The following is a 64,639-nucleotide window of genomic DNA, read 5'->3' as shown; positions in this document are numbered from 1 at the left end:
TTCTAACATGGACAGCAGGTGAACCTCCCCGCTTTGGGGAGGCTAGGTCCTGGCCCCGCCCTTCCCCCTTCTCCTTACCTGCCGGAGCCTAAGCCCGCCGCCACCATGGCCAGAGGAGTCCTGGCTGAAACATCCTGAACCCTGAATACCAGCCTGATTTGTCCTGGGCCACCGACTGTCCCGGGCCACTGACTGGCCCAAGCACCAACCCGACCCCCGGGCCGACTCAGGCACTGGCCAGCCAAGCCTCAAGCTCCAGGCCGCAGGCCCGAGCTGAGCCCCCACTGGCTTAGGGGGAGAGGGGGAGTAAGGGCAGAGCTTTGAGGTGGAGGGTGGGTAGGGCTATGGCCTAGGATGGGGAGGCTTAACCTCCTCTGGCCTATTATACCCACCGCCCATGTTTTCTAATGTTTCTGAGGATTCACAGGCTGCTGTCAAGCCTGTCCTTCATTTATAGATCAATCACAGACCTGCTTAACTCTTCTCCTCTCTCTGAGGCAGAACAGCAGTCTCCCACCAGTCATTCCAAGGAGGCAAAAGGGAAGCTCCCAGCCTTCATGTAACCATCAGAACTAGGGTACATCTGTCTCTCTCTCTCTAGTCAACAACCCCCTCAGCTCTGTTCTTCTGTGGATTCTGTACCAAAGTATGTATTTAATTCCCTTTCCCCATGGTTCCCTACCATTCCTCCAAGGCTTCTTCCCTTGTATTTTCCCCAAGCTTCTCCCAGGCTCTTCCAAGGACTTTTGTCTAGAAAGCTCCTGTTCCCCATACCCTACCACTTCCCAGACTTCCATCTTGGCTCTCTGACCCAGCATGCTGCTTCTTAATGAACACCCTACAAGTAATTCCTGAGCCCTCCAAGTCTTCCCACACACTGAGAGGGAAGTGGCTTATAGACAGCCTCTTTCCCCAGCATTCTTTACTGAGAAGCTTGCAATTCCCAGGCAACCTGAGAACTAAAAACCCCCAAGATGTCTTTTTTTGCTCTGGAAATCAGATCAAGAGCCGTGCTGGACCCACAGCCTGTCGTAAAGGGACAGCACAACCTGTTGTTACACATAATCTCCCAAATAGATCAAAAAAATTCTCATAACATTTTCAAAATGAGACCACATTTTATATAGTACACAGCTAAATCCCAGCAGCCTTTCCCCAGAGTTAGATTTGCATACTGGCAGGGGCTAAAGTAGGGTTGTCAAACTTATTTCAGAAATACAGGATAGACCTCAGATGTCCTCAGTCTTGATCTGAGCCTTTGGGGGCGAGTCTGTTCTCCTTCCATGTCCTTTCTAGGGGTTTGCTCTTTCTCCAGCTCTGGGTGCTGCAGAGGCCTCTGGGCCTCAGGCATTGGGCTGGGCAGCCACTGCATATGGTTCAGGTTCCACATGCATCCTGGGAGCTGAGCTGAAGTCTGCAGCTGCCAGTCTCTGCCTACTGCAGCACTGCGTTTGCCACCAGGGGTGAGAGCTGAAAGAAGAGATATGGATTGGAGGAAGGCAGCAGCTGGAGGAGGCTTCACTGTAACCAGTAGGGACACCATATCAGATGTCAGTGGCGGGGCAACTTATGGTGGGGTTCCAGGGACAAAGAGGCAGCCAGGCCAAATTTGAGTAGTGTGGCAACTCCGTGTGCCAGATTGCAATGCCATTCAACTTTGGCCTTGCCATGCCAGACCAGCAATGTCACTCAGATTTGGTTTGGCTGCCCCTCCATCAGCCATCCCTCTCAAATTTGGCCCAGCTGCCCCTCTCGCTAAGTGGCCTTGTGACCCCATGCATCAGGTCAAGTGGGCAGTCAGTGGAACTTTGCAAAGTGAAATCCAGAATGCTTCTCCATCCTGGATTTCAGGTGCTAGAGCGATGCTCTGGACCACTCCGGCAGTTCTATGCCCCTGGTTGAAATACGGGATAAACGGTCTCCCCACATTGATTTAGCATGGAACAGGCAATTTTTTATTTAAATAAGAGACATCCCTTATAATATGAGACTGTTGGCAACTTTAGGTGAAGGTGTGGGGGAGGAACACAGATCCCCTTCCTCTCCTTGGTTTGAGTAAGCAGTTCTCTCCAACAGCTCCCCCTACCTCCTTGGCTAATGCCATGAGAGCGCCCCATACTGTTTCAATCTACTGTAGCCACTGCACATTGGTTGATGAATATCATTTTCATCCAAGCAGAGCCACCTGCTGGGAATTTTACAACAGGATACAGAAAGAATTGGGGATCCTTTTGTTGCACTACCAGAGACACTTAAGAGGTTGAATTTAAAATGAAAACATATTTTAAAAAGTGTTTGCTACCCTAGTCAATGCACAGGTTCTTTCACCACTCTGCCTATATTAGTTTTCCATCGCATACCACCTTGTGGTGTGGTCTTGTCACGTTTCACTAAACAAATAGAGCAGGGTCATGTCAATATTTGGATTCTAGACATGCAAGAACAGCCCAGGCATTCAGACAATGGTGTTGCTGAGTCAAGTTGGTAACAGTCTTCTCCTCTGAACCACCTCTGGGAAGTGTGGCAAGGACAAGGGGATAAGCATCCTCAGTCCTCCCCCTCCTCCCCCATGGTATACACAGACAACAGCATTCACATGTAGATGGCTCTGTTTCGTTATGGGTTTGAGTCACATCATTATGAATACAGCGTAAGAGCAGAATCAAACCTTTAGAGTTGCTTTTGGAGGACAAAAGCATAACATAGTAATGTGACAAAGCAAAAAGGGAGGATCAGAAGCAATAACCAGCTGGCCTCACAGTGTTCTTATCAATTTTACCTTGATCAGCTTTATCAGTCCCCTTCATAATCTTGAAGACCTTTGTTCTGTTAGGTCATCTCAACCGTGCCCGTCTTGCAAGGAAAAATTCAACTTCATTAGACTTTCCTTATCAGAACTCTTAGTGTGGACATCTTAGGCCAGGATCTGCTTTCAAGTAAACTGGTGTAAATCTGGAGTAAATCTACTGAAGTCAATGGATTTACTCCAGATTTACTCTGGTGTAATTGAACAGAACATAGTCCTGGCACTAATTTGGTTGTCCCATGCAACAGCCTTTCAAAGACAATATGATCCCTTTTGTACAGTGACCTGAACTGAACACAATAAACCAGATTAGGTTCAATTAGTGCCCTATGTAGTAATGATAGATCTTTAGATTTCTATTTTAGCCCTTTTCTTCTGCAGTGTGTAGTAGTACAGTACAGTAGCCCATTTGTCATTGTAACTGCAGCCATGAACAGGACAGAAGATTTAAAGGGTATTTCCACAGTAATTCCCAAATGTTCTTTCTGATCAATGTGCCTCATAACCACTCTCCTTAATTTATTAATACAAAGATTTACATTCATGCAATGTTTAAGCTGCATAGTTGAAATCTATGTATTAGCATGTTCACAAGATTAGAAGCCAATGTCACACCTTGTCAGGATCACACCCATGACCTGCACAGTCAGGCCTAATGGCTAGAAGTGGGGGGTGATGAGGCCTGGAGATAGAGAGGAGCAGATCCGAGCCGAAGTCAAGAATCAGGGCCAGAGTTCAGAAGCCAAATGCCAGAGCCAGTGGGTGAGCTGGAGACATGGTCCGGTAGCAGAGCCGGGGGTTAGAGCCAGGCATCAGAAGCTGAATGCCAGAGCCAATGGGCAGACCATCATGCAAATGGAAACATGAAGCTGAACAGTGCATTCGAGGTATCAAGAATCTGACAGATTTGGGCTGCCTGTGGGTAGCAGAATATTTCAGGGAGCCATGTCCAGCATAGCGTATTCGTCCTCGCGGGAAAGGGCATCTGCATTCCTGTTTCATGTCCCAAGTGTAGGTAACAATGAAATCAAATCTGGCAAAGAAAAGAGACCAGTGGAGATGATGTTGATAATGATTATGGGCCATTCAAAGACATTCTAAGTTCTTGTGATCAGTGAGGATCTGGACTGTGAGGTGTCTCCATTCTTTGAATGTTGTTTTAATTGTGAGTAGCTCCTTGTTCCAGATATTATAATTCTTCTCAGTGGGGTTTAGTTTCTATGAACAATCTGTTCACGGATGGAGTTGGTTACAGGATTTTGAAAAAATATGACCCCAATTGCAAACTCCTAGGCATCTGCTTCCACAGTAAAAGTTTTGGCAGTGTCTGGATGCACCAGAACAGGAGCTGACGTGAAGGCTCTCTTTAGCTGATCGAAGGCAGACTGTACCTCCACTGACCACACAAAGCAAACCAGTGTTCAGAGGAGTGTGGTTATTGGTGCTACCAGCTAGAAGAATCCTTTAATGAAGCATAAAATTTGACACTCCATTTAATCCTTTCGGGCTCTCCATCCAGTGATGGAAGATATTTTCTGTGGATTTATTGTTAGGCCCTCGGACATAAATGAGGAACTCAATAATGTTCTTGTCTATTTTGCATTTCTCTGGTTTGGCTTAAAGGTGATTCTGGAGGAGTCTGTCAAAGACAAGGCCAAAGTGTAGCTCATGTAGCTTCTGATTTCAAAGACGACAAGACTATGATCTAAATAAATAAAAACAGCCCAGAAAATATTATTCATTAAATGTTAAAATGTAGCTAGACCATTACATAGTCCAAATGGCATAACTAAATATTCAAAATGCCCATATTGAGTGTGGACCACCATCTTCCACTTTTTGCCTTCCCTGATATGAGCCAGATTGTAGGTACTTCAAAACTCCAGTTTAGAAAAAAATGCTAGCCAAGTGCAGTCTTTTAAAAAATTCACCAATAAGTGGCAACGGGTAGCAATTTCAAACTGTCACTGTATATAGAGCTTGGTAATCAACACAGGGGCATAAGGAGCTATTTTGCTACAAAAAAGGCCAGCGCCCCCGCTGGGAAGGTAGAAGGATGAATAAACTCTTTCTCTAAATTCTCACTGAGGTATTCCTAGAGTGTCTGGAGTTCTGGTTTTGAGAGGGAATAGGTAGGGCCAAAGGGAATGTCAGCCCTGGGCTGCAGGTTCATATGGCAATCATAACTGCAATGTGGCAGCAAGACATGTGTCCTCTTTTTAATCAAAGACATCAGCATAGTCCCAATATTTCTTCAGAATACTTGAAACAGATTCTGGGGTGTTGGAAAGGGTGCCAGCTACCTTCAAAATCCCTCCTTCAGCTACTGCATCATGAGGAGGTTCAGGTCTGACACTCAACCTTGGAAGATGTGACTGGTGGCAGAATCTTGTCATAAAGTATATTTTGCCCGGAAGAATGAGTTGTGGGCAACCAGCCAAGGAATGCTGCGAATAATGGGGGAGTGAGCAGCACAGATCAATCCAAACTGTAGAGCCCCCTGGTAGTCCTGAAGTGTGATCACAGTCAGCAGTGCCATTTGGTGAATAACTAGACCAGAGTAGTTAAAGGACCCATCAATGGATTTCACCAAATCAGGGATGCTATTACACTGAATGGGAATGTTGTATGTCTGAATAAAATCTAGGGCTATGTACACACTACAGCTCAAGTCAGTATAAGTTATGTCGCTATGGGGTGTGAATAAGTCACTCTCCGAACCACATAAATTACACAGAACTAAGATCCAGTGTGGACAGTGCTGTCGGAAGGAGAGCATCTCCCCCTGACATAGCTTCCACTGCTTGTGGGGGCTGGAGTAATTAAATCGATGGGAGAGCTCTCTCCTGTAGGCTTAGAGCATCTGCCCTAGCAGCACGACAGCGGTGCAGCTGTGCCACAGTAAGCTGTGTAGTGTAACCATAGCCTAGGTCCATGAGTCCACCAGTGCCCTCAACTTGCACCAGAATTTATGTCACTACTGAATTTGACCCCAAATGTACCTAGACTAAACCCCAGGGTAACTCTTCTCATAACTTCTCTTCATCTAGAAAAGCTGCCACTTCTAGTACAGCCAGATGGCTAACATTTCCTCCTCCTTTATCCTTTATCAAGCTGGCTTCCGACAAGCTATTAAGGGTTCTAGCATTGCCAGCTGGAAAAGCACTGGTGTAACTTCTTGGAACCATTTCTTTAAAGAAACATTTACAACCATTCCTATGATTAAAATAACAGATCATAATTTCAATCCTCTCCTACATCACCATAGGGTGACCAGACAGCAAATGTGAAAATTGGGATAGGGAGTGGGGGGTAATAAGAGCCTATATAAGAAAAAGACCCAAAAATCGGGACTGTCCCTATAAAATCAGGACATCTGGTCACCCTACTTCAGCATAATCAGTTGACACAATTTGTCACATAAAAAGAAAACAGAAAACCAGTGGGTAAGCCCATTTTAATTTGAAACACAAAAGGTAACACTTCAGAGACAAATATTGAATTCATGGGAAAACAGAGGTGTAGCATATAGAGAAATATATGCAATCCTGGAATAAAGTATTAGACACACCATTTTCATTTCAGTGGTAGAATTCAATTTGTTGCAGAGCAGTTCCCTCATCCAAATGTACAAAGATATGGAAAAACACTCAAAGATATTCTCTGGACCAGAACCTCATCTGGTGTAAACTGGAATAGCTGCATTGACTTTTATGAAGCTACACCAATTTATACCAGCTGCAAATTTGGTTCTTTGTTACCTGTTCCTTGGAGTTTCATATAATATATGGGATCACCTTTAATAACTAGTGGCAGAATTGTGGGTATGGGGGAATCATTCTTTCACTTTTGTTGGGGCTTTTGGATTTTTTCTCTTTTGCTGTTTTCTCAGCAATAATTTGAGTTGATCTTCTGTAGATCCCAGAAGTCTTTCTTCTTGGTTTGACTAAGAATCTCTTTAATATACAAGGAGGAAGCTGATCTACCAGCTCTTGTTAGCTGCACATTGTACGATGTCAACAGAGTGGGAAAAGACTGAAGAATTGGACACTGAAATCTGGGACATTGCAATTATAGAAAAATGGATATATAATAAATGACAATGGGAAGACTTTCTGTACAGTACATAAGAATGTCACTACCCTTCATAGACTATGTGAGCAAGGGAAATTGAAGTATCATTAAACCATGAAGACTTGGTTCATTTTTCTTGTATTCACTCTTTTATTCTGATGTCTCTGTTGCATGCATGGACATCACCAGCTGAGACTATAAATTTAGAAAATTAATATATTTTGATCTAATTCCATTTTTAGTAACAGTACAGAGGTAGGATTCACATTAACCTCAGCATGAGTCATACAGTGCTCAGTACAAGTTCACTATTATGTACTATATCTGAGGGCATAATTGGGCCCTCTTTTTTAAGCCTTAGGGCTGTCCTCTAAACTTTCATCTTTAATATTTTGATTTGTTGATGTTAGTTGTGTAAATTACTGTAGCTCCTTAATATAAATATATCTGTATGCGTTATGAGTCCATGGACAGTTGCACTGTTGGGCTTTGAGAAGTTGTATATACTTAGAAAGAATCACTAATCAATCTGGCTTTAAAAACCTACTACCGCTTACTTTTTTGACCCAGTTTTCTTTCCGATAAGCTAGTTTGAAAACCCTTAGTTAATAATCTCTGAGAATCAACTTTACCCACTTTTATCAACTTTCAAAAATTCAAGTGTGCAACATCTGTGCCTTTCCATAGTTACCAGGACAACTATGTCTTAAAAAGTAATTAGTCACTTAATTAAATATGACTTACCCCTTATTAAACCATATTGGATATCACTAATAAAGTTAGTTTTCATTTTGTTCCCTTACTAAATCCTTTAAAATCGTTTAAAGTAATATCCTTAATACTGATGTGAAATTAACTGGCCTGTTGCTACCTGTTCTGAATTATGTGTATTATGTCTACATGTTCTAATTTTTCTGGACCTTAATACCTATATTTATCAGTAAAGACCTCATTATAATTTTTATTCTTGCTTCCTTTAAAACTCAAGGATTCAAGTTGTCCAATGCTCACAACTCAAACTCTACCTAATTTAAAGAGCTTCTAATCTTTTTACAACCCTTGAAATTGCTATTTGCTCAGGATGGAATTCCTCTTCTATTGCACTTGAGAATCTGTTGTGTAACTTTCTACTCTATGGCACTGTAAAATCTACAGCTAGGGAAATAATGCATAGTGAATAATTTATTAGATGAACTTTGCCTCTTTTGCTGTTTGCAAAATGTCTGTGAACTGTTTAGAGTTTTCTCAAACCTATTATTTATTTGAAATTACTTGTTGAATATTTCTGTGAATAATTCTTGGCATATTGACTGCTCATGAGCAGTTTTGTTGGGAATAGTTGATATTCAAAATCTGAGTTGTATTTGTTAGTTCTGAGTGGATGTATAGATCACATGGTTGATTGTAACTCTCAGAATAAGATTCCTAATGCTAGGAAATCTGTTCCCTACAATGTCCACAAACAGCAAACGCATGAGGTATGTGAATACAATTAAAGGAAACTATTTAAAAAATGTGGATGAATCATAGAAAATGTTTTGCAGTATTTGCCCAGGTCTAGTAAATGCTGATTTAAAATATCAGTTTAACAAAACTGCCTTTTCTTATGAGGTCTACATTTTCTCTTCCATTTGAAAGAGAGGTAATTTTCTTACTTCCACTAATAGCTCCCATTGCTGTAGTATCTGTGGGCCTCCCTACTCTAGACCAGGGGTCAGCAATCTTTCAGAAGTAGTGCGCCGAGTCTTCATTTATTCACTCTAATTTAAGGTTTTGCATGCCGGTAATACATTTTAACGTTTTTAGAAGGTCTCTTTCTATAAGTCTATAATATATAACTAAACTATTGTTGTATGTAAAGTAAATAAGGTTTTTAAAATGTTTAAGAAGCTTCATTTAAAATTAAATTAAAATGCAGAGCCCCCCGGTCTGGTGGCCAGGACCTGGGCAGTGTGAGTGCCACTGAAAATCAGCTCGCGTGCCACCTTCGGCGCGTGTGCCATAGGTTGTCTACACCTGCTCTAGACAATACCTAAAACTATTTTTACATGGACTTCACCCTTCTCCCAGCCTCCAAATATTTCTATATTTTATTTCTTATACCTTGAATTTGAATTGGGACCCAAACTGGCTTCCACTGAAGTAAGTGGATGAGATATCAGCTTGTGTAAATCAGTGAAGTTCCATTAAAAGAAACACTAAAGTTGCTAACATAGCTGTTTAATGGAGCAAATTCCACCTTGACTTTTACCCCACTGAAGGCTGTTTCACCCACTGTGTGATGGGTAATAACAGAAGAGGACTTCATGTTTTTAAAACCAAACTGGCTCTTTATTAAGATGAACATTTACAGAAATGCTGCAAGTGCAGCTAGCATTTCAGCCATGTGAACAGAGACTTGACTCCTGGTGTTTCCTCCAAACTCTTCCCTCCTGCAACCTGTGCTCCTCCCTCCAAGTTCCATTTAGCTGTTACAAAGTCAATATGGAGGCTCCATAGGGCGAAACTCAGGGCAGAATTTGCCCCATAATGTTAATTTGGTTGTTGAAGTGCCCATGACACTGAAGTCAATAGAGCTATGTTGATTTACAGCTGGTGATGATCTGGCCCAGTGTTCCTGATTTCTCATCTCTATGGGTCTTTATCAGGAGTAATTCCATTAAAATCAATCAAATTAATCCAATATAAATGAGGCATGACTTGAGATCAGAATCAGAACCAGTAGGAATTTTGTTATTTACAGAAGCAATAAGTGTGCAAATATGCAGGAGCTTAAATGCTAGCACATTTAAAGAAATCACTATAATTTCATTAATTCCCATACCTCTCTTCAGTTGTTTCCAGTTAAGGAAGTTGAGTTCAAGATTCTTTTTCTAATGTTGAAAGCTTTTCAGTGTTACTTCTTCTCACTCAGCCAAATACTTAACTCCCCATACACTGAAACATCAAATCCTGGTTTTCATTCTCCAATAGTAAATCTCATCTATTTTAAAATCCCTATTGAAATATTATAGTTGTTGTGCATGTTCTATCATAGGTATTGCTTTGTGAAATTGGTTGCCAAAATACATTTGTGAGATATCTGTGCTTAACTGTTTGAACTCCACCCATTAATATACATCTGCTTACAGCTGAACAGAACTCTTCATTGCAACTCTGTAAGTTAAACTTAATAACCAGTTATTGTGACATGTATTTGATATCTGTGTTTGTTTTATATTTTTTTGACCCTAGGCCAGAGTCATCCTTTGGGCTCGAGGGGCAGGGAAGTTGCAATTGGCTTTCCCATGCACTTGCTGAGACAGCTGTGCTGGGAGAGATTTTTTACCCCAGGGTGGCAGCTTTAAAATCTGTCAGGAGTTTCATAGGAATCCCACCAGATAAGGACTGATTCAGTGCTTCTCCCAGTTTGCTGGCTCTGCCCCCTTCCAGCTGACCTTCTCCACTTTGGGGCCTGCAACTGCAGGTTCCAGGATTCCCAATGGAGGCGCAGGCTTATACCAACACTCCTCCTCTCCAAGCCAATTTACCCAGACTGGGTTCTGCAACTTATTTAAAAGGAACCCTGGGGGTGAACTGAATCCATTTTTCATAAGTGTACTAGGGCTTTCAATCATTTGTATTTTAGGGGCATGTCTGCACTGCGTCTGGGAACGAACCTCCCAGCCTGGGTACACAGACTTGTGCTAAAACAAGGAGTCCTTGTGGCACCTTAGAGACTAACAAATTTGTTTGGACATAACCTTTCATTTTAGCCCATGAAAGCTTATGTCCAAATAAATGTGTTAGTCTCTAAGGTGCCACGAGGACTCCCCATTGTTTTTGCTGATACAGACTAACACAGCTACCACTCTGAGACTTGTGCTAGCGGCACTCATGCTAGTGCTCTAAAGATAGCTGTGTAGACACCAGAGTTCCAGTTGGAGCCACAAGGTCAAAGCCTTACCAGCACAGTTAGTTTTAGAGGGCTAGTGCAAGCCTCACTAAAATGAGTCTATGGATCTGGGCTGGGAGGCTCACCCCTAGGTGCAATGTAGATTCATAGAGTTTAAGACCAGAAGGGATCATCTAGTCTGACTTTCTGTATATCACAGGTCATTAATTTATTCTCAGTTCTCCCTGTATTGGGGTGGGCAAACCTTTTGGCCTAAGGGCCACATCTATGTATGGAAACTGTATGGTAGGCCATCAATGCTCATGAAATTGGAGTTGGGGTGCAGGAGGAGGTGAGGGCTCTGGCTGGGGGTGTGGGCTCTAGAATGGGGCCAGAAATTAGGCGTTATGAGTGTGGGAGGGGGCTCCGGGCTAGCACAGGGGGTCAGGTTCTGGGAGAGGGATCAGGGATGGGGCAGGGGCTTGGGGCCTGGGATGGGGTCAGGGGTGCAGGCTCCAGGCGGTGCTTACCTCAAGCAGCTCCTGGAAGCAGCAGCATGTCCCCACTCCAGCCCCTAAGCGGAGGTGCAGCCAGGGGGCACTGCGTGATGCCCTGTCCTCAGGTGCCGCCCCTGCAGCTCCCATTCACTGGAGTTACTAGCAGTGCATGGAGCCCCCTGACTGCCCCTAAACATAGGAGCCGGAGGGGGGACATGATGCTGCTTCCAGGAGCCTCAGCACATGTGCAGGGAATGGCCTCCGACCCCACTCCTCGCCTGGAGCATGGGAACAGGGCCAGCCCCAGATCCCGCTCCCCAGTAGGAGCTCGAGGGCCAATTTAAACCGGCTGGAAGACCGGATGTGGCCTATGGGCTGTAGTTTGCCCACCCTGTCCTATATTAACCCCAATAACTTGTGTTTGGCTAAAACATAACTTCCAGAAAAGCAGACAGTCTTGATCTGAAGACATCAATCAGATGGAGAATCTGTGACTTACCTTGGTATTTTGTTCCAGTGGTTGTTAAATGTTAAATCGCTATTAAATGTCTGTGCCTAATTTCTAATTTCAGTTTGTCTGGCTTCAGCTTCCATCCTTTGGTTCCTGTTCTGCCTTTCTCTGCTAGACTAAAGAGCCCTTTAATACCTGGTATTTTCTCCCCGTGAAGATATTTATACCACTATAATCAAAGTCACCTCTCAATCTTGTTTTTGATAAACTAAGCAGATTGAGCTCTTCAAGTCTCTCACTTTAAAGCATTTTTTCCAGTTCTCGAATAATTCTTGTGTCTCTTCTCTGCACCTTCTCTAATTGTCAAGATCCTTTTAAAAATGTGGACAGCAGATCTGTATTCAGTATTCCAGTATCATTCTCACCAATGTGCTTAATTCTCTGCTGTGTTGGAGCTATGTTCTGGAGCGAGGTAGTTTAGGGTTAGGGTTCAGGGACCTGTGTCTGAACTGCCGCTACTGGACAGCATTAATTTGTGCCAGTGATGAAGCGTATTTAATGAATCCTCTTGTAGGGCAAGATTGGCTGCTATGCATCATTCTGTTTCCTCCCTCCCCAATGTGCCCCCTATGCCAAGGGAGGGGGACAGGGCAGAGGTATAGAGCCCAGGTCCAACACAGATGTATCATCAAGGAGCTCTGTTGGGTATTGGTGCTGGATTATAGCCATTTGGTGCAATTTCAAATCATTAGTATCAGGCCCGCCGACAGGGAGGGGTACGGGGCAATTGCCCAGGGGTCCAGTCGATTTAAAAGGGTCCAGAGGCTCCTGGCAGCATAGCAGGGCTAAGGCAGGCTTCCTGCCCACCCTCGCTCCGCGCCACTCTGAGAAACAGCTGGCACCTCCCTGCAGACCCTGGGGAGGGGGTCTCCACATGCTGCCCCTGCCCCAAGCGCTGACTCCACAGCGCCCATTGGCTGTTAACTGTGGCCAATGGGAGCTGCGGGAGCTGTGCCTGTGGGCAGCAGTGCATGGAGACCTCCTGGGCCCCCTGCCTAGGAGCCTCTGCCAGAGGGGTGTGCCAGTTGCTTTCCGGAGCCGTCCGAGGTAAGCACCGACCCCTTGGTCCCCTCCTGCACTCCAACCGCCTACCCCAGCCTAGACCCCGCACCCCATACCCAAACTACCTCCCAGATCCCACACCCTGCACCTCCTCCCACACCCAAACTCCCTCTCAGAGCCCAACCCCTCACCCCCTCCTGCACCCAAACTCCCTCCCAGAACCCGATCCCTCACCCCTCCCACATCCAAACTCCCGCCCAGAGCCTGCACCCCGCATCCCCTCCCACATCCCAACCCCCTACCCTGATGAAAGTGAGTGTGGGAGAGTGAGTGACGGAGGGAGGGGGGATGGAGTGAGCAGTGGGTGGGGCCTCAGAGAAGGGGTGGGGCAGGGGCATGGCATCAGGGAAAGGGCAGGGCAAGGGTCTTTGGGTTTGCATGATTAGACAGTTGGCAACCCTATCGGATGGGCATGTGAAAGCCCTGGCCGTGCTGGAAGAGCGTGCCCAGTAACGCAGCCGGCAGCTCACTGGGCACCAGCCAGGGCAGGCGCAGCACCGCTCAAATGTCAGGCGGACCGTGTCTGCATGGGCGCGGCTTGTGTGTGCTTGGGGGCCCATTGACTGTTCTGCCCTGGGGCCCAGAAGTGCTGTGAGTGGGCCTGATTATTATTTAGAAAACCCTACAAATATTAGTGTAACCCTTCTGCCTGGTGGAGTTGGCAGCAGCAAGGGCCAGGTTCAATACCTAGGGGTTCCACTTAACAATACAAAACAGAACTGGCTCAAGCCCCCACCCAGTGAGCTCAACCCCACTGCTGGGCACCTCTAAGAAGGAATGAGGTTTTTTACCCATGAAAGCTTATGCCCAAATAAATCTGTTAGTCTTTAAGGTGCCACCGGACTCTTCGTTGTTTTTGTGGATACAGACTAACACGGCTACCCCCTGAAATTGGTCAGAAGATCTCTGACGTGTTCTTTACTTATTCCAATATGCATCCTTTCCCCTTTATTGTCTATGGTAACTTCGCTAGTCATCTGGTCACATGTTATTTTTTGTGAGAAGATTGAAGCATAGTAGGCACTGAGCAGCTGTGCCTTCCTATCATCTTCCATCACCAGCTCACCTTCTTTATTGAGCAGTGGACCCACACTATCCTTGATCTTTCATTTTCATCTGACATATTTGAAGAACCCCTTCCTGGTATTTCTAACATTTCTTGCCAGCTGTAACTCATGCTTTGCCTTGGCTTTTCTGATTTTCTGCCTACACGCTTGTGCTATTCCCATGTATGCTTCCTTGGTGACATGCCCCTCCTTCCATTTCCTGTATGTATCCCTTTTGGTTTTTCAAGATTCATTTTCAGATTCAGATGAACATTCATGGAAAGTTTTTAAGCCATTATTCTTCTAACACTTGGAGATTGCTTATAAGGGTACCAACCAGTTGTAAAGGTGACTTTCGGGGTGTAGACTTCTGCCCACTAGAAACTAGACCAGTGGTCAAACTTTTTGTATTGGTGACCCTTCCACACAGCAAGCCTCTGACTGTGACCCCCCTTATACATTAAAAATGGGCAGGGGGTTAATTTAATTTAATGGCGGGCTTGGAGCTGTCAGCCCCATGGAGCTGACAGCTCATGACCCCCAGTAACCACCTTGCGACTCCCTGAGGGGTCATGATCCCGTTTGAGAACGTCTGAACTACACTGATGCCATCAGATATTAAAAACATCATGCCCCAGCAAACTTAAAGCCTCAGTCCTGCCATCAGGTCCTCTCAGCAGACCCTTGCACTTGTGCAGGAGTACACCCAGGCAAGTCCAATTGCTGGAGATTCAGGGCCTTAGACGGTCTTCAAGATATGATCAAGCTTCCAAATCCCTCAAATATTATAATAGTAGCCCAAGTCAAAAAGTACAACCAGGCGCAAGGTGCTCAGAATTCTAAAGTACAACACCGGTAAAAACATTATAACCTAGGTATGATATAAACTGGATAAAATATATTAAACAAAAAAACTCACTAATGGACATTTCACAACCATGTCTCATTTGGCTCTGCCATGAGGGGTGTCTTATCACTTACAGACAAAAGGAACAAATTCAAACACAGACAGATGTACACCAAAACATATATAACTCTTTAAAATGTTGGCTAGTGGACAAGCATTTCTAATAGTGCTCCCTTTAATGTAGTCTAAAAGAAAAGTAACACTTCATTTTGCCTTCTCTATTAAAACAAACAGCTCACCAATATCAGTTCAGTGCAGGTGCTATTCACAGTGGGAAACATCCCAAAAGAGCATGTGTGCTTTGAAAGTTGGAGTGGGGAGGGGGAGGGGAATATGTTATAAATGTTCTCAGCTTTTGGAGAATTTGATTTAAAATAACAACTAGGTAAAATAATGATACTGCATTGAGAGTGGGAGGATTAATGCCGTACTCTTTCATGGTTTCATATGAATATTTCACTATCATACAGTGTTCTATATGCTCAAAAGACTAGAAAAACATTATTTCATTAACCAGCACATTTTCCCCACCCCACCTAACGTAGTAGGTAGGTAGGTATCATTATCACCAGTTTACAGATAGGGTAACTAAAGTGTCACTTGTCCGAAGCCCACCCAGAAAGTATATGGCAGAGCTGGGAGTGAACTGGGGTGGAACATGATTTCTAAAACTTTGTTCATGTCTCAGCACTCTGCCTTTAGTACTAGGATTCAAAGTAATTTAGGATTTCATCCCAATCCCACCTGAAAAAACTACTAAACTATTTCACACCACTGACTGCTTTCTGCCCAGAAGTTCAAAAGGCAATTCACAGGAGTGCTGCAAATCTGCCTGAGGCAGAGGGGCAGAAATTTGTGTGAAACCTTGTGTAGCACTTGCCTATGTTCTTGGTGCCTGTGGGAGGGTGCTGCCAGAGAAGCCCTTAATCAGCTCCTGCCTCTCCAGCCCCAATCAGGGCAAACAGATTGAGGCTGGGTAAACCACCCTACGTTTGCCTGGTAGCTGATCACACCTGCCAGCCTCACTAGCAGGTGCTATAAGGCTGGAAGGAAGTGAAAGAAAGGGGAGATGGAGACTAAGAGTGGGAGGTCAGGCTGAGAGGGAGTAGGAACTGCCTCGTCTGTTGTTGGCCAGGCCTGTGGTAGGCCAAGCAGTAGCAAAGCCTGTATATAGTTGGAAACTGATGGTGGGGAACTGATCACGAATAAGGAACATGGGTGTTACACCAGACTGAAGTGTCCCTGATTCATGTAGGAGAAGGGCCAAGGGGCCAAATCCAGAGGGGTGCAGCGTGTATCCTGTCACAGTGCCCTTTGCCAGTGCCTTTAGTGGCTCATCTTCTTGAGGGCTAACGTTCACCACCCCAAATCTCAAATAATAAAGGGATAATGCAGCATACAAACCAATCACATACTTTGGAATATATTATATATGACCAGGAGTATTGACATTTATATTATGGGTAATATTGTGCATCTCCCATACACACAGTTTATATGTCAATGTTTTGCTTGTATATATATAACCATACAACTGAATTTGAATATATATATAAAACAGAATAAAAATGTACCATCCACATTTGCTGCAGTAATTTGGCTGCTGTTGCACATATGAGACAAGTTCATGAACTTTCTTATGATAGGGCAGTTGTGTCATAGGGCTGACATTTTCCCTCAATTTCACTTGACAAACAGGCTAATAGTAAGATCCTGTGGGGAAATAGTAAGTTGAATAGGAGAAACCTGTTCCCAGCAAAAAAAAATATGAATTTAAGAATTAACTTCTCGTATTTCACACTTTATGTATTTTATTGTAAATTTAGTGTGACGGGGAAGACAAGGTCTGGACTATTTTAATTATTTCCACTATAGCAAACAGTATAAAATGAAGGCAGTATGTACTGTAGTAATTAATCAAATCATGTTAAAATGGAAACCTGCCTTCAAAATTGCATTTTTTGCTCAAGGATATCAGTGAACTTGTGAATGCACTAGGAAGCACTGTCTCCTCAGACCACAGATTGTTCTCACTAAGGAATTAGTAAATGGAACTTCAGGGTCAGTTAATCAAAACAGAGGCTTAGGGAAAGCAGCAACGTTTATCTGGCATAATATTCAAAAAGTTTTGGTTCAGATGTTTAACAAGAGGCTGTTAGATTCTCCATTGTGTTGCATGGAAACTGTACATGTCTGGTGTTTTTCACAAAGTCCCTTGTATAAGAGTCAGCCACTTGCACTGCATCAACATTGCTACCAGTTCCAAAGCACCTAGTATAATGCAGTTCTTACTATCTGAGTTAATATCTATTACAAAAAACAAGCTGCATGTTTTTCCAGGTGCTACCATCTTGGAGACAAGGCAACCAAAAATGCATTTCAGGACTTAGCATGAAGGCATCTAATTCGAGTTGGTTGTTTTTTTGTTTTTTTTTTGTTTTTTTTAAAAAAAGATTCTAGGTATTGCAAGCTCTTTTCAGCTGAGGTCTCTGTTTAAATGTCTTCAAACTCATATTTTCTGCCACTGTAAAAGTAATGTATGTTCACGATTTCAGAATGGGAAAATATCAAACATAACTCTTTCCTGTTTGATAGTGTTATCTTATGTATCTTGTGTCCAAGGCTACTGCTGGGATTAAATCCAGCCCAAATATTCATGTGGGAAGTATTCATGGATGTAAAAAGAGAAAGCCTCCTTTCCCACTGTATCAAGACAGTGCCCATATTAGGAGTGGATCAATAATTAGGTCTAATTCTGGTTCTAGGGCTGTCTAGAACACACACTATAGATAAATATATATATGTATTAAAATGTACATAGTGCTAGATCATACACAGTTCTAGCATATTTATTATGCATAGGTATTATATTAGCAACTTTCCATATTGCACAGACTAGAAATTATCCAGAAAATAGCCAAATTAGGACTAATTAAAAATGCATTGAAGGACTCAGTCTTCGGTCCCTGTCTCTTCCTGGGCTTTCTTCTTACTCACCTCAGCTCCCCAAGAATGAATTTCAATATCCCCTGGGAAGAATTTTTTATAGCTATGGTATTCATTTAATGTTGCAATGACTGATAGAAATGTCTGGTGATCTTGGTCTAGTTTGGGATGAACCTGAGCCACAAAATTTGAATTTAAGCTGAACTTTTTCAGAGATCAGTCAACTGCAGGAGTAAGATTTTGAATCTCCAGCTCTAGTCTGGAAAATTACTAATGCAATACTTGTATACAATAAATCTGCTAGGGCTATGTATGCTCTAGCACAGGGGTTCTCAAACTGGGGGTCGGGAACCCTCAGGGGGTCACAGGGTTATTACATGGGGGGTCACGAGCTGTCAACCTCCACCCCAAATCCCGCTTTGCCTCCAGCATTTATAATGGTGTTAAATATATAAAAAGGAGTTTTTAATTTATAAGGGGGGTCATACTCAGAGGCTTGCTCTGTGAAAGGGGTCACCAGTAAAAAAGTTTGAGAACCACTTCTCTAGCACGATGTATGCACCACTAACTACATGGACAGATTAATTCCCAAATCTATGCCAGCTGCTGCCAATGCAGACTCTATACAGTGCATCAGTGGCAGGAAGTCCATGTAAAGGGTAGGCTGCTAGGGAAAGCAACAAGAACTTTCCCTCCATTGGGAGACCCACAAGAAAGTGATGGTGCCCAAAACATGGGTTGCACTGGCTAGCCAAGGGTTATGACTAAGGCAACCAGGGGGGCCCTGATTCAGCCCATCCTCAGTGCATCTTCCATAGGCTCCTGGTATAAACCCCCATGGCAGAGCAGAAAGTTGGGCTTTCCTAGTGTTTCCCTATTCTGGGAGAAGCTTGTGGTGGAAATACCACCTGTCTTTCCTGGGGTGAATCAATTGCCTTCACTGCCTAGTCTACTTCTATGACTTAGGTGCTAGGCTTCCCAACATTTCTCATAGGGACAATTCCAGCAGTCAACCCTGTTAGGATTTTTTTTTCTATTCAACCTTCATTTTAATTTTGCTGAATTTCATTGTACCCCTCTTTGTTAGCAGTTCTGGGACAACACTACAGAACTTTGTTCCCCACTTTGTGTTTGTGCTATTCATTCAGCATGATCCAAGGGCAGTTTGGACAATGCTTCCCAACCTGCACCTACAGGAGGAGATAATTCCTGCCTGCTGTTTCAGTAAGGAATTCACCTAACTCTCTACAACCACACAACAGATTAGTTACATTGGGTTTGATTCGGATTAGCTACTCACTGAAATAGACTGGTGTAAAACTGGTGTGAAATCATAACGAGGTCCATTATCTATTCCAACTCCTGTCATGCATGAGTCTGAAATGTCTCTTGCTACCAAGTGGCATAGCACTGAAGCTTAAGGCAGGTGTGAGGGGAGCTTTAGAAGCAGGGAACCCAGCTGAATAGTTTTTCAGCAGGCCCTGGATTTGTTTGAACTGCCTTTTCATACCATCCTCATCCTGCCCAGTCATCACTGAGCGAACATGTACATATATAGTTCTCTAAATCTTTTCTCATTTCCTTCTAGATCCTCATCCATTTTGTTTCTTTTTACTAAATTCCTTCCAAAGTAGAAACCTTATTTTGGTGCTGAGGAGCCCAGGCCTGTACTGAATACTCCCATCTGGCAGCAGGCTCACATGTGAAATATAGGAAATTACCTCCCTTACTGGTGACATGATGCCTTTGTGTATGTAGCCCACAGCCACAGTTACGTCTTTGCCGCCATATTGTATTGCAAGATCCTATCTAATTTGCTATCTATCATCTCTCCTACAGCTTTTTAGACTTAATAGTTTCCAATTATTTTTGTCCCCCTGAATATGTGATCGGGATTATTTTTCCCAAGATATATTAGCTTGCATTTTTCTGGGTTGAATCTAATTGAGCTGTTTCCTGGCCATATTTCCAACCTCTCAAGGTCCCTTTGGAGATGAGATTTCTCTATCCTCACTGGTTTACATTGGAGAAAGAACAGGCAATCGCCTAGAGCAGCAAAACAAGTAAGAAGCTGACTGCTCTCTGTTCCAACAGATTTGAATAGGAGCTGAGCACCTTGCATTAGGGACTCAGCACCTCACAGGATCAATTGCTATAGAAAGCATTGTCTGTTGAGCCTATGGCAGCACAGGCGCTAGAGCTGTTGTTGTTGATGCATTTGCCACTTTCTCTAATTTAGCATCATTTGCTAAATACAGAAATGTGCTGTTTTTTATTATTAATGCACTTCCTTTTCTAGTACTAATCAAGTAATTAAATAAACTTAGGATCAGCAATAATTCTTACACATTTCCCTCCAACAAACACTGCACACTTCTGTCCAACTGCAGTTTATCTTTAGCATTTGCCAACAGTCTTTCAGCCAGTTTTTAATCCATGTGATAGTGCTCACAGCCATGTAATCAAACAGTTTACCAAGGTCTGACTACCTTAAATCTACCACATTTCCTTTGCCCACTTATTTTATCACTTGATTACTACAACTAAATGAAAAAAAGACAAATTCACTGCTCTACAGCCAAAATGCTTCTGAAATAAATGTAGTCTAACTTTACTAATTCTGGGTCACTGAGAACGAAAATGATGCTTAAAATTGTTGATTGGCTCTAGTTTTCAAGATATGCTATTGGGTCAGTATATACGACCCTTGACTTGGGAATAGCGGAGGATAAGTGAGTTATAAAGGGAAGGGATCTCAATTTAAACCAGAAATGACTAAAATACATCTTTGACTGGATCTGTGAATAAATCTATGACTGGGTTTGGACAGTACTTGCTTTTTAGGCAAAACAATGAATGATGCAATCTGAAGCTGGTATTGCGTCATACATTATATGAATTGCATCATGTTATTCCTAGAAGTCATGGATGATGCAATCATAACGAAGCTTACATCACTCTGCAGAACAAAGTGATGTAAGCTTCGTTATGCCCTAGCATAGTTCGAATTGCCCTATATCAGCTCTAGAAATCATACAGTGTCGTGCTCTCTTATTTGTCAGTGTTTGATTTTGCAAAGGGACACATTTCTATTTAGCCAAAGTGAGCAGAGATGCCTCGTACTTGTGTGAACAGTGCAGATAACTTCTGCTATGTTTGTGGTGAAGTGACTTTTGCATCACAAAAGCGCAGTATAACCACTATGGTTAAGAAAGCCTATCACCTTTATTTTGGCTGCAAAATTGGAGATCAGGACAAGAGGTGGGCCCCACACATATGCTGCAACACTTGTGCAACAAATCTTTGCCAGTGGTTGAACAGGAAAAGGAAATCTATGCCTTTTGCAGTGCCAATGATTTGGAGAGAGCCAACAGATCATACCAGCAATTGTTATTTCTGCATGGTGCCTCCAGTTGGGAAAGGTGTGTCAAAGAAGAAAAAGTGGACTGTGCATTATCCAAACATTCCATCAGCTATACGCCCAGTCCCCCACGGAGAAGGACTGCCGGTTCCTGATGCACCAGAATCATTCTCACTTGAGTCAGACGAGGAAGAGGAAGAGGATGAAACTTCTGGTCCTGAACCATCAATGTCACAGGACCCACATTTTCTCCCATCCTCCTCCTCTGAACCACACCTCATAACACAAGGTGAACTGAATGACCTTGTCAGGGATTTGGAACTACCCAAGAGTAAGGCAGAGCTGTTGGGCTCCAGACTACAGCAGTGGAATCTCCTGGCAGGTGATGTTAGGGTTTCCATGTTCCGTGACCGTCAAAAGGATCTTGTCCCATTCTTCTTCATGGAAGGTGATCTTGTAGCCTGCAACATCGATGGTGTGATGGCAGCCCTCAACATCGTTCACGATCCAGATGAGTGGAGACTGTTCATTGATTCATCGAAGACGAGTCTTAAAGCTGTTTTACTGCATAATGGCAATGTTTTGCCATCAATTCCAGTTGGTCATGCAGTCCATATGAAGGAAACCTATGACAACATGAAACAACTTTTGAGGTGCATAAACTATGACCAACATCAGTGGCAGCTTTGTGGCGATTTGAAGGTTGTTGCTCTCTTGCTTGGTCTGCAGACTGGATACACAAAGTACTGCTGTTTTCTCTGAGAATGGGATAGTCGTGCAAGAGATTCCCACTACATCAAGAAAGATTGGCCACTCTGACAGTCATTGGAGCCTGGGAGGAAAAGTGTTCAGCATCCACCACTTGTTGAATCAAGGAAGATTTTGTTACCATCCTTACACATCAAGCTGGGTCTGATGGAGAACTTTGTCAAGGCCATTGACAAAACACAAGCAGCTTTCAAGTACCTCCGTGGAAAATTTCCAAGGTTAAGTGAAGCTATGATAAAGGAAGGTGTCTTTGTTGGTCCTCAGATTCGTGAACTTCTTCGAGATGATGCATTTGACCATGCACTGCGTGGCAAGGAAAAGACGCCATGGAAAGCCTTCCAGTTAGGGGCAATAAATTTTCTCGGAAACAACAAGGCAGACAACCACAGGTTGTTGGTGGAAAACCTCCTCAAGGCATACAAAAGCCTTGGTTGCAACATGTCACTAAAGATACATTTTTTGCACTCTCATCTAGATTTTTTTCCACTGAACTGTGGAGCAGTGAGCGACGAGCACGGCGAGCGATTTCACCAGGACATTGCAACAACAGAGAAACGCTATCAGGGCAAATGGAGCCCATCAATGCTTGCAGACTATTGCTGGACAGTGACAAGAGATGCTCCATTTAATGAATATAAGAGACAAGCCAAGAAGCGCCGAGTAGACACTGAATAGGACTAAACTATGTACATAATAGTTTTTTGCCTTTTGTTTCATAATAAATTTTAGTTATATAACCCTTTTGCTGATTTTTAAAGTGTTACATAAACAGGACAGGTGAAATATTATCATGTAAAGCAACCATAAACACATGAAAAGACCTAGGTTTACAATTTATGATTAAAACTCTACTATCTACACAATATACATAGACATAAAATGTAAAAACTTAAATATCTTAGAAACAGTAGCCAATCAGTTGTTTTAATTGTCATATTTGAATTCAGCACATCAAAATACATAATAAATACCACATTTTATCTCTGAAGCAGATGACTTCTCAAAAATTGTAGGCCAGTGTAGTTTGTCTGGCTTGATTTGTTCTTCATAAACCCGTGTTACTTACTGCTCATGGTAATGTACTAAAGATTGAAATCAGACTTTTCTTCCTTTTGTGAAGAACAGTACATTAGTTTATTTTGGAGTAAAATCTTAACACGATTTACATTTGTCTGTACAGTCTACAGCAGGGATAGGCAACCTATGGCATGTGTGCCAAAGGTGGCGCGCAAGCTGATTTTCAGTGGCACTCACATTGCCTAGGTCCTGGCCACCGGTCCGGGGGACTCTGCATTTTAATTTAATTTTAAATGAAGCTTCTTAAACATTTTAAAAACCTTATTTACTTTACTTACAGTAGTTTAGTTATATATTACAGACTTATAGAAAGAGACCTTCTAAAAACAATGCAATGTATTACTGGCACATGAAACCTTAAATCAGAGTGAATAAATGAAGACTCGGCACAGCACTTCCGAAAGGTAGCTGACCCCTGGTCTACAGTTATAATCAGCAGACACAAAATAACAATAACATCTCTCACTACCCATTTGAGACAATGAGAACTGTAACAGAATCATTCTGCTTCTTCTAGGTTTGATCCTGCATTCTGTGCTCAGACTAGAGCTGGTCAGAAAATGTTTGCCAAACCATTTTGGGTTTAGTGTGCAGTGCTGGGCGATAGCCTGTGATATACAGGAAGTCAGATGAGATGATTTAGTGGGTCCTTTCTAGCCTTAAACTCTATGACTTTTCTATTGGAACAGTTTTGTTTTTTGTTTTTAAGCTTAAATTTTTTTGTGGGACAGAAAATCCATCTATACATCTCAGACATAACTTAGTAAGGGAGTTTTACCTGAATAAAGACTTCAGAATTAGGTCCCTTCTTGATCCTCATCAAGTGTTCTGAAAATGTTGAAATGAAATGCAAAGCCACACAAATCCTGTCAAGTTTTGGATTTTTGATACAAACTCAAAACTAAGGCTACATTCATCAAAACATTCACTCAACTCGATGAGCCTTTCAGGCAAACCTGGGCTGGTCTATGGTTTTTGCATCAAAATCTTATGAAATTTGCAGTTGCGAATGGCTTTAACTGAAAATGAGTGGAACTTGATGGTTTTGAAATAAATTCTGCTTTGAGATTTTGCAGTACTCAACATGAAATGTACAGGGTGTGAACCCACACAGATCAAAACCAAATAAAATGTTCCCATGAACTCCTGTGAAATCTGAGTTTTTGGCAGTTCTGCTACAACCTAAAACAAATGTGAGATAGCAGCAACTGATGACAATTGTTTAATAAAAAATTCACTATATATTGACCTCTTTATTTATATGAATATTTCTGTGTTATGTGATGTGTGAATTGTTTGCCTGTTAGTCATAATAAAGAAATGCAGGAATCCTTGGCAGTGGACCAGTATTTTGTGGTCTTCTTTACAGAGATGCTGAGTTCCCACATCTCCTATATGCTTAAATGAGAACTGTTGTAACTCACCAGTGACCAGGCCATTGGATATGAATTTCAGAGAGAATGTCATTCATTTCATGTTCTAAAATTAAAATAACTAGGGACAGCATAATCTCCATGATTTGCTAGGACTGAGGTGCTCTAAAGGTTTTTGTCTAAATAAGAACATAAGAATGGCAATACTGGGTCAGACCAATGGTCCATGTAGGCCAGTATCCTGTATTCCAACAGTGGCCAGTGCCAGATGCTTCAGAAGGAATGGACAGAACAGGGTACTTTATTGAATTATCCAACCCCTGTATCTAGTTCAGCTTCTAGTAGTCAAGGGTTCAGGGACACACAGAACATGGGGTCGAATCCCTGACCATTGATCGGCTATTAGCCATTGATGGTCCTATCCTCCATGAACTTATATAATTCTTTTTTGAACCCGCTTATACTTCTGGCCTTCACAATTGCCCCTGGCAACAAGTTCCAGAGGTTGACTGTGTGTTCCATGAAGAAGTACTTCCTTATGTTTCTTTTAAATTTACTGCCTATTAATTTCATTGGGTGATCCCTGGTTTGTGTGTTATGTGTGCAGATAAATTACACTTTCTTGTTCACTTTCTCCACACTATTCTTGATTTTATAGACCTCTATCATACCTCCCTTCAGTCATCTCTTTTCTAAGATGAAGAGACCCAGTCTTTTTAATCTCTCTCTTTGTATGGAAGCTGTTGCGTACCCATAATCATTTGTTGCCCTTCTCTGTACTTTTTCCAATTCTAATATATCTTTTTTGAGATAGGGTGACCAGAACTGCATGCAGTATTCAAGGTAGAGGAGTACCATGGATTTATATAGTGGCATTATGAGATTTTCTATCTTATCTATCTCTTTCCTAATGGTTCCTAATATTCTGTTAGCCTTTTTGACTGCTGCTGCACATTGAACAGATGTTTGCAGCGAACTGATTTAAAATTTTTATTAAAGCTAATGTTAAAAAAAGTTATATAGTACACAGGTTAAGAAAACAGTGTCTGTACATCTGGGTATAGTGCTTAGGTTATCCACAAAGTTTGTTTTAAAAGTCATAAGATACATATAGCACATAATCAGCAAAACCCAGATTTAGGTAAATAAATTTAACAATACAGTTTAGATATTAGCATCCAAGTATTTGGGTACATCACTCATGAAAAGTTATACAGAGAGTTGGTTGCGGAAAGCAAATATATCAGTGAGTGAAGATTGTTCCTCAGTAATTGAGAATTTAGGGTAGGTTGTCCATTAGAAAATACAATCCATCAGGGAAGTATTTCAGTTATTTTCCCAACTGCGCTTCTCATCAGCGCTCCAGCTTATCCCTCCTGGTATTGCTGATGTCCGGTGATGCGTTCTAGGTAGATGTCCTTTGACCACCTGATGGCATCCAACACCATGAGTTGCCTCATCAGCCGAGCATAGCGTTGACCGATTCCACATTCTCTCAACACTTGATTGTTACTGGGGTCCCATGCAGCCAAGACTCCGATGATCAGCGTGTGAGTTTGAACCTTATAGCCCCTAGCTCTCAAGGTGTCATCCAGAGGGGTGTATTCCTTCAGCTTTCAAGATTGGGCTTCACTGAAGGCCAGGGTCCTGTTTTTGAAGGGCACTGTGACACCCACCATGATGATCTTCTTCCAGTCCTCATTGGTGATGATGATACCCAGTTGCACTTGGCTGTCCATTCCGGGGATGGTGGAATTCATGGAAGCTGCCCCCAGGGAGGAAGTGGTTGCTGGCGTCCCACTTGCACATCACCTCGAATGCCTTGCCTTGGTTCAGCTTCCATTTCAGGTTTTCCATGTACTGTCAGTTGATGGCATCCTTCAGGGTCATCTCCAGCATGGTTCTGGCTCTCAGAGTGATGATTGTGTGCTCTCTATTCTTCACCTGTGGCACCAGAACTCCCAGCTCCTGGTGTTCTTTGCAGCATGTCCAATGGCAGCCGATACGCCTCTCCAGGCATCGCGTAGTGTTGCGGGCATGAATCCAGAGTGAAGCAAAGTCTCCCCACTCTCTTCCAAATTCACCTTCCAGGGAGCCACTCAGGTAGGTGCGACCTCTTGATTGGAGGTGGTCCTGGCGATTCGCTTCCTGGTGACATCCTGCATAGCACTTTCCACGATGTTCCTCACCAGAGTGTCCAGGCACGTCAGAAGGCGGAAGGCATGAGTGATCACTGCAACGCTGCACAGATCCCCATCCGAGGGACGTTGGCACCACCCTGCCTGCGCAAGATGTACACCAGTTCATTGCTGGCACTCTGGGGAAGAAACATCCACTTCTTTACGAGCTGCCTGATGGTGTTGTCTGCCTTCCTAAGAGGTACCTTCGCCACAGCAGATTCCAAGGAAGAATGAAATACTCTACAATGAATCCAAGATCTATTTCTTGAGTGGTAACAGCTAATTTAGACTCGTATTTTATATCTATATTTGGCATTATGTTTTCCAATGTGCATTAGTTTGCACTTATGAACATGGAATTTCATCTGCCATTTTCTTGCCCAGTTCTCTCAGTTTTGTGAGATTCTTTTGTAACTCTTCACAGTCAGTTTTGGACCTATCTTGAGTAATTTAGTATTGTCTGCAAACGTTGCCACCTCACTATTTACCCCCTTTTCCAGATCATTTTTGAATATGTTGTACAACCTTGGGCCCAGTACAGATCCTTGGGGGACCTCACTATTTACCTCTCTCCACTGTGAAAACTGACCATTTAGTTCTATTCTTTGTTTCCTATCTTTTAACCAACTACTGATCCATGAGATGACCTTCCCTCTTACCCCATGACAGCTTACTTTGCTTAAGAGCCTTTGGTGAGGGACCTTGTCAAAGGCTTTCTGAAAGTCCAAGTACACTATATCCACTGGATCACCCATGTCCACATGTTTGTTGACCCCTTCAAAGAATTCTAGTAGATTATTGAGGCAAAATTCCCCTTTACAAAAGCCATGTTGACTCTTCCCCAACATATCATGGTCATCTATGTGTCTGATAATTCTGTTCTTTACTACAGTTTCAACTAATATGCAGGGCACTAAAGTTAGGCTTACCAGCCTGTAATTGCCAGGGTCATCTCTGGAACTTTTTTTGATTTAATTATTTTATCATATGAAGAAGGAAAATACCCAGCTCAAATGGCAACAAAAGTATTTTTCTTTATGAAAATAATTAGAATATATATTCCTAGCATGCTCTTCTAGCAAATAAGTAAATAAATAATTTTTAAAAAAGAGAATAGAAGTAATCAAATAACTCAGTCCCTGTTGCCTAAAGTTTGCAAAGTTTCCATAGAAGCCAAACCAACAAGGAGAGCTTTTTATGAATCCTGGAACTTTTTGGCCCTAAGTGCAAGAGTCTCAAATTTTGCTTATGATAGCACAAACCACTAACTGCCAGACTATCTAGCCAGTCCCCTTCACCACCTTCTGTAGTATGTAACATTATACGACTATTTCTTGTAGAAAAAAGGGCAAGGTGTTGCCTTCTTCCTATGCTAGTCTGTAGATAACCTGCCAGAGAAACCTACAATCCTTACCCTATCATTGGAAAGAGGTGTCTTCAATTTCTTGGCATCCACACTTTACTTTCAGACTCACCTGAGTAATCTGAACCTATTTTTCTTACGATCTCTGCTGCACATCACAGTCCAGGTATCACTACTCACTTAGAGAAAGGACCAGGTTGTCATTTACACTAATGACTCTGTACACCATTCTGGCAGTGCAAAGGGGCCTTAAAGTGGAGTGAACACTGCCAGCACTGTGTAAAGAGGCCTAAACGTAAATGGGAATCTGGGCCTAAGTGCTTTAAGAGGCTTTAATTCATTTGACTCATTTTGCCTTTCTCTGTTATTCCCTTCAGTTTCTCTCCCTCCTCACTTTCTCTTCTGTTCTTTCTTCTCCCTCACCCAAAGAAAGAGAAATGTGCAGATGGGTCTCGTAATTCTGTGCAAACGGTGCCTTTGTGCGTACTAGGACATCAGGAATGAGAAACGAAGCTGAACGTGGCCAACTTCCAAAGTACTCAAGAGGCACCTCTCTGACAGAGTTATAGGTGCTCCCAAGGAACCTTACAAAGATAATATTAATCAAATGTATATTTCTACATTGTAACCAAGAGGGGGAAAATAAAGGCATGGCAAAAACTCTTTGGAGTATTTTTCATTTAACTGATGAATATGTTACTGAATTGAAGTAACTTTCAGAAAGTTTACCAGTGGAACATTCCTAACCTGGAACGTAAATCTGAGTAATCTTATATAATAACAGTCAGAAGGAAAAAACAAGTCATACTCAGAGGAGACCACCTATAGCCATAGAAAGACAGTATGACGTTTTGAGTAAATAACTAATTGGATTGGTCGACAATGTAGCTTTATCTAACAGTAGGGAATGTGCATGAGACTTTCAGGGCCAAATTGACAGCTGCTTCTGAATGTGTAGGCCAAATTATCAGCTTTAAGCTTGTAACAGCTTTGAGGTTGTACTGGTTTTAGAATTGCAAAACCTACATTTTCACATTCAAATGGTTGCTTGCAACCGGTGCGCAAAATTCAAAGGCTGGATGGAAAATTTTGTCTTGTCAGCCCCAGTTCTTAGTTTTTCATATACAAAGAATTCCTGCTAGTATGCAGCATCTAGGTTATAAGTAAAATAAACTACAAAAGCCTAGTAAAAAGAAAGGGGAGACAAACCAAGCAATATGAGTAATTTGAGATCAACATAAATTGCTGGTACCAAGCTAGATACACAACTGCCTGTTTCACCTGCAGACCCTTGAAGAAAGATGTGTTTGGATGTATACAAGAGTTTGGGTTCCTCTTTAACATTTGTGTATTAAATTATTTCAGTGCAATGCATAATGCAAAACATTAGCATTAATGCAACATTAAGGCACTGAGATCAGGAATAATTAAAAATATTTAAAGTTAAGGAATGTTCAAGCAATATTTTTCACCCTCAAATTTTGTGTCCTTTACCTTAGTGATCACACTGTTGGCACCTAGCAAATGAATAATGAATAATAAAAATAACAGCAATTACAAGGACTGATGTTGTCATGGAACTTCACTGATTTACACCAGTAGAAAATGTGACTCTTGCTATTTTGGCAATTTTACATCTGGTCCTGGCCAGAATCAAGTACCAAGAGGAACGTAAATGAAAAATAATTGTGGAAAAGTTATCATACCTCTTCAATCCTCAGCAAAGATTCAGTCTGAACTTGATGCAAAGGCTTGGGTCCATAATCTAGTAAAGTGCCTGTTCTTCCCCCAGTGAAATCAACGGCAAAACTCCTGTTGAGTTCCAGTGAACTAGCTGGATCATCTCTGAATCACAGAATGAGAGAGGAGGAGATGGAAAAGATCTATCAGGTCATTCTGTTCATCACCTTGCCAAAGCAGGATTGCTCCTTACAGTACACTTCCTAATATCTGAAGCCACAGACCAAGGGCACCAATGCCCACAAGAGGGTATGTTTTAACAATTAGAATGTGGGGATTTTCCAGCCAGCCAGCCAAATGAATGCTTATGAGGACATACAGCATACACAGAGCATGTAGTGTACATAACACACAGAGGAGATGAGCTAAAACTTTCCTGTTACTGTAGTACAGCTACTAAATGTAAATTGACATAATGCAAAGAACATCATTGTGAAAACACCGGCAAGCAGAAGAGCCTGTGGGAAAACATCATAGGGAAAGAAAAAAATGTTCCCTTTCACATTTGGAAATTTGGATGAAGTGCTAAGCTGCAGGGGTTGAATTTTGAACTAAATGTGAATGCTTTGGGGTCAGTGACCTTACCTCTACAGTACTTTATTGGTAGTGTGATAGAATAATTTATAGCTTTAAAAAAATGCTGGAAGGACATGCTCTTTCATGGAACATATGGTTTGGATTTGTACTGTGTACATTATTCTTGTTTCTGACAATCTATAATAAGTCTATATAAATTTGTTATTAAATTGCTATCCCCTAATAGATATACAGTATTTCTACCATTTGACCAGATTATTGTCACAGGGATACATGTGTCAAGGCCAAAAGCTCTCATGAAATTTACTAGTGTGCGCCAGGGTTTCACTTTGACATACAACCTTTAATTTTAAACACAATCACATTAGCAATAAAGCTTCAGCATTTCAGCTTGAATTCCTTGTAATAATAGCCTTTTGTTTATTTCCCACTTTAAAATAAAATTGACACTGACAGCATATTGGCAAGGTTAAAACAATCTTATTATTACAAGCATCTAATCACATTAATAAAAAGGAAACAATGTATTTTCTGACAATATTCTTTTGAAACAGTACTCGTGATTACCTCATAATATCTTTATCTCTTAGCTAGTCCTTGCCAAGCCTGCATTTCATTCTTCTATCTATTAGAATGTCATTTTTACCCAAGTAGAAGCATAATTTCTTTTAATGGCTGTGAAATTCCTGCCTATTTGCGATACTCTAGCAAGAATGCTTCTCCTGCGGTGATTTGTCATGGGAAATAGGTTTTTAATTATTACCATAATTTGTTTTGACATTAAAATAGATTCTAAGATTTTGTTCATATTTTGGCAGAATTGGAGTATTTGCATAAGCAGACACTCACAGTTCATTACATGTTGACAAAGTTAAAGTCCTGTTGCCTGGAGAATTTAGCACCAGATCTTGCTGCCATTTGAGTCAATGGAGTTTTGCCATTGACTTCAGTTCAATCAGGATCAGGTCCATCAGCATCGATACTGAAAGAGCAGCTTGATACATTCAGAAATGCACAAGAAGCACTCTTTTTAAAAAAAACAAACAAAACTGTCTTTACTGAGACTTGGAGAAATAACTAATAGATTCTTTTGTTTCTTTCACTGCACCATAGAAGATGCAAACAGTCATTCTTAAGATATTATGTATACTAGCCATCTCCAGTGTTTCATATTAAACACGTTCACTTGGGAATGCTCCAAATGCAAATATTTATATTTAAAACAAGGATATTTAGAGTCAAATGATACATAATGTATATCAAACCCATTGGTCACATTCATTTTGTCTGTTCATTCAATTTGTGACACATCATAACAAAAATCTCAGACCTCTGTAATTTGCAGTAGTTTGCAGTGTTTTTCAATAGTATTGTGCTATTTTCATTTTTTCAAAAATAAAATTTACTACACACTTGTCTACCTATTTCTAAGCTGAGCATAAAACCTGGTTTTGTTAGGGTATAAAAGGACACTGAAAAATTCGATTACTCACTCTACCACCACTAGAGATCAGCAGGCCCATGGTCACAATTCCGGGCCCCAGGGCAGAACAGTCAATGGGCCCCCATGCACAAACAAACTGCGCCCGCGCGGCCGCGGTCTGCCTGACATTTGGGCGGTGCTGTGCTTGTGCTGGCTAGTGCCCAGTGAGCTGCCGGCTGCGCTGCTGTGCACGCTCTTCCAGCACGGCCAGGGCTTCCATATGCCTGCCCAGTAGGGTTGCCAACTGTCTAATCGCACAAACCCAAAGACCCTTGCCCCAACCCCTGCCTCACCCCTTCCCTTTGGCCTCGCCCATGTCACGCCCCTTCTCCGAGGCCCCAGCTCACTCCATCCCCCCTCTCCCTCCATCGCAAGCTCTCTCTCACCCTCACTCACTATCACCGGGCTGAGGCAGGGGGTTGGGGTGCGGGCTCTGAGAGGAAGTTTGGGTGTGGGAGGGGGTGTGGGGTGCAGGCTCTGGGAGGGAGTTTGGGTGCGGGGTGTGGGATCTAGGCTGGGGCAGGAGATTGGGATGCAGGAAAGGTTCAGGGGGTCGGCGCTTACCTCAGGCCGCTCCTGAATTCCAAAAGTGATCGGCACACCCCTTTGGCAGCGGCTCCTAGGCAAGGGGCCTAGGGGTTCTCCATATGCTGCTGCCCACAGGCACCGCCCCCACAGCTCCCATTGGACACAGTTCCCAGCCAATGGGAGCTGCGGAGTCGGTGCTTGGGGTGGAGGCAGCATTCGGAGCCCCTCTGCCCCCTCCCCCAGGGGCTGCAGGGATGGTGCCAGATGCTTCCAGGAGCTTCACAGAGCAACAAGTGAGGGTGGGCAGGAAGCCTGCCTTAGCCCCGCTGCACTGCCACTGCCAGCAGCAGCGGCCAGGGCTCCCACAGCCCTTTTAAGTGGCCTGGGTCCATGGGCAATTGCCCCCTTTGCCCACCCCCATCAGCAGGCCTGGAGATCAGACAACTCCCCATCAGCACAAAAAGAGAAGAAAAATGGTCTGCTGCATTGTTTGACAGAACTGTAGTTGCAAAGTATTTTTATTATTAATTGAACATAAAATACTTTTGATCCAAGGAGCCCAAAGAGCTTTACAAAGGTGGAAGTGTCATTATCCCCATTTTACAAATTACCTGCCAAGGGCATGATGCAAGCTGTTATATCATTGCTCATACAGCTAACTCTTTCTAATCATTGGGGGCCAGGATTGTGCAAGAAAGTCAATTCCCACACAGGCATCAACAAGCATTTAACCCTCATCATGATCCCCTTGTGATTCTTCCTCCTTGGAGGCTGTAACTATAGTCTTGAGTGCATTACTGAATGCAAGAGAGAGGAGTTTTGAAAGTATTCCGCCCTTTACAAATACTTGTTATCCATTTGAGAGAAATGGAGTGGGATTTGGAAACCATGCTCCATCACTGCCCTGCAATTTTCAGGGCTTCATAGGGAAAAAGAGTTTGGGGTCACAAGAGCTGTTCTGCTGGATGACTGTTGCTGTACAGGAACACACTGCATCCTGCAGCAGCCATGCTCTCACTGGCAGAGTTACACAAAGCTGATGAGTAGCAGCCATGAATGGGATCCAGAAGACAGTAATCCAGCCATGAGCTGTATTATCTCCCATCTGGAAATTATTTCAGAAACGTAAGAGCAGAGGATGGGAAAGTCCAGAGGACAGTGATACTTTCCCTCGTCCCCACCCTTGTACTCTATGTAGCTCAATCCGCACAGAGGTCTATGGCAGATAACCTACCTGCCATGGAGGAACAATGTTGCAGAAAGATCCTTCCTTGGGATCAGAGGGAGTGCCTGCTCCACACAAGAATCCATTGGGGACTATCTGGCCCTATAGAATATGTATTCATAAACAACTTATAGCAATTTATACTTGAATATACCTTCTAGGGACTTTGACCCTTGACTGGGAGAGGGATCCAGAAAGGATTCAAAGCCAGTGATGTGGATTGTGTTGTATTGACTGTACTTGGACTCCATTTACAATGATGATGGAATTATTTCAGTATTTAGATAATCATTGAGGGAGAGAACAATCAGTGATGAATAGATTGTAAAATACCCCCTATCTAGTTCTGTTTAAAGTTATACACCACCCCTTTCATCTATTACACAAATGTAATTCCCATAAAACTCCTGTTGATCTAATTAGAAAAGATGTCCCACTCGTTTCAGTGAAAGCTTGAAAGAGAGTGAGACTTCTGCTGGTGAGATCATTATAAGGGAACACAAAAGCTATGCAAATGTCTACAGTGGAAGTAGGGTGTTTCAAGTGAAAAAACTAAGCTGTAGAAACAAAGCTAGAAATTTGGATTTTGAACCTGAGTCTGTTCCATGCTGTAAACAAGTTCACTGCTAACTCCCACAGGTGTAAACCACATGTGCAGGTGAAAAAATGTGACTGTGAGGGCTGTGCTGACAGTTCTGAGTCTGTAATGTATTCATCCCAAAGTGCACTTGTGCGTCTGTTATATATTTTTGGATTTTTTTACTCGTGGTTTTAAAAATATCTAAGCAGACGAACACCTAGAGTTTGCCTAACTGTCCATATGTTTGAGAGAGCTGTGAAGTGACAGAGTAAGAGTGATGAGGTGTTCTCACCACGACTAAAAGTGGTGGACATTTTAGGAGGTATTGGCATAGAGAAGCATTTCCTTGTTCTCCCCTTGAAATGTATGCGTGTGGGGTTTTTTTAACATATGCATTTTAATTTCAGGTACTAAAAAATTCAAATGGCTATTTGGACATGTCATTAGGAAGGCCAAACCCACATTAGGATGTGGTTTGATTATGGAGGTGCACACAACATATTTCAGCCACTATGAAACTAGCTTCAGTTTCAGGCATCTTACATATGACTCCTATTAAAATGTACATTAGGTACTACTAAAAATGGTAATCCCAAGAGCTCCAGCCCATAAAACTGTGGAACATTTGTGATATTTTAGCAGTACAGTAGGTGTGGAAAATGAGTATGATAGCCCAAATCATCATAATCTAAAACACTGTTGTTAGCTCACCTTTTCCTTTTTTCAGTGAACACAGTCATGCATGGGCTATTTCTTTTTTCGCTCTACTTCTCTGCAGTATGTAGCAGCTCCATGTCATCACCAATCTACCTTCTCAAACATGAGTAGTTTGTGGGGGCACCATGGTATTGCTTATTATTATCATCATCAATAAATACAATTGTAATTATAATGATTTGTATTACAGTCGGACCCCATTGAGGGTCCATTGTGCTAGATACTGAACATACACATAGTAAAAGGCAATCCTTGCCTTGGTGAGCTGACAATCTAAATAGACAAGACAAACAAAAGGGTGGGAAGGGAAACAAGCATGGAAAGGTGAAAGGTGATTTGCCCAAATCACATAGCATGTCGGTGGCAGAATGGGGAAAAGAATTTGTGTCCTGATCCTCTATCCAGGGCTCTGTCCATTGGAACTTGCTGTTTCTTACTGACTTCAGAGAGCAACAACTGTGACATTTTTTAATCTTTTGAGCTGACATCTCCTTCTGCTTGTCCCCGCTAAAAATAGGTACCTTCTTTCTAATCTGAGTTTGTCTATATTATATTATTATATGGGGTTGCTTGCAAAAGCAGAGGGCCAGACTCACTGACCCAGGAGATCCCTTCCAGGCCTATGTCTAGCTTCAGCTTCCAGCCATTAGGTCTTATGTCTTTGTCTGCTGTGTTAAAGAGCTTCCTGTTATCAGCCTTACTCAGCTACTGTTCATAATTTCATATTTTAATTTTGTCAAAGGCCTTTGAACACGTGATGCAGGAAAATAAAAATGATCAATAACAAAGTATGATATTATAATATATAACTTTAAAATCAGGGGTAAAATTATTTAGTTTAGGCAATTCCATTTTAATATTTCTCTCCTATATGCATTTATTTTTAAGAGCATCTGTTATATCCACATTTGTATTTCAGCTTAACAGGACTGAGTCTACCTGAGCAAGACCAGCTGAAATTGCAAAAAAAGATCCAGATGCTGGTGACTGGATGACCTTCGGGATAAGTTATGGGGATACAGAGAGTCTAGGTCATTCATGCAAGACTGTGCCTGTCAGGTAACTACCTAATGTCATTACTAACTGGTGGCTCTTTGTCATTAGCATCTTTCCAGAGTAGTTCAGTCACGTTCTTGGACAGGTGTTCTCATTCACCAGTTGGCACCTTTTTAGCAGTCTTAGTAGAGAGGCTAAGGAGCAAGAGAGCATGGAATCCCAAAGGTGATTCCTTCTTGAGGCACAATGCCTAGGACAGTACTAGGACAACTATACTTCTGCTGCCCAGGCAAATAAAATCACATTTTTTTTTGTTTCTAGATTGGATTTGCTTGACTGTCTTGGTTAACACTGTACGTAAAGTGAGGCTGACTCCCTTTGAATACTTGGATATAGCAGTTTGAGACCAATAAACCATAGTTATGTAAGTAGCGATGCACATAGAACCTGAAGTTGTGTTGGTTTGAACTGGACAAATAATGAAATATAGTTTTATGCAAATATTTGTTCACATTAGAGCTAGTCAGAAAAACGTTGATAGAACCATTTTCCATTGCAAAACGCAGTTCGCTCAAAACTTTGAGAAATTGTGTTGATTTAATCAAAATTTTGTTTCAGAGGGAAAAAAAACTCCAACAATGTCAAAACATCTTGTTTCAACATTTTTGGAATGAAAAGTTTAAATGTTTGGCTTTGAAATGTCTTTTTGTTTCAAATTTTTGAAATTTTCTGTAATATATTATAATACAATATAAAATAAAAATCAGAATAATACTTTTGATTTTCTTGAAATGAAATATGCTGATTGACCCAAAAATAAGCAAACAAAAGTCAGAATTTTCTTCCACAGAGAATTTTTAAATTTTCAGGTTTAATTCCAATTAGACATAAGGCCAATTTTCAAAATCTCAAAAACCTTCATGAAATGGAATTCCCATCCTCTGCCCAGCTCTGACTCAAATGTTTAAATGGCTTTATTTTAGTCATGTTCATCCCTTTTTGTCTGCTTGTTCCACAAAATTTAAGTGATCAAGTTGTCCTCGCAAAAATATTTTGGGAAAGCAAAGTTCAAAGTCCCATGCCTAAGTATTTGTGGAAGTGGAAGAAGAAAACAAGAACATGATGCATACCTGACCAATCTCAACTAAGCAACACAGCTCAATATTTGAGTTCATGTTCAATTCAAAGAATAAAACATTTTTTAAAAAAGATTGATCAAAAAAATGAAGAAATAATAAATTCAAAGAAATGGGATTTGTTCATATACGTTTGAGGCATAAAATAAGGGCCAATTAGTCCACTGTATTCTTTGAAAATTATTTGCTCAGATTTGCTATAATTTATATCAGATTTGATATAATTTTCCATACCCAAGTAATTGCGTCTCTCTATCTCAGGTATTTCTAAGGTGCGTAAACATAGAGATCACATTGCCACAACATATCATAGAGGCCAAGAACTTAATAGGATTTTAAAAGGCATTGCATATTTAAATAGATAATGAGAATATCCACAGTTATGTTAGAGAAGATTTAAAAAAACAGTATGGGATATAAATCCTCATCCTTCAGGACATAAACTGAGCATTAACAGACAAAAGTGAGAAAGAAACTTCCCCTATGGGCTGGTTATCCCCTAATTGTCAATTACTGGGTTGTTTGCACCTTCTCCTGAAGCACGTGGTAATTACCAGTGTCAGAGACAAGACAGTGGACTAGACAGATCACTGGTCTGATCCGGTATACTGGGGTATACTGATCCCTGGCATACCTAAATGCTAAATAGGACTAAATGAGATGCTGTATTTACTCATCAGCAGTCTGCACCCCGCCACAGCATGAAACAGGAAAAACAAAACAGGAAATAACAGGACAGCACTGCATCACAATATTTTTCTTCTGCTATAACCACTTTGTCCTCCATTAGAAGTAACTTGCCTTCAGCCCTTACATATCCTTTCATGGCCTGATATGACTGCAACTGTTGGCCTAACTATTTTCCTCTATTTGACTAATCATTTTTTTAACAGCTGGATAAGTAGCTGCGGCAAAGCAACTGTTCATTTCTGTTTCCCGGTGACTTGAATGGCAAGTGTGCATCGCCCACTGTACAACACTGCCTTAACATCAGCGTGTTTCTAATGAGCTACAGCATCTACAGTTGCTCTGAACCCCATGTCTGCTGTAAGCATGTCTTTGTGTGGGGAATACATTGCCCAAATCATATGTGTAACTGTGACACAGCAGGTGCATTGCTTAATGGCTTGGTCAATGTGGATTCTAGCAGTTTGTGTACAGCCACTTCTCTGCCAAATGTGCATAGGCCACAACCAATGACTCTTTTTTTTGTTTTTGCACATATGCTCAAATCTCTCTCCCCTCCAAGGGGACTAGGGGGCCAGTAATCAGTCTTGCAACAGAACACAATTCTAAGACTTGTGCTTAGGGAGAAGAGCCATTCAACCAAAGGACCACACAGAACAGTTGTGTTGGAATAAATATGCTAGTCACCTTTAAGCTGATATATTCCTTCAAACACACTAGGATATTGTGCTGCATCATCTTTCAAAGCCTTAATGTAATTTACCCTACAGTCAATGTCTACTACTGCACCTGCCTACTTAATAGAGGTACAGTCACATCAGTCTCAAAAACTTCCTAATTAGCTTTTGTTTTTCTATTTCTATTGGGGATAACATTGCCATCTGTTTGGATTTTATTCACCCCAAAATCAACTAGCATTATCCCACTATTTTCTAGCTTTTCCAACCTCGTTATTGCCAATAGGTGAAATGGTATGGCATTATCTGGAAAAACAGAGCAAAGTTTTCAAAGTTAAGTGCCTACAGTAGGCACCTAATGCCTACATTTTGAAAAGTGCCCACTGATTTGCTTTGCTTTCTAGCTATCCAGCTTGAGACACCCAGGATGAGGTCTGGTGATAAGAGCGGTCACCATGGCCAACAACTAGGGATGCCAAATCAACACCTGGAAGGGTGCCAAATTGTTTGAGTTTTTTGGCTTGGCCATTTTGATGGGGAAGGGCTGCTAAAAATGTTTCCACCCATGGACAACCACATACATAGGGTCAGCCCTGCCTAGCATCTGTTTTTCAAAGGTATTGAGCACCTGTATCTCCCATTGACTTCAACTGGAGTTTTGAGTGCCTAGAACTTCAGAAAATTAAGCATTAAAATGTTTCAAATCAGCCATTAAGCAATGCATAACCAGCTGCCAGTTTTGCCCTTAACCTCTCAGTCTTGCTATGTCTGTAAATTGTAGGGTGAAGATGGCCCGATTTCATAGGGACAGTCCCAATATTGGGGGCTTTTATATAAGCATCTATTACTTCCCACCCCTGTCCTGATTTTTCACACTTGCTATCTGGTCACTCTAGTAAATCGGCATAATAATGCCTAACCAGTCTGTAGCAGTAGTGTGTCAATTATTTTAGTTAATGTCTGTAAAGTAGTTTGAAAACGAAAAGTGATTTGTGAATCTTAATATTACAATAGCACTCTTTTTCTTTAAAAAAAGTATTTTTTTAAAGTCCTTTGTTTTAATCTTTACATCTGCTGTGACTGAGAGAAGCTACAGATTTCCATAGGGTGGAGGAGGTCATTGAGAATAGGCAAGTGAACTATTATCAACATATTCCAAATGAACCTGCCATGCCTCTGGGGCGATTTCAGGGTAGATCAGGGCTGAAGCTGGAAATGGGCTTCCCAGCCCAGGCAGACAGACTCACACTAGCTTTGCTTGAGCTAGCATGCTAAAAAATGGCAGTGTGGATGTTGCAGCCTGGGCTAGCCACCGAAGCAGATCCAGGAGTGCAGGTGGGGTTGGACTAAGGTGGCTAGCCTATGCTGTCTATGGTACTGCAACATTTTTACTGCTATTTTTAAGCACAGTAGCTCAAGCAAAGCTAACATGAGTCTGAATGCCTGGGCTGGGAGGCTTGCTCCCAGCTGAGGTGCAGATATACCTTGCGTGGTTATAATGTAACAGGCAAATTCAAAGTACAAAGAAAATCCTGCAGAGGCACTACCTTGTCATTTTTTCTCATTTACTTTAGACAGTATGGAGGTGTGAAAATGATGTGAAGATTTCTCAGGGAGACACATTGTTGTGCTGAATTAGGGGCAGCCCAGAAACCAGATTGCAACTCTAAGGCCTAGCCTACACTAGAGAAGGTTTGCAGGTATAGCTATACCTGCAGCTACACTGGCAAACCCTCCTGGTGTAAATGCAGCTTCTACCAGTAAAATAGTGCTTCTGCTGGTATAGCTTATACCAGTTCCTCAAGCAAAATAAGCTACACCAGCAAAAGCACTTTTATGCTGATATAACTGCATTGACAATGAGGCTTTTGCCCATGTAGAAATGAGACATATACACAACAAATAAAATAAAATCATACTGCTAACTGACATTGCTATACCAGCAAAAGTTTCTAGTGTAGACCTAGTCTGAGAGCCACTGCCTGGTTTCCTTTTTGCTTTCTGATGGAGTAAATAATCAGTGTCAGCTCTGTGCCAGTCGGATTGCTTCCCTGTCCACACCAACTCAGCTGCATGGGCTGGTGCGCTGAGGAGTGGAGCCAAGACTGCACCCCTGCCCACTTACATGTGCAGGAGGAGAGTACCTGTCCTGTGAAGGCTGCCATGTTGTGGAGAGGGAGCACAGATGAGTAGGAGGTCACCTTATGCCTCCTTTCTCCTCTGTTCAGGCATGCAGTAAGGGTCACAATAATTGTCCATGGTGATTATGCACCCTCATAGAATCCTCAGTAATATAGACTAAGTCAATTCGTTATGTGGCTGACTCAAAGCCAATTAAAGGCAAAGGGAGGCTTTGCTTTCACTGCCTGGGCTTTTAGTCAGGGTCTATAAGAATCTGATCTAATGTGTGCAACCACATAGGCCTTCCAGAAATATTCTCCTGGAACACTCTCAGCTATCAATTGTTATTCCTCAGAGACTGTCTGGATATAGGTTGGCTGGTGATAGGCTTTGCAAATCTCTTGACTGTACTTTTCTCTTCCAGGGCCTGAATGTGGCTGTCCCCGTGCAAGCGCACAAGAAGCCCTGAAGTGGGGTTCACCTGCAGCCAGCAGACTTAGTGGGCAGACCGCAGCTCAACAGTCTACCAGAGTCTTGGGATGGCCTTGCCAGGCAATCTGAGGGCCCGGCAGCCGAGTTAGTCTGCTGTCCCCCAGTGCTTCCCAGGTTCCCCCGATCAACTGGAGAAGTGGGGGAAGGGTGGGAGGTCCCGGTCCAGGGCCCCAGGGGGAAGGGGTGAGGGAAGTCTCAGTCCCCTCTAGCTGGTACAACAGGCCAGCCTCCTTTGAGCCACTTCCTACCTCCCTGTCCTCTCTTCAGTTTGGGACATGGTCCCAGCACCGGCTTCCCACTCAGTGGAGGGTTGCTCAAACAGTCTCAATAATTCAGACACTCAACTGGGGCTGCCCAGTGTCCAATTGCTCCCCATTGTCAGGGAAAAGAGTGCAGGAGAAAATGGGATCAAGACCCTTGGCTTCCCATTTGGGAACTCATTTGGGATTTACCACAGTCCAGACCCTTCCCCTGTGTCCAACAGCTACATCCTGGCTGCCTTTCCACAGTCTCTCCTTTACTCTCCCTTTGCTTGCATGTTGGAGTGCCCTTTGAAGCAGGCCCTCCATTTGGAGCATGCTCTACCACTCCACAACTACCTTAGCCTTAGTGTGAGGTCTGTAACCCCCCTTTTAAGCCTCCTCTCTCTCCTGTTGCTCCCCTGCTCAGGACAGGAGCCAGCCAAATGTTGATCAGGAACAGACTCTGCATGTGGTTAGTGTCACCAGCAGCACTGGCCGCCTCAAAGGAGTTGGGATGAGGGCCAAAGTGCAGCTCTGTCCCTACCTTAGCACCAGCTCACAGAGCTAGTTTGTTGTGTGAGGAACATACGCTGTATCACTTAAAGCATGGCAGAGCTCCTGCCGTAGTGGATCCTTTTCGTGAGCTCAAAGCGGCATTCTGGGTGGTAATCTAGTATTCCTCCTGCTGCAACATGACCCCAGGTACATCCCCCAGTGCATGGCTGTGCTGTTAGAGACACAATTGAGCTCTCAGTTTGCAACTCATTAATAACTTACATTTATTAGGGAATGGCATTATCTTATAAGGGTTAATAATGTATTATTTTATTTCTTTAAATAGTGTGACCTTTTTATATAACAAAAGCTGGGGTTAAGGTCAGTTGTTGGTTTTTTTTTTTAAATGTTTGTCCTATTTCTGCCTTAATACCTATATTTGGCCATCAATTTTTTATTTGCCTGCTCAGAGAAACGTTAAAATCCCAAACAAAATGATTCTTCTAACATGTACATTTCTAGTACACACCCTGTGTTTATAGGCCTAGGGCCCTGAACTAAAATAAGATTGAGTTTCCCGCAGGTAAGTACTTCCAGACACTTTATCTGCTATATCATTACCACTATACTCTATTTGTTACTGTACTATGTAACACAATACTTGCATTATATTCCACATGAAAAGCTGTTTCTGCAGCATCTTGTCATCATTTCATGGACACTGCTTTGAAGCCGTTTTGAGTTCTGAACTCAATGCATAACAGCAAAGGCTGAAGTGCACAACACCGTATTATTTACTCAGATGGGGTTAACTGTTGAATAAAAGAATGGTTTCTTTCAGTTTACCTTTTTACAATCTCACTCCCATTGGATACGGAAGACAGGAAAGTCTACGATAAATATCAAACTTTCTAATCAGAAACGAGTCCAGTCGTATTTGAAATCTTGAACTTAATCCAGAATCAGGAAATGCAGCCACTTGTGTTACTGTTGCTGAAAGAAGAAAATGACCTTTTTATTGTAGCTTACATTCACTATTGTACTTGTGAACCATGGGGGAATGGAGCATGAAAAAATGCAAAGGCTTAAATAGACTTTCCCTTTAACAAGAAAACCAAAATTGGCTGCAATATAAATATATAGTTGATATAAAGACTGAGAAGGGTTTCTCTAGGGAAAGGCAGTGATTTTGACATAGATTAATTCCTAACAAACATTTTCCACCTCAAGTTATTGTCCAAGTTTGTTATCAAATCCATGTTGCTTTAAGATGGGTAAACTTTTTCCAACTGTTATTTCAATAAAGACCTTCAATGAAGATTCCTTTAAATGTAATAAAATTAATAATCCTCATTTTTAACAGGAGCTTTTAAAAATAAAAATGTAATGTTGTACCAAATTATTAAGGGGAAATTGTTTTTCAGCAAATACTTTAATATTTCAGTGATGTTACAAGGTGAATGTGTGCGAATTATTTCAATCTGCTGTTTCTTTGCAGACGGATAACTCACAATTGAAACAGGATACTAGATTCATAGCAACAGACAGAGGGCAATACTGAACAAAATCCTCTGCTGATTGAAGATACTGCAAGACCAGATGAGCTCAGAAACCTCAATTTTATTTCAGGGCTTTTTCAGCCTTTGCAGAGATTCCTGTGACATGGAACCCAGACAGACTTTATACAAATATAGCCCATATTCACTTGCATGCTGGGTCCTTCCTTGGAGCAGTCTGATGCCTTTGCACTTGAGGGCCAGACTTTGAAAGGTATTTAGCACCCACAGTTAGGGCTAGATTTTCAAAGTGGCTTATTTCCCATCTAGGCACCTAAATTAAGTGGCCAGATATTCAAAAATGCTCAGCACTTTGCAGCTGCATTGAGCTGGCTGATCTCTTTTGAAAGTCTGAATCTAACTATGGTACTGAGCCCTGCTGAAAATTCTAGCCCTGGACCCAGACTGTCAGAGGTCTCCTGGGAGTCTCCTGTGCTTGACTCCAATAGGAGCAGCAGTTCCTTTTTCTGGAGAAACTCAGCTCTTTTCAAGGCCAATCCTGTACCCCTATAATACAATCCCTAGCCCTCTTAGTCCTTCTTGGACTTTGGTCATGAGTTTCTTTACCTTTTCACACCCCACAGGCACACCTTTTACATCCTTATTCTTTTAAATAATGGTGATTGTGTTCAGCAGCCCTTCAAATCAGACCATAGAGATATCATTTGCACTAGTTATATACTGTTTATAAGTTACAATAACTTTTTAGAAGGTATTTAAAACAGCTTTTTGTTTTACCTCAGGACTAAGATATAATCACACAGCAGAAAAACAGCAAAACTATAATTCATGAGTTTATTCCTAAGCCTAAATCTTGCTGAACTGGTTATCATTATGTACTGAAATAAATAAGATAATTTACTACTGTGGAGAGTGGACTTTTATATATTTCTTCACTGGCCCACCAGCTCCCACTGAACTCAATGAGGGTTTTGCCAGAGACTCCACTGGGAACAGGATAAAGCCCCAATATAGGCCATTCATTAACTGTGTAAAGATCAGTTGAATCCAGCATCAGCTGCACTAGACTCAAAGAGCAAGGAAGTGGTTGGGCAAAGATGGGGCACAGGCAGCACCCGATAAAGAGTAGTTGACAGCACTGCTGTGTGTGCTTTCCCAGGGCTCTGAGACATGCTGTGTCTGACCCTGATCTCAGTTACACCAGTTTTAAACTGATGTCATTCCATTGATTTCAATGTTCCATTGGCAGTAAGTAATGCAGCAAGCAGGCAGAGTTGAAAGAAACAGGTTTTATTAAATATACCGTGAGGCCAGTGTTACATGCTCAGGTTCTGCCATCTCTTCCAATGCCCTACCCAGGAGCAGCTCCTAGGGCTACTCTGCTGAGCCGCTCATCTCAAACCAAAACACAGCTCTCCTGAACCCTAATCTTCCTCTCTGGTTTCACTCATCAAACTATGTTCACTGTAGTGAACCTTGAGTTACAAAGGTCTGGGTGGCTAATCATGCCCAACATCACTGCTTCAGACAGAAACTTCAAGGAGCTATTTTTTCACAATCTTGCCCAAAGTTCTACATTTATTTAAAAGGAAAATGACTGATTGTCCACAAATTGTGCAGCAGCTGGTTGTTTTCAGCCAAATCCAGTTCTGGCATAAATGGGTGCAAAGCAATTGATCTTAGTTGATACCAAGGCTGAACTGGGCTCTTTGCTTGTAGTTAATGCAAACTGTGGACATTTGAGGGCAGAAACACAAACACCCATGACTGCTAGAGAATGACTGTTGCAGGATGGTAGATTTTCTTGGCAACCCTCCAGATTCATGATACTGTAATTCGGCACAATCAAGTACTCAAATCTCAGCCTCTCAAATGGCAGAAGTATACCACTGCCATTCAGATACGGAAAGCATTCTGCTGAGCTATCTCATCTGCTACTTCGATATTAGGATACACAGAATATAGAATTTCTTCAGCACATCTCTAGTTACCCTAAATAACTAGCTAAGAAATTTGAGAGGATGGTAGAACAAAGAGTTAATAGAACAAAAACAAAAAAATATACAGTTTAATGTATTTTACAACTTTCTTTATGGTAGAGAGTGAGGGAGAAAAACAACATTTTAAGTGTTGCTCTGTTTTTCCATTAGGTTGTCTGCTTTTATAGGTGGTGTGTCGTTGCAAGATCTGAAGCTGAAAGTTACATGTAGTGCAGAACTAAAACATTTGACCTGCCTGGGCAGAACCTGACCCACTGCTCATGCAGCCTGAGTTAAGAGATATAACATGGGGAAATGAAAAGGTAAAACTGCAACTTTAGCATTTACTCAATATACTACACTACTTATGGGAAAGGATGCTTATGTGACTCTGTCACTTTTTTCAGATCCAGACTAACATGGCTACCCCTCTGATACTAAAAAGCTAAAGAGTCCTGTGGCACCTTATAGACTAACAGAAGTATTGGAGCATAAGCTTTCGTGGGTCGCATGCATCTGACGAAGTGGGTATTCACCCACAAAATCTTATGCTCCAATACTTCTGTTAGTCTATAGGGTGCCACAGGACTCTTTGTAGTGTTATAAATTAAAAAGTATTGCTGTGAGCACAGGAGGGATCCATAGTTTCTAATTTTAATAGCAAAAACATTGACACCCTAAATTAGTGTGGATTCTACAATATAATAAAACATTCAACTACAGAGCAGTTTAATTTAGAGGACTCTCTTTGAGGATATTTATTCTGAAGTTGATGCATACAAGAGGGCATGTAATGGGCTAAATTTTGGCTATGTGCATGCAGATGCTCATACACCAAAAAAAGCACAAAAATATGCCCTGCCAGAAGAGGTCAAAAGATGGCTACTTCTACCTGGCCTTAAGTTAGTCACACACTTCTCTAGTTCTCCAAGACAGGAGATACAGAAATGTACGAGCACATAATCAAGTTGCCAGACAGTGCTGAAAACACAAAATGCCCCACCCTGGCTTACCCATAAGCTCCATGTGTAACCCCTTTATCACAAACACAATAAATAAGAAAGTTAGGCATGTGTTCCCCATTTGACATCTGAGGGATTCAGCCACTTTCCTCTCATACACCATAATTTAGCTACAGAATTTTCTCTGTATGAAATATTGCTAGAGAATTTCCAGTATATGGTGAGATTGCACTTGGGTCCTAATTATTGCCAGCCCAGAAATATCCACCTGACCTGCCTTTCAGTAATCTGGCTCTTTGATTCCACAGTGATGGGCACTCCAGAAATATTATCAAGAGAGAATTCTGTTTCCAGTCCCAGCTTAAACCAGGAAGTACCAGTGGTGAGTAAACTCTAGAAGGTTTGAAGGTTCAGTTCTTTTAAGTATCCCACTATTTAGAGACTTATCTGACCAATTGTGAACTCATCGGTCTACAAAACAGTGCTGCAAATCCCACCAGAACAGACTCCTGAGATTTCTGGTCCTATGACTTCTGCCAAGCTTTTCACTTCCAGTTCTTGCTGGACTCAAGAAGGGCAGAAAGGTACAGACACGTAGAACAGTAGACAGAGAAAAAGAAGAAACTCATTTGAATCTCACAAAATTCTTGGGTTTGATTTTCAATTATATTCCATTGGTTTTTAGAATAATTTATGTAAAACTATTACATTCTCTAGGAGTTTTGCTTGCAAAAGATTTCTTTTTAATTGGTCTTCTTCCCTTTATTCATGCAGAACAAAGTCCTGACAGGATATATTTTAAGGTTTTTTTTCCCCTGTTTTTTTATCTTATAAATATCAGGAGTGAAAAGATTGGAATTCCTGTGTTTTTGGAGGATCACCAGGAGGTATAAGGAGAGTTTCTTGCATCTCTTAACACCTTAACAGAGGGATGAGAATGTTGCATATTTAACAAAAAGTCTTCTTTTTTTAAAATTGGTCATTGAAATTAAATAGGTGTTAACAAAACCAATAAAAAATCCCCCAGTGTTTTAAATAGCTTCACAAAAATCTCTTCCCCTGCTAATAACTCAACTTTCACTCGTAATGTTACCGTTTCACTAGTTTCATAGTCATGAAGTCTTCCAGCTGGATAGGACCTGAATTTCTACTGTTAATTTAAAAAAATAAAAATGGAAAATAACTTTTAAAAAGTAATAAATCAAGAACACAAGTCCAATTCTGTTTCCTTTGCAGGTCACCTTGAAGAGTGAGTTTAAGTTTTGGAAAAGGCTCTTCTTCTGATCAGTTCTTATTTCATTGAAACTGATTTTCTCATCTCTGTGCAATTTTGTAACTATTGTAAGTACTTGTTGGTATGAAGTAACAAAAGTTAATTCTGACCCAGATGCAGATTGGATCTTCCCTAAGCAATTAGAGCATTTGGATCTTGGGGTTTGGTTCACCTCCATCTTCAGTTCAGATATTACTCTCCCCATTTCATTCTGACCTATTCAGAAAAGGAATGTCATGTACAGTAAGCTATTATTTTTTTGTTCAAGTGAAAGAATATGTTATTTATAAAACATACTCACTTATCCACACCTAAAGGGCAAAATTGGACCTTTTGACTTTCCACCTTTCCAGATGTGAAATTCCAGATCAGGCACAAACCTAGAACAGACATTTTTATGGGCCAGCTCTTCACCTCTCATCCTTTCCTTACAGCTGCCAAAAAATTGTGAAAATATAGCCCTGGTTGTTTCTGAGGACGCTGCCTCAGAAATACTGTAGCAAGTCTTGGGTGGCCTTTGACTTTTTAGTGTTTCTTGGAGCGGAAGGATTAAGAGCGGATAAGAGTAGGGAAGGAATAAACAAACAAACAGGACAAGCTATTCTTTCCCTGTTTAACAGTAAAATCTGATAAAAGAACAAGGCTGCTAAAGACCTGATCCAAACCCCACTGATGTAAAAAGGAGTTTTTCCATTGACTTCAATGGGAGTTGGACTGAAATAATTTTACCTACTTATGCATCAACCATATGTGAGGCAATGAAAATCTTATTTCATCAATATCCTTATGCTGTGCTATATTGCAGTATAATTTCATACACTTACAGCTCTGACATCAAACATACATTCTGCATATCAGTGTGTCCCTCTTGATCTTCTGTAGATATTCTCCAAGCACTGACTTGGCTTGGGAGACAGCATCTCAGATGTTAGAGATATAGAGGTGCACTGTACTTGTATGTGCAGGGGTGGGCTTTTGGTACATACAAATTGGGCAAAAGAAACTGCCTTTTTTAATAACATATGCTTACTATTTGGGCATGTGGTGCTGTGCTATGCTGCTGGGATTTCTAGCAGATGATATCCACCCCTTTTTATTAGCTCTTCAAAAATCTGTTTATCCAGCCACCACCGTTGCCTCATTCAGATTCCACTTCAAAGACAGTTCTTGCTGCAAAGCCTATAAAAAGTGAACTAATTTTGCCAAAGTACATGGCTTGAGTCATCCCACGTGATCATATTTAATTCTGTCCAACTTTGCCTCCCACCCCTCTTCCCCCCACCCTTTGTTCTCTTTCTCAGTGGTTGTGTCATGCCCAAGGTCTATATAGTAAGCTCTTCAGAGCAGCAACTATTAATGACTATCTGTTCTGTAAGCACCCTAGCAGCAATCCTGGCATAATATAAATAATAAAAATAATAAGGGTGCCCAATTATGCCACTATTATCTCTTTGAATAGTACCTTACTCTGTGAGTAGCCCCATTGATTTAAGTAAAAAGAAGGTAGTTCCTTTTGCTCAGTTTGTACCTATCAAAACTTCATCCTGTACACATGAATATTGATTTCAATAGGACTACTACTCCACATGCGTGGCAGAGTCTGGCTCTAAATAAATAAGGAGATTTTAGTAAAGAATGTTTATGGGTGTAATGTCCAAAAGGTTTTGTAAATGTCTTTAGATGGTTTACAAAGCAACAGGACATCACAGAGGGAGGAAATGAAAGCATATTATTTAAGATGGCAGAAATTTTGTGAAATCAGCTGATCTGTGAGATTTCAGTCATTTGAGGCAGAAAATTCATAAGAAAAACCAACGTGTGAAATATCAGCTTTGTCAAATCTGAATCCAAACTTTCTCTCTGACCCAGCTTTCTGCCAGAATATTAACATAAACCTAATCCAGATTCAAGAGTGACATACGAGGTTCAGACATGCAAATTTTTTATATTGTCAATAAAAGTAGCAGACTGAAATTCCTTGAATGTCTCTTAAATCAACAAGACAGGAAACTCAGATGATTATGGCTGAAATTCTGCTTTTAATTGGTGCTTGGATATTGTGGCCAATATAGCCCTTTCCCAGGGTTTGTGCATTTCAGAAAAGCATTTTAACAATTTCTCCCTCACAAATTACTAATATCTATAAATGTCAATAACAAATGTAATCATGCAAAACACATTCTGCCCCTGGAAAGCTGTCACTGGTTAAATCACATCTTAGCTGGGTTGTCAGTTGTTCTAATATCTTTATATATACAGAAAAACAAAAGGAGTGTATTGTTAGTGAATTTGGTACCATAATATACCTAGGGTGATGCTGCCTGGAATGTGAACCATGAATATGAGGAAAGATAGTTTGAACACTTTGTCATTTCCTTCACTGGGTCACAAAATACTAATAGATGTTTAACAAAACATCTTATAACAAAAGATAAGTAAAATCTTATGTTCTCAAAATAATCTGGAAATCAGAAGTGAGGAAGAATAGACTAATTCTCTCTTATCTGGGATTTTGAATGTTTATTCTTGCTTTCCGATAAAAGGCATTTTCTCAGACACCCACTCTTTAGCTGTCTTCCCTGTTTTTACACCCTACTTTATATATACTAAACTACTTATCGGAAAGGATACTTATGTGGCAGCTGTCATCTTGATCAACACAGGGGATTGAACAAAGGATAGCCTGAGCTGAAAGCATGAGACTCTACAACTTGAGTTAAAGAACCAGCCTCTTAAGTCATTAGGTGCCCCACATCCTCTTTGGATCAAGCACTGAGGGGGACACACACACACACTGACCAGTGGGTTACTTAATTCCTCATGACAGAGGAAACTCATCCCAAGCCTATGGCAGTTTGAATCCTGGATGAGGTCCCACTTATGTGATGGCCGCCATCATGGCTGAAACCAGGGATTGAAGTGGGGACCCCTCCAGAATTAAAATTGTATGGCTGTACAAGTTGAGCTAAAAACCACTCTCTCAAGCTGGGAAACTATAACAGACTCACCTCTTCTAGGACACAGTAACACACAGCAACCAGTGGATTACATCAGGATTACTTTTTTAAAGGAATTGTGAACAGTCTCAGAACAGGATTTGATATATAAGACTATATTAGGCAGGGGATTGGTTTAAATTTATCTTGTGGGACTTAAGGGATATTGACAGCATTCAAGGGAAAGTGCCAACAAGTATTACAGGACAGGCACTGGGGTTGTTTCCCTTAAACCTGCCTATCTCCTTAGATCTGACCTATTTTAGGATATCAAAAGAGTGCAGGAGAACCTATAAGGATGACCATGACTTCTATACTGAACCATTGTCTCTCTGTCCTATGATACAGCATGGCTTTCTGTGGAGGCACAATTCAACCTGCAGCTGCACCGAAACCTCCTGGAGTGTGGTTTAGGGGGCGGAGCCATGGAGCAAGTGTTACTGCTTGTCTGCCCAAGAGTAACCTCTGTGCAGATTTCTACTTGAAAAGCTGCCCAGACCCAGCTCTTCCCCTTCCTATATTGGTTGTGCCTCCCTTCCCCCAAGTGCTCTAAGGGTGTAGGCCTACACAGAATCAAAGACCCATAGCACTGAATCTCAGAGCCCAGGTCAGCTGACTCAGGCTCATGGAGCTTGGGCTACATGGCTAAAAATAGCAGTGTAGATGTTCAGCCACAGGTTGCAGCCCTGGCTCTGAAGCCCTGTGAGGAGGCGAGGGCCTTGGAACCCAAGTCTGAAGTCTATATTGCTATTTTTAGCCCCGCAACCCCAGGCCCACGAGCCCATGAGCCTGAGTCAGCTGATCCAGGTTCTTGGACTTGATTCTATGGGTCTTTTTATTGCTTTGTAGATGGACCCTAGGAGACCAGAGACTCCATGAAAGAGACTTCCTGGGTCTTTACATTGGAGATGGTGGGGCAAATATAAGGAAGTTGCTCTTTCCCCCCTTTTCTAGCAGGGTGGTTTCTCAGGAGCATTTTGCCACTCTCCATTTTGCATGATGCAGGATAACATGTGACCCATGGTACATAACTTTACTGAGGCATGATATTGTCTTTGCTATGGGAGATGCTGTTGCCGACATCGCTGTGTAAACTAAAGAGATTACCACACAAAGTATTGAAGATTACTGTGTTAGCATAGTTATAAAACATAGATGCATATTTCGTAGAATGCATATCTGCAGCAAAATAATTATTATTGTTATGCAAATAGTAGTCTAGGTAGAGTAAATGCTTTAAAATAATATAGTATACATTTATTACACTTACAGTGTTTGGGGCTAACTTTGATCAGATTCTAGGGCTAAACACATCTTGCAAACTTTGTGCCATTGGCTGATGTTTAGGAACATAAGCCCAAAAGTCAGACGACCATGGAAAACTATAAGACTTTCTAAGATAAGAATTTGGGGGGTTGTGGATGCATTTGTTTCCTTTTGATACATAGGAGCATGTTTTATAAATTCTCCTCTCTAGCCTGCTTTGCCTTTGACTTCAGATAGGACTTTGTCCTGCAAGATGCTCTTGGAAGTGCTGAGAACAGTTGCTTAACACAAGACAGGATGAACATCTTTCTGCATCATATTGAGCAAAACACTGTTGTTTACTACTGCACCCGAGTAAGATTTGCTCATCATCAAAAGTGGGGATTCTGCCAGACAGGGTGAGCAGATAGCAAGTGAAAAAATCGGGACGGGGATGGGGGGTGGTAATAGGTGCATATATAAGAAAAAGACCCAAAATTGGGACTGTCCCAATAAAATCAGGACATCTGGTCACTCTACTGTGAGAGGATACTGGGATGACGTAGGTGAGAAACTAGGAGTTAAAATATTTAACTGTGATTTGGTATATGTAAATAAAGTGCTTAGCAGCCAGTGGCTGTAAAAAGGTTACTCCAAGACTCTCCAACCTGCCACACAAGAGTGCCACAGAACCCAAGGACTGGCCCAGCTTGCTATCAAATACGTGAAGTGTTGGCCATAAGGGAATGTGTTTCTGACTAAACAAGCCCTAAACTAAAACATTTGAAGCCTTTGCTTTTGACTGCTGTTATTCTCTTTAAAGTTTTGCATTTTTTTCAGCACAGCTGCACTATGTTGCATGATGCTCTTGCTTTTAGCTCGTTTGAAGACCGTGCCACTGGCAAGCTAGATTTCTACTTGTCTGTCTTGTCAAGGAAATCAACATTTAAGACCAATTTCTGCTTGTACACACAACTCCTTCAACTCATGTAGCTGCATGGGAAGTAAATCAGGGAAGAATTTGGCTCTACATAATTAATCCTACTACTGAAATCACACAGGAAGGTGCCACTCAGCTTGAGTAAGGGTGGCAGAATCCAGCCCTTGGAGAGAGAGACAAATAGGACTGGATTGTGATTGTAGGCACAGCCCAAAATGAGGGGTGATGGGTACCACTTGGCAAGAATTCTGAGTGACACACACACCTTTGAGTCACAATTCCTTCCTTTGCTCCAAGGCAATGGGGGTGTGGGAAAGAGCACAGCAGTTTACTGCTGGCCTCCTACAGAAGAAACAAATTATGCCTCTGCTGGTGACACAGGGGAAGGCACCCCTGCGGCTCTTACGGAGGAGGTGGCCTCTTGTTGTTGCTCCTGCTGCTGAACAACAAAAGGGTCCTGAGGTTGGGAGTTGCTGAAGAGACTCACATTCATACCTTGTCCTTTATCACCATCAAAATAGACAGCTTCAGCCCATCCTCTGAGCTAAGGGTCTGCATAGACATGATATCCCCATAGGCCTGCTTGTTTCTTACAACAGCCACTGTCAATGAATCCTCCTCTGCTCTTTGCAAAGGTGGGTAAGTATTATTATCCCTATATTATAGATGGAGAAACTAAAGGACAGAGACATGAAGTGATTTGCCCACAGTCTGGTAACCCAGAATCTGGGGCAGAGCTAAGAACAAAATGTAGGCCTTCTGATGAAGACCTCTGCTCTAACCTCTAAACATGCCAGCTCTGTGGCATATGTACAAGTTGTCTGTCACCAGGGTAAGATTCTGTCAATAAGTCTTTGATTACATGTGAATCCTAATCCTAAAGGTTATTCACTTTTTTGCATATTCGTGTAAAATGTCTGATTGTTAAGGCAAAATCAAGCCTTTGACGCCTCTATAAATATTTGGGCAATGACCCAGAACGACTGGCCAACATGCCTGCCAATACTCCATTAGATGTCATCCCATTTTACAATTAACTATTATCATTTGATAACCTCTTGGGGCTAAGAATACAGATGTAAGATCTCCACTATTTCTAATGGGAATACTTCATATTAGAAGTATGTTTCCCTTGAGAATGACATCACCACAGGGACACATATTTCAAATTTTTTGGCCATCATATTTTGAAAGCTTCTTCAGAAATACAAAGTATGCTTTTTGTCTTGAAAGAACTCTTCTATTGGCCTCAAGTAAACAAACTACCATTTAACTCTTTTAAAAACCTAGAACAAAAAAGTATCATGGGAAACAAAGCAATTGATAATAATGTAATCCACAAAGGAAGCATGTTTTAGTATATTTTGTATATAATGTGTACATTATATGAAATAGTTTAATCCTTTTTGCTTTGAGGGGATGTGTTGTCATTTTTGTGATGGTGCAGTGTAAAAATCTTTAGGTAGTGGAGCCTGAACCAAAACTTCTGATCTGAATATCCAGATTTTGCAGAAGTTTGGATCTAGGTTCAGATCTGAAGTTCATAGCTAGTCTCTATCCACAGTATATAGTCATCCAAACTAACACCTTAGGATTGAACCTTCCCACAAACTTTGGAGAAGATCGGACAGCCAAACCTAGGCTCAATCTTTGTTTAAAAAGGATGGATTTTCACCAGTTAACAATCATGGGAGTTGCACATATTTAACTCTGCACTAAACATAAATACCATTGGGAAAAACTGAAGCCAAGTCAGTGACTGTCAGTTAAGAGTGTAAAAGGCCCCACTGTTATGTAAATAAGTGAATATCAAAGGGTAAATAAGATGGGATATTTGTTAGTTAGTTTGTCTGGGTTTCTTCTTCTTCATCTTTTTCTCCTCCTCCTCTAATTTATGCCCTTAGCTGTGTGTTGCAGGTTTTAGGAAGAGTCGCAAATTAAAATGAGTAGAATCTACTATGTCACTTGACTCTTCCATACTGATTCTGGTTTCCATTACATCAGTGTAAATAAGGAGTGACTTCACTGATGTCAACGCAGTTACACTGGGGTGGAATTTGTGCATGTGTGGGGAGACTCAAGCCCAAAGAGTCATCTTTGCTATTGCAGGATATAACATAATTTTAAGTAATGTATGTGGAGACAGCTCAACCCGAGAACAAAGGTCTCCAGTTTTTTCTAACCTTGTTGGAAGGATAGATATTTATTATCTCATGGTATATTCTGGGTCCTTTTATTCAGATTTTATTTGTTACAGAGATTAGATCACGCTCCAGCTTCTCTGGGGCATGGAGCACTGGTCTTTCAGTCAAGACAGCTTTTATTGAAGGCATTTTTTAATTGACTCTTGCCTTGTTGAGGCTGATGAGAGCAATTCCTTTAAAAAGGTTGATGGCTGCATTAAGGTGCTTTGTGGGACTTCCTTAATCACAGTTATTGTTTTAGACTGGTTCTAGATACAAACAAGTAAAATGCTAACTCTTTATTCAAAAGATAGCAATATATTTACTACTGTTATCTTAAATAAAACCCCACATGAACTATAAAATTGTTTGATAATACTAACTTTTCCAAAACAATTAAAAATGTAGTTTTAAATATGCCCCTGAGAACAATCTTTTATGTCAACAAATGAATATTTAAAATACTTTATTAAATAAACTCTAAGGCTAGTTAAACTTTCAAACCACAATTTAAAAACTGCTGTATGCAGCATTTTATCATTGCTTTCATTCTCAGAGTTTTATAGAATTTCCAAAATGTTTTGATGTAGAATCATTTCAATAAACATTTACATGAAACAGGAGTATTTATAATCTTAATCACTAAACAACAATTAACTGAAGTTTTAGTGTAAAAACTATTTTTAAAATACCATACCACAATATTTTAAATACCCATTATATATAATTGCATATATCATAAATTTAGATAGTTTATAAAAAACACTCGGAAGGAAATGGAATTCTATTCAATTTTTGGTCTTATGCATAAAGTCATATATACTTGTTGTTTGTGTGTGAGATAACAATTTAAAATATAAAACATGTATAGTATGAGATGTGCTGGACAGTTCTCAACTAATTCAGAAAGCCACAAATGTCTGTGCCTCTTGTGATATGTAAAGCACCCTACATCTCTCCTATTCCTCTCACTTCAGTTCACCTGATCAGTTCACACCAGACACTAGGTGCTTGAGTCTTCATGCAAGCAGAGGTGAGAACTGCTAAACTGAAAGAAAATCTAAGTGAAAGGGAAAAGCTATTCTAAGAGCTTTCACGTGGCTCCTGTTGCTAGGGAAACCAGTTTCTTTGTCTGCATGTGGTCAGAATTAGAGTATTTGCATCATCTGAAGTCAGACTCTCAGACAAAGCACATTGCATCATGTTAACATGAAAGTAAAATATTGGTTGCTTAAAACCAATGACACAAGGAAAAAATACTAAAATATAACTTAAAAAATAGTTCCCTGATTTCTTATTTTTGGGAAAATTTGGAGAGCGGAGCAGTAGTCTGACTTATTCTTTTTAGAAAGGATAAGAAATATTGAAGAATCTCTGTCTGCCCTCCAAGTCTGAGATACAGAGAAACTTTTCTATTTTTATTGTTTATTGTTATTCATATTTCAGTAGAACTGTCAATTCTTTTTAATTCCTCACCATTGGGTCTGACTCTGCAAAGTGCTGAGCACCTTGTGTGAGGCTGTCTGCTCTCAACTCCTCTGATGTCAATGGAAGTGAAAGGCGGTCAACTTTCAACACCAAGACTGGGGCCTAGATAAGTCAAGACCATACAGGCTAGGCCAGGGTTTCTCAAACAGGGGTCGCCGCTTGTGTAGGGAAAGCCCCTGGCGGGCCGAGCTGGTGTGTTTACCTGCCCCATCTGCAGGTCCAGCTGATCGCAGCTCCCACTGGCCCAGAGCAGCGATCCGCAGCCAGTGGGAGCCGCGATCGGCCGGACCTGCAGACTGGGAATGTAAACACACCGGCCCGGCCCGCCAGGGGCTTTCCCTACACAAGCGGCTACTCCTGTTTGAGAAACCCTGGGGTAGGCTATATCCCTCCTCTCTATCTAGGCATTTATACCATGTTTATAAAGCACCTGCATCTCCCATTAATTTCCATCTCAGAATCTGTCCCAAAATGTATGTAAAAGAAAATTAAAGCACAACATAGATCTACTTTGGTGTCTTGTGTGGACCTTTCCGTTATACCAAAAATGACAGTCACAGTACCAACCAACCTTCTACCTTCCCCATAACTCAGAAAAACAAAAAACAAAGAAGACCTGAAACAAACAAATAATCCATCCCAAGAAGGTATTTTTACACTGAAAAAGGACATGAGCTAGGGACTCCATGAAGACCATTAGAAGCTTTGCTGTTGCTAATCAATTTTACTTGGAAAGTGCTCATACTGAAGGGACAAGCATCAGTCTAAAACCCTAAGATAGACAGAAATTCATAAGAATTGTCCTTAAAGTCCTGAGAAACTTGAAAGTCTTTGAAGATTAAGGGATGACTTGATTAGTCTAAATATCACAGTGAGGAACAAATAATAATGGGCTCTTCACTCTAGCAGAAAAAGGTATAACATGATCCAATGTCTGGAAGTTGCAGCAAAACAAATTCAGATTGGAAATAAGATGTAATTTTTTAACAATGAGAGTAATTAAGCATAAGAGCAATTCACCAAGGGTCATGGTGGATTTTCTGTCAGTCACAATTTTAAAATCAAAATTGGATGTTTTTGCAAAAGATATGATCTAGGAATTATTTTAGGGAAATTCTATGGTCTGTATTATACAGGAGATCAAACAAGATGATCACAGTGGTCCCTTCTGGCCTGGAATCCATGAATCTATGAATTGTGCATGCACCAGAATGCAGACCAGCAATACATGAAACATCATTACTATAAGGAAAAATAAAGAAAGGCATATCTGAAAAGCATAGTAAAATATACAGAACACTACTGAATTAGCAGCTTTCATTTACAGGTTTTGAGATCACCAGACAACAGGCTCCACAATTTAGTAAAACAGATTGACTCAAAAGAGGCCTAAATTTACAAAGATGCAGAAACATGAGGAAAGAAAAAAAAACTTCCAAATTTAGTTTAAAAATGCAGATGTCTTTGTTTTTTCATTGGCAATCCTAACACTTTTGCCTTTGGACATTTTATTTTCAAGAAACATCTGTCCAATTTGGACCTGTCATGCCGTGACTGTGATTAGTTAGAGATGTTACAAAAAGCAAAGTTACTCATGCAAGGAAAGCCTATGGATTCAGAATCACATGACCAAATAGCAGCTGTAGCAGTGCACTTCAAGACTACAACAAAAGTGTAATAATAAACATTCGCACTTCTATAGGAACTTTCATCCAAGGATCTCTAAGCACTCTACAAACATTAATTAATTACATCTTTCAGAGAGGTGGTATAATAAGAATTCATTGTCACCTCTGAGATGGAAAATGACACATATGCAAACACTATACAATAGCTTAGGGTAGTAAAGTAAGGATAGAATCCAGTTGAGACTGCAGGAGGGACTTAAGTAGGCAGCATGTAATTACCAAACACTGAGTTTGTCCACAATATCATATTTAACATCCCCAGTGGAAGGGAAACTGCCATGGGATCTTTATGGCAACAAGTGGTCAGGTAGGAAAATGTTTTATCCAAAAGGCAGCACTGTGTTCTCCTTTACATCTCATCCAAGTGAACTTTGAGCTAAATTCTCCTCTCACTTTACACAAAGCATAAATCTGGCATAAATCCATTGCCAATTCTTGTCTCTGAGTAGAACTACTCCAGATTTACACTCATAACAAGCAGCAGAATTTGGTGTTCTATATCTCTGATACCATCCCGTGGGACTGACACAGAGGACAAGTATCATCTACCAACATCACTTCCTGTAGGCTCTACAGCAGTCATCGTTATGAAGTCAACACTTACGCACAGTGGTATATAAGCAGCAGTTATTCCTTATTCTAAATAGAGGGAGGTAACCACTTTGAAATAAACTGTGGGTAAATGTTGACTCTAATGCAAGTGCTCCTCCGAGGTGTCTCATTCAGGTACTTACCCAGTTCTTGCCTAACTTCTGAACAATTATGGGATCACAGCCAAAGTGTGAGATGAGTGAGCTAGATTGGCATATACCTGACTTCTTCTCAAGGTGCATGCACTATTAAATACTCTTGCTGAAACTCCAATTCAAGTAATGTATATTTTATGTATACAGGATCACTACCCACACTGCCACATTACACTCAATAAATAAATACTGACCCACCCATCTTCAAGTTCTTCAAGGAACAGGTTCACAAAAATGCATAGTATTTTCCCCCATATGAACTATAATCCTCCTCTTGAATGCAAGTGTTGTCATCTCTACTGAATATCAGAGACATGCACAAACTTAAAAATGTGCCAGAATGAAAGGAAAAAGAGACACTCTCTTATCAAAGGGGTAATAGTCATTCCAAAAATAATTATATAAAAGCCAATGTAAGCTGGTCTTTGTTACACACTATTATTTATGAGGGATTTCCATTGCAATAAACTGTACTTATCCAACAAAGAGCATAATCCAACAATCACCTTTGCATCCTATCAAACCCACTGAACCTTAGCAATATTCAGTGTTTTCTAAAGGGATCGCACATGTCATTATTAAACCCCTTTCACTGTATTGTTTTGAATGGAAATATTTTCCTGTCAAACATTTTCTTTTCAGTTTTCTTCATAGATCATATATTGATATTATCTAAGCTACCTAAATTCCTTTTTATTATCTACATAGAAAATGTATGAGGGAAAGTGGATAGGAGCATCAAAGGGCAAAAGAATGGAGAGCGTGGACTGACAAATGTAGAGAAAGAATTGGAGTGTGTCAGACTTGGTAGCTTTTCAGTCTGACCACTCACAATTTGTGTGAGAATGCCTCAAAACGAGAATGAGCGGTACCACAGAGAATAAGGATACGTGCACATTCCAGATGAGAACATTTTTTTTTCTGAGTTTGAGCACAGATACACCTACTGAAAGCTGGGAAATACTTAAATTAAGTTAATTTACTTGCTTTACATAACGTACATTTGGTGAATATTCATTTACTTCAAAGGCTTTCTAGCTTGCTTTCACTGAACTATTTTTGCATTGGTCATTTTCTGTTTTTCAGCTGTTACAAATATTTATCACAGAGTGAGGATCATTTTTTTTTCTAGCTTTAAATAGTCCTGAACAGATTGATTAATCTAAACAAACACCCTGATCCTTCAATGTGCTGCAGTTGCTTTGTACTACGTGGTACAGAACAGACTTAAACCCAGCTTAACCAAACATGCAAAGAGCCAGCATAAGGGCTTTGGCACTATTTCCTCTCCTGGCTGCCAGGGTAGGGTGTCCTGGTTGTGGCTTCCCTGCCTCCTGGCAATCCCCTTGCAGATTGATCTGCTCCTACTACATCTGCCCCTTTGGGGATGTTGATAGATGACGCACTTTGGAGAAGTGCTAACTCTAACTTACACTAATACAGCCACGCCAGCCCAGGATCAAGCAGTCCAAAAAGTGACTTAAAGCCACCTTTGCATTTCCCTCCTGAGCTGCACTGTGAGCTCCCCAGCCACAGCTGAGGATCAGGGCCAATAACTGCATCAGTTTTTGTACCCAAAATAGAGAAGTAATGGAAAAGTTAAAAAACATCTTTATGTAAACCCTTGTGATGGAAAACAGCCGTACAGCAGTTCTCATCCAAGAACACTGTTACAAAGAAGCAGTTTTTTTGATACTACTGTATATGTTATAAAAGTGTTCAACGGCTAAACTCCATTAGAGTTTTATTTGTATTACAATACGTTAGGCTGCTCAGGTTGCAAATTCAGCTTTAGCTATTTAAGCTATTAGAAAGGGTTTGGAGTCAATATGATCAACTCCTACTTGAAACGGGCAGGAGGAAAGGACTTATGCATAAGCTTGAGTGATGTTCATCTCTCTGCTGCATCGCCCCTCCTTCAGAGTGAGGCTGGCAGAGATGCAAAATGTCAAAGGAGCTGTTGCCCAGGGATCCTGGGGAAACCACGTCAGGCTCCATAAATCCCCGCCTGAACACAGAGAGCCCAGTATTCTCTCAAGACCCCATTTTGCCGCATTTGCTTCCAGACAGAACGTGGTTTCAGTGACTACCCTTGTCCCCTTTGGTTCCTGGAATTAGTCCATCGGTAAAGGGAGAATCTGGCACACAGAGCAGCAGTTCCCCAATCTCATCTCCCTCTAACTGGAGTGCCATCTGGAGCTGAGGTGCTGCATTAACATGGAGGGAGAGAAGCTATGTGGAAGGAGATGATGCCATTCCTTTGCCTGGGATCCCCCACCCTATTTGGATCTCCATGATTTTGCTCACCTCTGCACTGCACAGTGGAAGGGAACAAAGAGCCCTTCACAATACAGTCGGTCACTGGCATGAATGAGCCGTGTTAGTAGTGACTAGAGATTGGCTCAAGTTGCAAAGTGTGAATTCAGAGGCACAAATTCTTCCCAACTTTGAGGTTGTTCAGATACAGGTTTCTAGTGCAGGCACATTGCCAAAAGCGTCCAAAAGCCTATGGGTATGTCTACACTTGGAGCCAGGGGTACGATTCCTAGCTCACATAAACACACGTTTGCTTTCATTGAGTTAGCACATTAAAAACAGTAGTGGAGCCCCGGTAGTATGGACAGTGGGGAGTGATGGCATGGGCTCGCCTTGCCGAGTGCATACCCCATGGGGTTCAGGTACATGCTCCCGCTCGCCACTGTCCGTGCTACCCCAGCTACACTACTACTGTGCACTAGTGCACTGAGAGCTGTTGCAAATATGTCTAAACAAGCTGGAAATCATGCCCCCAGCTCCAGTGTAGACATACGTTACCTGTCAAGTCATTTGTATATAATTAGTTGGACGTCTGAGTCCATTTCCTAGTGAAAAGCTTTCAGCTACAAAAATAGCCAGCACCATTATTACCCTTTTTGGCAGTCTGAAAAAGAGACTAAAACTCGAATAGTTAAGGAGAACGAACTGCAGGGGCTCCCCCAGAGTAAGGTAGAGCCTCAGTGACATGTAAGTGGAGAAATTTATGCTTGTACTGCCTGAGCCTTTTTTAGGGCTTAATAAAGAACCTCTTACCATATCTAGTATGATTGCCCATTTCTCGGTCTGCTTATACAGGATCTATGTGCCTAGTCACTATCTTTTTGAGTTCTCCTCTCAGACCCCATTCATGACGACAACACTCCACTGTATATGGCTCAATTCAACACAGCCAGCAGTCTCAGGTCAAGAGAGGCCTAGGACTGGGATAGCAGGGATGCTGCAGATCAAGACTGACATTATGGGCAAAGCTCTTGAGAAACGCTTGCACTGCCACACAATGCCCGCCCTGAGCTAGTGCTGTAAGTTCTTCTTTTCACTTTGATGAACACAATATTCACTTTAAGCTTTTTCAAAGAATCATTTTGACATGGAGGAGCCTATGAAAATTGTATCCTTTGGTTTTAATACCTTCCATCCAAGCTTCTCAAACATTAGCCAGCTGAGCTGCAAACCAAACTGAGGGGACGTGGACATTTCTAGCTAGAGGGATGGCCCCCTGCTGGAGGACACTACCCAGGCTATCATTGAACTAAAAATAGAATTTAGCTGCATCAGTACGAGCAGCAGGAGGGGCTAGCTGGCCCCCTGAGTACATGCCTAGGGTCTCTGAAGGGCACATACTCAGGGCAGCTACATTCTCTTTTCAGCATGCTAATGGAATGAGAGCTACCACAAGTATTTCTCCTTAACCTAGGAATCACACCCCAGGTAGAAGTGTAGACATATCCAGAGTTAGGTATTGTAAGCCGCACTTTGCAAATGGGGAAATTTAAGCACATCAGGGCTAAACAACTTGCCATAGACCACACACAAATTTTGTGGCACAGCTAGAGAAAAGGAACACAACTCCTGACTTCCAGTCCCATGTCAGTCTTAACCACAAATGCATACTTCCTCCTGAATTTTAAAAAAATGATAGATGATGTAGTCTATTAGGAGAGGGCTAAAACCACAGAGGAAGCCCAGAATGTCAGTCTCCTATTTTCTCTTTTCATAGTAGCTCCTCCTCCTGTATTGTAAACAATAGGAGAACAAAAGAAGGGGAGTAGCTACAAGAAAGAAAACTAAGCCCTAAATCAGAGCTAGGTGTTAATAAATAACTGGAAGAAAGAAAGAAAGAAAATAATGGCTCATCAGCACTATTTCTTGTTGTTCAAGAAAAGAAGCAGACCTCTCATGTACAAATAAGGGTATACCTTTTCTTGCTCATTGGTAACCAAGATCATCAGACTAAAGACTAGATAAGAGAATGAAGATTTTGCAATTTTGCAAAGCCCTTTACAAATCAGATCATTAAGTCACAGGAATCATACATTCATATACAAACACAATCAATTATTATTTCTCTTTCCTCCTTCACATAAATCAATTTTAGAATATGTTATGGAGAAGGAAATTGACATTACACAACATACAGATGTCCAGAGAACTCTGAAAACTGTTGACTGAGCAAGCTACCTGAGAGATCACCTTTCCTTCATTTCAAAGCATGTATTCTCTAATTTTTCTAATGCTGAGAGATGTGTCTCTTCATAGGGTCGTGTCCCTTTCCCTTTGGAAAACAATGCAAGAGGATTGTTTAAAAAACTCTCCAAATTCAAACATATGGAATCTTGTCTGTAATTTGTGTTTGGGAGGAAGAGTTGTTTAAATTATATACATAAATCACACTATTTACATAAATTTTATCTATGGATCTCTGACAGTGACAGTCCATATAAGCTAACATTTTTACCATGTGCAGCCTATGAAACCTGGCCTTCACAATCTTTGTCATGAGAACAGAATAGTTGCTGTGCTGTTTTTGTTCTTGGCACATTCCTTTAACTAAATCATAATAGCTACATTTCCTTTCTAGTTAATGTGAATTTACTGCTGATGAAAGGTACCAGATTAGCAACTCTGGAAACTGAAGTCTGCTATTTATCCAGAGAACTAGCACAATATATGTAATGGGAGTGCAAATTACCACCCCACCAAAGTGCCTCAAAACTGACATGCCGGAGACTCTTCTACAGGCAAAAGGATAGTTCATACTCCATGTATATTTAGTTCTTGTCCTCTCTAGTGAATTTGCCAACAAGGGTGCCAACTGGATCCAACTGAAAAATTGGATCAGCTTTTTAAAAACATTTTTAATTAAAAATTCCCCCTGATTTTATGTCAAAATTTCAACAAAACCATTTCATTGTAATTTAGAATTTTGAAAACTTCCAACCAGCTTCGAATGCCAGTTGTAGTGGCAAGAGGTTGCTTTTGATATAATGACAATTATTAGTGTAATTTTAACCTCATGTCTAGTCTGAGAAATGTGGCATTTTTCATTTGACATTTTCAAAAGAGCTGATAAAACAAAGGGAAAACATTTTGCAATTTTTTTCCAATTTTTCCAATTATTTTCTTCCTCCAAACTTTCAAATTTTAACCAGCTGTATGGGTGGTCAAACGGGATGGGGAGGGAGAAATGCAAAAATTTCAGCAAAATGTTTTCTATATCAGCACTTGCTGAAGTTAATTTTCACCTAGCAATCTGAACTTAAAACTGAACATACCTTTCAGTGTTAGCCAGAGCCAGACACCACAGATATCTTCTCAGCCCAGTGCCTCCATTCACCAACTTCACTTTTGACAGGATTAAAAAGATTTGGGCACGTAACCTGAAAATAATGCATTTTATTATATGTGTGCATCACATCATATTTTTTTATCAAGATCATCCTTTCACAATGTGTTAAGCTATGTTGCCTTGCAGGCCACTTTTGTGATGCAATCTACAATGGCATGCTGTATTGGACAAGACAAATGCAAGGTGTATGCTATAAATGCAACGTGAAGTGTCTGAAACAGAACATGTCACATCCAAAACAATGAGCAACCAAAAGCCTTTGCGGGACAATCCAGATGCCGAAAAACTCTCTTCAGACAATGCCACTGGAAAACAGTTCCTGTGAGCGACCAACCGACAGATTCATACTTGAACGAACAAACGTAGACGCTAAAGAGATTTCAGAACTATACTTGACAGGGGGCCATTATATGTGCTGTAGAATCTTTATCTGCCAAACATATAACCAGGGTCAACATC

At 41.3% G+C, this 64,639-nt stretch overlaps 3 long non-coding RNA genes across 3 annotated transcripts in view; 1 reads left to right on the top strand and 2 right to left on the bottom strand.

The window, feature by feature from the left end:
- Nucleotides 1-4,022: 4,022 nt before the first annotated feature.
- LOC120399088 lies at nt 4,023-42,474 on the bottom strand. Its single transcript, XR_005594952.1, has 3 exons — nt 42,348-42,474; nt 29,552-29,690; nt 4,023-4,511 (listed from the first exon to the last, which is right to left on the bottom strand). It is a non-coding gene; the product is annotated as an uncharacterized LOC120399088 (long non-coding RNA).
- Nucleotides 40,712-46,330, top strand: LOC120399087. Its single transcript, XR_005594951.1, has 3 exons — nt 40,712-40,848; nt 45,169-45,320; nt 46,268-46,330. It is a non-coding gene; the product is annotated as an uncharacterized LOC120399087 (long non-coding RNA).
- Nucleotides 46,331-63,029: 16,699 nt separating this feature from the next.
- LOC120399090 overlaps nt 63,030-64,639 on the bottom strand; it is a 13,857-nt gene continuing 12,247 nt past the window's right edge. The window contains exons 2-3 of the long non-coding RNA XR_005594953.1: nt 64,107-64,211; nt 63,030-63,106 (exon numbers count right to left, since the gene is read on the bottom strand). This is a non-coding gene — a long non-coding RNA (uncharacterized LOC120399090). The remainder of the gene's footprint in view (nt 63,107-64,106; nt 64,212-64,639) is intronic.

This window comes from Mauremys reevesii, linkage group 2 (genome assembly GCF_016161935.1).
Source record: "Mauremys reevesii isolate NIE-2019 linkage group 2, ASM1616193v1, whole genome shotgun sequence".
Lineage (NCBI taxonomy): Eukaryota > Metazoa > Chordata > Testudines > Geoemydidae > Mauremys > Mauremys reevesii.
The sequence above is the reverse complement of the archived record's forward strand: the minus strand, read 5'-3'. Positions and strand labels throughout refer to the sequence as shown.